Raw genomic sequence first — 53,228 nt, 5'->3', positions numbered from 1 at the left:
CTGCTCATAGGAGAGATAAGAAAAAGCTCCTATGTGCTTAGAAGTCAAAGATCCAAGTATTTGGTCGTCTAGTTTGCAGGACTTGTTGGTGAAAACAGTTATATAATTTCTCTTGTGACTCTGGAGGAAGTCTCCCAAAGTTTGAAAATATAATCCTGATGATGTCATCAAGGTTATCTGAGACTGGACTGGAGGTTTGAGTGGCAGTAATGAAAGATGCTATCCAGCTGCACCATGGAAGCTGTATAATCCAGTGCTTTTGGAGCTCGACTCATATAGACACTAAAAGTTGTCATCATCCTGTTTTATCTGTCTTTTGTGAGTCTTCCAACTTTATGTGAGCAACATTAAAACACTGAGAAAACCTCTAAAACTTGATCATTTACTTTACAACACTATAACCTGCTTTTATTTACAGAATCTCCTCCTGTCTAATCAGTGGTTTTATAAAGTTAATTGATCATCTTTTGTCTGGATTAAACACATTAATACCTTCAGAAGAGTGAGTGAAAAAAATTCTTTATTCTCTAAAGTCTAAAGCATGGGTGTCGAACTCATTTTCATTCAAGGGCCACATACTGCCCAATTTAATCTTATGTGGGCCGGATCATTAAAAAGATGGAAGGAAGGAAGGAAGGAAGGAAGGAAAGAAGGAAGGAAGGAAGGAAGGAAGGAAGGAAGGAAGGAAGGAAGGAAGGAAGGAAGGAAGAAAAAGAAGACAGGAAGGAAGGGAGGAAGGAAGGAAAATAAGACAGGAAGGAAGGAAAGAAGTAAGAGAAGGAAGGAAGGAAGGAAGGAAGGAAGGAAGGAAAAGAAGACAACAAGGAAGGAATGAATGAATGAAGGAAGGAAGGAAGGAAAATAAGACAGGAAGGAAGGAAAGAAGGATGAAAAAGAAGACAGAAAGGAAGGAAGGAAGGAAGGAAGGAAGGAAGGAAGGAAGGAAGGAAGGAAAATAAGACAGGAAGGAAGAAAAAGAAGACAGGAAGGAAGGAAGGAAGGGAGAAAAAAAGACAGGAAGGAAGGAAGGAAGGAAGGGAGGAATAAGGAAAGTGGGCCAGATTAGACACCTCAGTGGGCTGGATCTGGCCCATGGGCCGCATGTTTGACATCCCTGCTCTAAAGCAAGAAGAGTTAAAAACAATTTTTCAAAAAACATGTTTATACTCTACGAGACTGAAAGCTTAATTTTAAGGTGTCAACTTTCAGTGTCCTTACAAAATAATCACAGACAAACAAGGGAAAGTTTTAAAAAGCATTGACATTTAACGAGAGTATGCTTTGTCTACATTTTGTATAATTTAGTTTGACTTTAGATAAATTGAAAATATGTTCCACCTGCTTGCCTCCAGTTAATAATAATTACCTGCAGGCTAACTGAATCATTGATATCCAAGAGAAGATCAAATAAAGAGAGTGAAATGACATTAAGAGACTTATTGCATGAGCTCTTTTTCCATCAATGTAACTGCAGAGTCTCAGATTACCTTTCAAAAACATGCAACCCACAATATGGAGTGCTGGGCTTGTTCCTGCAGTGCCATAATGACAGATATAGGAAATAATGTTTTTCTTTGTGAGTGTGTGTGTGTGTGTGTGTGTGTGTGTGCCAGGCCAGAGGAGCTGCTATATGAAAAATGTGGGCTTTACAGTTTCCATCCCTCTGCTTTCATCTTACTATGACCTCTCCCTTTACCAGTGTCAAAACAAGATGGAAATGCCCTCAGTGATTACTTTTATGTATCCTGTATTTATAACCCATCACACACACTCTCTCTCTCACACACACACACACACACACACACAAACATGCAGTACTCATACCCAACACACACATCTCCTCTCTCCTTACCTCAAATGAACAGAATCATCTTTTCACCTCTTCTCTCTGTCTCCATCCAAGCATCATCGGGGGGAGAGGAGGAGAAGGCGCCGGCTGTTATTACAGGATGAAGTGCTGGCATCTTCCACCCCCCCCCCCCAAAAAAAAATAAAACAAAATAAAAAAAAGACAGCAAGAGAGAAAGAGAGAGAGAGAGAGACACACACACAGAGAGAGAGAGAGAGAGCGAAAGAGGTGTGTTGCTATGGAAACAGTTCGGACAAATGTAATTGTCTCCCTCCATCTTTGCAGGTCAAGGCAGTGGGCATTTCAGCTCCATAATCTCTCCGTCTCTTCTATATCTATCCAGCGGCCTATTGGTTTATAATGGGTTTCCTGGAGCTACGAGTTACAAATATGCTGCATGATATATGGAGTGATTTCATGACCTGTTAGTGTGCAGCGTGTGCTCATATCTTATTTTGCTTTTAAAGTGAGATACTGTATCTGGAGGGAAAATGACAGCCAGAGAGAAACTCGAGAGGAAAAAAAAAAAATTGAAACTTTGAAACCTTTATGTTCTACTTTTATCATCAACCCCAACATATGCACAATCTAAAATACGCAGTGGTTTGCAAAAGTCTTCGGGACCCTCTTCGGACACACAGAAGTGAAACATATTAGTCCAAACACACACATTTTCTTTTAAGGATAACCTCAACTGTCTAAAAATGAAGACATATTTGATGTGAATGATCGACTTCAAGATGTCAAAGCAGCAAATCAGCTTCATACCCCCGAAAAAAAAGTGTAACCATAAACATCTAAAACAACTTTGACTTCACTCAAAACATCTCACTAACCTCCCTGACTTCAAGCCCCAACACTAAGAATGGGAATAGTTACAAAATATACCATATCCAATAAATGTCTGTACAGTGTCTTCTTCCATTAAAGCGATGGTTCGGCGTAATTTCAACCGGGATCATCCCTATGTTCCCCGGGTCCTATGTTCCCCGCTTTGTATGTGACCGGGGAACATAGGGATGATCCTGTCTACAGTTAGCCAGTTAGCTGTGTTAGCCAGTTAGCTGTGTTAGCCGCTGAGTTAGCAGCCGAATTAGCCGCCAAGCTAGCAGCCGAGTTAGCCGCCGAGCTAACAGCGGAGTTAGCCGCCGAGCTAACAGCGGAGTTAGCCGCTGAGCTAGCAACCGAGTTAGCCGCGATCGGGGAACATAGGACCCGGGGAACATAGGTACGCTCCTATTTCAACCTAGCAAAATCAGACGCTAACGGGACCACCAGTGTATCTGGTAAATGACCCCACTAATAATACCTGGATAGTTATCAAACTTCTACAGTAGTACTAACAGGGTCTTTACTCATAAATCGATGCATTGAGAAGTTTATAAGTTCACCAGGAGTTTGCTGCTAATGCTAAAGCTGTAAACATCGTCGCAATCTCACGGTATAACGCGGTATTTCAATGATCGCGAGATTTCGACGATGTTTACAGCTTTAGCATTAGCAGCAGAATAAAAGCCATCAGGTAACTGTTTATTTTAACTCTTGGTGTATTTACAAACTTTCCGATGCATCGATTTATGAGTAAAGACCCTATTTGTACTACTGTAGAAGTTTGATAACTATCCAGGCATTATTAGTGGGGTCATTTACCAGATACACTGGTGGTCCTGTTAGTGCCTGTACTAACGGCTGAGGTGGTGTTTAGATAGACCTCATGGTGCATATGTTGCTAGGTCGAAATTACGCCGAATCATCTCTTTAAGTAGACTGGAACACAACCAAACGTAATGGGTCATCTTACTCAGAAAGATAAGAGCTATTAATATGTTGATTGATAGCGAGATACATCTATTGGTTCATATGGACGCCTCAAGTTACCAGAAGTTAGGGAACATTTAAAATGAGACTGATCACTCATCACGTCAAAATTACTTTTCACTGTATTCATTACAGGACTCTTTGTTTTCTCCGGTGAGTTCATTCATATATTTTTGTCTGAATTATTTCAATTTTGATTCATTATTTGTGTCTGGAGATGATCAAGATTACTCAAAGCATTACACATTAAACACTTTAAAACACAAAGAGCAAAAAACAATGTCCTTTTTTAATTCTTCCTTATTGCTTTTGTCTGATTTTACAGCTTCATTGACTATAATAACTTGTACTTGTGTTTCTAATATTAATCTATCCATTCTCTAACCCTCTTCTTCTCTGCAAGGTCAGTAAATAATATAAATTTCATGAAAACAGTTATGACTAATAATTCATAACAGTGTAAAATCATTATCAAAGAGTTGAAATTTTAACTTTGGAGAAACTGCACAATTTATTATTCCCTCTTCAAATTCCCACATAGATCGTATTTAAGTCTTAATTATATTTGCTTCCTGTTGTCCTCAGGTCAAGGAAGGACAGAAGGAAGGAGTAAAAGAGGAAGGAAGTAAGGAGAGAAGGAAGGAAGGAAGGAAGGAAAGAAGGAAGGAAAGGAGTAAGGACGAAAAGAGGAAGTTATTTAGGAGAGAAGGAAGGGAGGGAGGAAGGAAAGGAGGAAGGAGGGAGGGAGGAAGGAAGGAAAGAAAGGAGGGAGGAAAGGGAGGAAGGAAGGATGGGAGGAGGAGGGAGCAAAGAAAGAAGGGAGGAGGGGAAGAAGGAAGGAAAAATTAAAGAAAGAGGAAGGAGGGAAGGAAGGAAGGAAGGAAAGAAAGGAGTAAGGAGGGAAGGTGGAGGAAGAAAAGAAAGAGGGGAGGAGGGGAAGAAGGAAGGATGGAAGGAGGAGGGAGCAAAGAAGGAAGGAAAAATTAAAGAAAGAGGAAGGAAGGAAGGAAAGGAGTAAGGAGGGAGGGAAGGAAGGAAGGAAGGAAGGAAAGGAGGAAGGAAGGAAGGATGGAAGGTGGAAGGAGCAAAGAAAGAGGGGAGGAGGGGAAGAAGGAAGGAAAAATTAAAGAAAGAGGAAGGAAGGAAGGAAAGAAGGAACAGTCAAAAGAGATGGGGTCAATTTGACCCGGGAGGACGACAGCAGGGTTAAATACGCTCCAACAAGGCCACTAAGTCTTCAGTCACATGTTCATACTTTGATAGATGGATAGATGAATATATTAGACGTGTAATCGACATCATAACTCTGCTCGCTTCTTTTAAACCAACAAACCAGAAACATTGTAAAGCAGCGACTCTGTGAATAAATGTAGTTTCATGCGTGGAGAACCCAGATAAGACAAATCCATTAAGGAGTAAAAGAAGAAGAAAAAAAAAGGGGGGGGGGGGCGAGATAATGGGCTCCAGTTACGAAGATGTTTCTCTTTGCTTGTTGATTCAGACTCGACTATGATCATCTCAAAGAGAAACGACCGGAGGAAAAACAAAATGTAAATTTCTATTATCAATGTTTCATCAATCACATGGACTGGATGCACAAGAATGGATTAACCCTAACCCTAACCCTCGAGTCAAGGAAGGAAGGAAGGGAGAAAGAAGGAAAGGAGGAAGGAAGGACGGACAGAAGGGAGGAAAGAAGGAAGGAGGAAGGAAGGAAGGAAGGAAGGAAGGAGGGAGAGAGGGAAAGGAGGAAGTAACAGAGAAAGACGGAAGGAAAGGAGGGAGGAGGAAGAAGGAACAGAGAAAGAAGGAAGGAAGGGAGGAGGGAGAGAGGAAAGAAGGAAGGAAGGGAGGAAGAAGGAAGGAACGGAGGGAGGAAGGAAGGAAGGAAGGACAGAAGGAAAGAAGGGAGGAACAGAGAAAGAAGGAAGGAAAGGAGGGAGGAAGGAGGAGGGAAAGAAGGGAGGAGGAAGGAACAGAGAAAGAAGGAAGGAAGGGAGGAGGGAGAGAGGAAAGAAGGAAGGAAAGGAGGAAGGAAGGAAGGGAGGGAGGAAGAAGGAAGGAAGGACAGAAGGAAAGAAGGGAGGAAGACGGAAGGAAAGGAGGGAAGGAGGAAAGAAGGAAGGAGGGAGGGAAGGAAAGAAGGAAGGAGGGAGGGGGCAATTTGACCCGGGAGGACGACAGGAAGGTTAAATGTGTTTTAGATCATAAACTCTTTGATATCATCTAAAGAAAAAAGAAAAAAGAAACCACACTGAAGATAAAACAAAGACAACTCACTCCGATAAATCTCTGAATATTCTTTATTTCTTCTTCCCTGATAACTTTGATGCTTGGCGGCATCTCAGAGAAACATGACCAACGGATTCATTCTGTACAAACCTCCGCAAAAAAAAAAAAAAAAAACCCCAACAGAGTCAAACTGTGCTGAGTTTTAAATGTGATGAAGAATTAAAGTGAAGGCAGTGTGAAAGCAGACTGAGTGTCACTGAAGACTTTTATAGCAAACAGTTCATTTTTTTGATTAACTACATCTCCCAAAACCCGTATGTGAGGATATTGTTGCTTTAAAAAAAAAAAAAAAAAAAAAAAAGAGTCCAGAAGTTTTTTAAACACAAGAATTAAAACTCACTATAAGACAGACGAAGCTTCAGTGTGCTGCACATTCATTTCAATACTGAACACGATGAGGCACCACAGCAGTGAAATGACACAAAACACCAGATTTGAAGGAAGGAAGGAAGGAAGGAAAGGAAAGGAGGGATGAAGGAAGGGAGGAGGGAAGAAGGAAGGGAGGAAAGCAAAGGAGAGAGGAAGGAAGGAAAGGAGGAAAGGAAAGGAGGGAGGAGGGAAGGGAGGAAAGGAAAGGAAGGAGGAGGGAAGGGAGGAAAGCAAAGGAGAGAGGAAGGGAGGAAAGGAAAGGAAAGGAGGAGGGAAGGGAGGAAAGGAAAGGAAAGGAAAGGAGGAAGGGAGGTAGGAGAGGAAGGAAGGAGGGAAGGGAGTAAGGAAGGAAAGAAAGGAGGGAGGAAGGAAGGGAAGAAGGAGGGAGGGAAGAAGCAAAGGAGGGAGGAAGGAAGGAAAGGAGGAAAGGAAAGAAAATGAGGAAGGGAGGTAGGAGAGGAAGGAAGGAAGGAATGAAGGAGGGAAGGGAGAAAGGAAGGAAGAAAGGAAAGAAAGGAGGGAGGAAGGAAGGGAGGAAGGAGGGAGGGAAGAAGGAAAGGAGGGAGGGAGGAAGGACACATGGAAGGAAGGAAGGAAGGACGGAGGAAGGAAGGGAGACGATGCTTCAGTGTGCTGCACATTCATTTCCATCCTGAACACGATGAGGCACCACAGCAGTGAAATGACAAAAACACCAGATTTGAGATTTGAAGCCTAGAAGCAGTTTTTTTTAAATTATTATTATTTTTTGATTTTGAGGCAGCGCAGATGGAAACGACGGCTGCTTATCGACATGCAAGACTGATTTATTAAATATTAGAATAGCAGACGACACTTATGTGGTCAGCTGGTGACTTTGATGATGCTTTCTTTCCTTCCTTCCTTCCCTCTCTCCTAAATTCCTTCCTCTTTTCATCTTTACTCCTTTCCTTCCTTCCTTCCCTCCCTCCTTACTCTTTTCCTTCCTTCCTGATTTTTTTTCCTCCCCTGACTTATAAATGCAAGAAGAGCAATTCATAAATATGACAAGTTTGATTTTTGATTTCCATTAAACTTTCATGACGTTGACTGTCGTGTGCCAGTATTCCCGAGCCTTAAAGACAAGACGCTGCTGCTGCTGCTGCCAGGAAGTTAAAATGTTGGAAGCAGATATTCAGATATTGAATTCTTGCAACTTTTTTTTGTTTTTTGAATTTTTTGGATGAAATATCAGCTACTTTGGAAGCGTTGCTGAAACAAAAACATGTGTCAACTAGAGCTGCAGCTAATAATTATCATCATTATTCATTCATGTGTGCTTTATTATTATTATTTTTAGCTTTGATTGACGGGTTATGTCAGAGGATTGGGAGCAGGTTATAATTATAAACTCAAAATGTTCAAAATCGGTTGTTTTGTGCAGAATAAAACTAAAAGATATCAAATTTAACCCTCCTGTTGTCCTCAAGTCAAGGAAGGAAGGGAGGGAGGAGGAAAGGAAAGGAGGGGGGAATGAAGGAAAGGAGGGATGAAGGATGGAAGGAAGGGAGGAAAGAAGGAAGGAGGGAGAAAGGAAGATAGGAAGGGAGCAAGGAAGGAAAGGAGGGATGAAGGAAGGAAGGGAGGAAGAAGGAAGGAAAGGAGGAAGGAGGGAAGGAAAGGAGAGAGGAAGGAAGGAAGGAAGGGAGGAAAGGAGGGGTGAGGAAGGAGAGGAGGAAGGAAGAAAGAGGGAGAAAGGAAAATAGGATGGGAGCAAGGAAGGAAAGGAGGGCTGAAGGAAGGAAAGGAGGAAGAAGGAAGGAAAGGAGGGGGGAATGAAGGAAAGGAGGGATGAAGGAAAGAAGGGAGGAAAGATGGAAGGATGGAGGCAAGAAGGAAGGAGGGAGAAAGGAAAATAGGAAGGGAGCAAGGAAGGAAAGTAGGGATGAAGGAAGGGAGGAAGAAGGAAGGAAAGGAGGGGTGAAGGAAGGAGGAAGGAAAGGAGGGGTGAAGGAAGGAGGGAAGGAAAGGACAGAGGAAAGAAGGAAGGAGGGAGAAAGGAAAATAGGAAGGGAGCAAGGAAGGAAAGGAGGGATGAAGGAAGGAAGGGAGGAAGGAGGAAGGAAAGGAGGAAGGGAGCAAGGAAGGAAAGGAGGGATGAAGGAAGGAAGGGAGGAAGGGAGCAAGGAAGGAAAGGAGGGATGAAGGAAGGAAGGGAGGAAGAAGGAAGGAAAGGAGGATGGGAGCAAGGAAGGAAAGAGGGAAGGAAGGAAGGAAAGGAGGAAGGACAGACAGAAGTAAGGAAGGGAAGGAAAGAAGGAAGTCAAAACAGACGGGGTCAATTTGACCCGGGAGGACGACAGGAAGCTTAAGACATAAATGAGCTGTGACCTATTGATGGATTTTCAAAATAAGATGTCGATTAGTTTCCTGTTTATGACCTAATCAATTAATGAACTGAAGGTTTTATGGATCCATCTGCATCGCCTCGAGCTGTTAACAGAGTTTCAGCTTTAAGGGTAAAAACACAATGAATGAACAGAATCTGACATTTACGATTTTCTCTCCGTTATTTGAACACCACGTATATTTTATATATTTCATACTTTTTATTCTAGCTCGTACAGTTTCTGTCACAAAGCTAATTTTAGCTCCTCGCCAATTAAAAAGTATCTCACTCCTTCAGCTGCTGCATGTTTTCAACACATCTGTAACTGTTGTTTTTTTTTAAACAGGGGAGGGGGGGGGCGGATGGAGGTGGAGGGGGGTTGCTCTTTTTTTTTTTTTTTTTTTTTTTTTAAACAGACCTTTACAACTGTTCAGCTCGCCACATGAAAGAAGAAAAAAAGCAGGTGCACAACAGTATGACACCCTGAACGACAGTGAGTGATGTGGTGGTGGAGGAAGAGGAGGTGGAGGAAGAGGAGGAGGAGGAAGAGATGGCACCTTTTCTTTTTTTTCTCCTCCTTTGAGTAAAAGCTCAGGAAGACACAAACAGCCATTTAAATATCTGTAGAGCTCAGAAATCTAAGAGACCAAAAATATGCACGCTGACATCTTTACTGGAGGATGAAACTGCTGCAACACAAAACCTTTTCTTTTAAAGACATACAAAATCAAACCTGACTTTTATTTTTCTACCTTTTTTTTTCTCCTTTCTTTTTTTTTTTTTTACACTCAACCCGTTTGACTTGAACCAAACGAATCATTAAAAAGATGTGTTATAGTTTTAGGCTATTACAGTTAAACCCTGTTATTACTGATTACTGCTTAGTAAAGGGTGATGTCACTTCATTACATTCAATAATGGAGTTGTCATGGTGATATGTTGTCAAAAAAACTTTGTTAGCTTTTATCAATCAGAAAGAAAAATAAAGTAACTACATGTGTTCACTCCAGCGGACATCATTTAGGAACAGGAAGGAACACTTTTTTTTCTATTTATTTCCTTATATTGTCTTAAAAGCTTCATCCCAAATGATCTAGTTAACCCTCCTGTTGTCCTCAGGTCAAGGAAGGACAGGAGGAAGGGAGGGAGGGAGGAAGGAAGGAAGGAAGGAAGGAAAGGAGGGAGGGAGGAAGGAAGGAAGGAAAGGAGTAAGGAGGGAGGAAGGAAAAGTGTAAGGAGGGAGGAAGGAAAGGAGTAAGGAGGAAAAGAGGAAGGAAGTAAGGAGAGAAGGAAGGAGGGAGGAAGGAAGGAAAGGAGGAAGGAAGTAAGGAGAGAAGGAAGGGAGGAAAGAAGTAACGAGAGAACGAAGGAGGGAGGAAGGAAGGAAAGGAAGGAATGAAAGGAGTATGGAAGGAGGGGGGAGCAAAGAAAGAGGGAAGGAAGGGAAGAATGAAGGAAAAAAATAAAGAAAAAGGAAGGAAGGAAAGAAGGAAGGAAGGAAGGAAGGAAGGAACAATTAAAACAGATGGGTCAATTTGACCCGGGAGGACGACAGGAGGGTTTAACAGTCGACCATGCTGCTTAGAGAAGGCAGTGAAGTGGCGTGGGGGCGGGGGGGTTGGGGGGAGGAGGGGGGGGTCTCTGTGTAATCAGTCTTCAAGCCTCAGTGAAGCCAAAAGATGGAAACACGTCTGATTCAGCTGTGAAGAACGAAATCATTAGGATTCATTCTGCATCGTCGCAATCCTCCATATAAGTCGTTAACAAGTTTATATTTATATATATATACTGAGTTTTTTTATTTTTTCAGATTTTTTTCTTCTTTGAGAATCAACTTATCTACATTTCCTCCCTCTTTCTTCTGCCACAGTCGTATTTACACATTCTTACAAACGGACACACCCCAACAAACCTTTTTTTTTTTTTTTTTTTTTTTAACTCTATCATTATCTGAATAGCTCTCAGGTGAGTTTAGACACACAAATAGCTTCCTTTTTTTTTTTTTTTTTTTAATATACATATATCCTGGTTGAATTTAAACTTAAATAAATGGTTAAAGGTGCTTCAGAGAGGAATTTTTGAGATCTACAGGGTTTGATTTTATTCGACTCTATCAGCACCTGAGAGCTAAGACCGTGTTTACTGTTCGGCTCAGCCACCCAGAGAGAAAAAAAAAAAAAAAAAAAAAAAAGCCTTCACTGTGGTCCAAGAGTTCAGTAGTGTGAAGATATGCTTCAAAAAAGAAGGTGACTGACTGATGTGAAGAGGAGAGATCTGTACTTCAATCTTTTTGACATGAAGGATTTGGATATGTTCTGCCTCTTCATCCTGTCCTGACGTTTCACTGGAGACGAGGCCTCTTGCACCAGCAGCCGCCTGCACTCTACTTCCTGACACACCACACACACCACACACACACACACACACACACACACACACAGAGCATCCAGAATCCTCCGCCTCTGCAGGAGCGCCTTGAAGCATTTGATTATTGTCCCGAGAGCACCTCACTCCAGCAGCCGCAGTGGAAGTCTGCTGACACATTTCCTCGTGTTTAATTGTCTTGAAACATCGCCCGCCCACTCGCAGACAGCTGCTGCCACCTAAGGAAATATTTCATTGAGTTTTTTTATTATCTCTGGAGGTGGAAACATGCCAAAGGAAGGGAAGAGGGCGTTCCAGCTTCTTTTTTTTTTTTTCTTCCTCTTTTTTTGGGGCCTGCCAACAACTCTGATGGCCGAGGTGTTTTTTTTCTTCCTGGAACAATTAACCTGGCTGGTGAAACATTGAGGTGGCTGCACTGAGACTTCTTAACACTGCAGCTTAAACTGAAGCATTTCATTAATCTTCTTGAACGCTGCTCGCTGCTTGCCCCCCCCAGGGTCAGCGACCAGCCAAGGAGGAGGGAGTGTACTCGGAAACACTTCCTGGCGTTATCCAACCTCGATCGCCCCGCTCTAGGTGTAAAAAGCCGTAATGAAATCATTCCGGAGACATTTAATTACCTGCTGAGCCCTGAAACCGTGTAGACAAATGGGTTAGTGAAGCGGCTTAGCGGCGGTTCGGTCGCAATATCCTCAATCAATGGGGAAGAGTCGGATGTGTAAACCAAAAGAGAACTTCTTCTGCTGTCCTCGCCGGTTGCTTTAAAGCTGCTCAGTGCCATCAGCTGACGAAGATGAAGATGTAAGATGAAGATGATGTAGCTTATCTTGCAGGAAGAGTCACACACAGGTGCAGCAGTATGGAAAAATAAACATTTGAAAAAGGGAAAAAAAAAAAATGTGGTAACTTCGAACAGCTTGAAAGTTTAAAACCGGAGCTTTTCATTTTGGTTTCATGGTCCTGAGCTCTCGGCGTTGCCCCCCCGTCAGCGACAGCCGCAGTGGAAGTCGGCGTTGGGGTCCATCAGGAGCTTCTTGCGGTCGACGTGCAGGCAGTCTATGTGGTACCAGGCGTCGCACACGTCGCACTGGATCCACTGCACCGTGTCCTGCTGGGGGAGGCGGCACCGCGGGGCAGCGCACGGCTCCACGGCGCCCACCGCCGTCTCGTCGTCATCTTCGTCGTCCTCGTCGTCAGAGGATGAGGAGGAGGAGGAGCCGGAAGAGGACGAGGCCGAGGAGGTGGAGGAGGAGGATGAGGAGGAAGGGGAGGGAAGGGAAGGCCGGGGAGGGAGAGGGTGTTTCCTGGGGCGGCCTCGTCGTTTACTGCAAGGGGAGAAAGAGAGGAAGAAAGAAAGACGGAAAGGAAGGAAGAAAGAAAGAAGCAAGAAAGAAAAAAGAAAGCAAGAAAAGAAAGAAAGAACGAAGAAAGAAAGAAGAAAGAAAGAGAAAGAAGAAAGAAACAAAGAAAGAAAGAAGAAAGCAAGAAAGAAAGAAAGAAAGAGAAAGAAATAAGAAAGAAGAAAAAAAGAAAAAAAGAAGAAAGAAAGTGTTATTAATGTGATATTGTATAAGGTGTATTTGCATCACTTTAACAAAACGTGTCAAATAAAAATCTGTTTTCTTGGTGAAGATGGAAAATCAGAAAACACAGAGTCAGATAATAATCATCATATCATTTGCATCTCGACTGTATCTGGGAGGAAACTTCTGGCTTTTGAAGAAAAACAAAATAAAACTTTCGAAAAGCTTAAAACCTGCAGTTGGGAAGTTTTTACACATACAGGATTAAAGCAGGAGAAGATTCATCCAGGGGGAAATGTGTGTGCTACGTATTGAATCAGCTATATGTGAATTTTAAAACTGCTCTACACTCCTAAAAAAAAATCAGACCTGGTGGCTGAGAAGTTTAAGTCCTGCGTATAAATGAACATCTGTGACATTCAAGCCTTTGCAGAATGAGTTCACACAATGCTGATTACGCTTCTCTCCACCAGGTAACGACCAGGCGGGGAGTTCCGGTCCTCTGAAATGAAGCCAACGCGGAAGTAACTTAGAGCTGCATTCTATCAAAAGGCCACCAGGGGGCGACCGTCTCTATACAAGTCAATGGAGAATTCACCAACTTCTCACTTGATTTCTAACCTCAGTAAACGTTTTCAAAATGTGTTTATGGTCTCAATCGCTAGTTTAAAGCCTTCTTCAATGCAGTATGATGTTCATTTGGGACATTTTGGCCTCCCTGATTTTATATTTGACGATAAAGCAGGGTATGCATTAGGGCGTGGCTACGTCCTGATTGACAGGTTGATTGACCAATGTCCTTGAGATCCAGCCCTCGCAACCATAGCAACCTCCCCGCTCCGCCCATAGCTCCGCCTCATGCCCATATAAGTAGAATCCGTGTTTTTATTTTTCCCAGCATGCACCTGAAATTTTCAAGATGGCGCTGCCTAGATTCGAAACTAATGGGTGACGTCACGGATGTTACGTCCATTTCTTTTATACAGTCTATGGTAACGACGCTGCACACTGTAGATTTTAATCTGGGGTCGGGTTTGACGTTCCTGTGTTGTCTGCACAGTAGAGACTTCTGCCAGCCTCTCAGGGATTAAATAATATAATTGTGTGTCTGTTCTGGACTTTCCAAATATTATCAAGCTGAATGGATCAAATTCTCTCTCTATTTTTTTTTTTACGTGATGCTAAAAAGAATTTATCCACCGTTTTACAGCCACAACAACAGAGACAGAGCCTGTGATGTAAGCATGTGTCCACAGGGGTTTGTTTGTAATTAATCTCATGGCCAGAAAGCAAAAGACCCAAAATCCAGCTTTAAAAGGCTCTCTGTGGAGTTTCTGGCCTCTTGTTACACTGGATCAGTTTTTCTTTTTAAATGCATAGTTCCCCACGTATGAGGACTCACATGGATGCACTCAATGGTTGGTCAACAGCTATTCCACTGATCTACAGTTGGTGGTCAAACACGCAGAAAAAGTAAGGCTGCTCAATTCATCGAAACACTCAGAAACACTAATTCATCAAAATTTGATCATGATTCCGATTTAGGGGTCAAACGATCTCAAAACTAATAAAATTGAGGGGAAAAATGTTTTAATAATAATGAGACAGCGCTCAATAATAAGGTTTTATTTTGAAAAGCTTAGACAGGAAGCCGCTGCAGCTCCGTTAGCTTGATAGAAGCTGAAACACACAGTGAAATGTTTTAACTGTAAGTAAAAGAGCAGAGTTTCCAGCCTGCGTCAGACAATGCGGAGTTTACTGACTAATTATTAAAAACCAGGAAGTGATGTGTGAAGTATCGTCATGGTAACCTGCTCAGAAATTATTTCAGTTTTGACCCAAATAATCGTGATTATGATTTTTTTGAGCAGCCCTAAGAGTCGCCTCCCTTAAACCTCTTACCTGGCTTGATGGTGAAACCTGTTAAACTGCACCCGGCCCCTCTCTTCAGTGCGGATCCTCACTGAGGGCGAGGCGAGGCTGTAGTTCTCCCCTCCCACCACCAGGGGGGAGAAAACCGGAGAGCTGTGAGCCCTCCGCCTGCCCCTCTGCGCCGACGGAGAACTGTGCGCAGATTTCTGTTGTCGGAAAGCCACGATGTTGCCGTGCACCACCGTCTGAACCCGCCGCATCGTCTCCAGCTCCTGTTTGTGAATGGCGGTGTTGGTGAAAGACGCCTGGAGGACGTGATGGTGGTTAAGTCTGCTGTTCGTCATGGCGCCGTGGAAACTGCCAATGGTCCTGATACCGACGGGGAAGGGTTTGGCTTCCAGCGGCCGCCTCACGTCGTTGTGGCTCTTGGGCTGAAGAGGAAGAGGAGGCGAGCTGAAACTCTCCGATTCGGATTTGTAGAGCCGCCGCCTCTTCTTTGCCCTCGCTCTCTGTCCGTCCTCCACGACTCCCGACACAGCTGGACAACAAGGACACGAGCAGATTATAATAAGACCTTTGATACAGCAAAGACGCTTTTACTCTGAAATTCATTTTGTCAGTACATTTTTAAAAAATGCCTTTTCTGCTCTAAGGCTGCAACTAATAATCATTTTTTATTATCAGTGAATCTGTCAGTTAGTTTCCTTTTTAATTAATCGATTCAGTTTTATTCCAGATTAACGCCGGGATGTAAAATGTCAGAAAATATTGAGTTTCCTTTTGTAATTTCCCCGTAACCCACGGTGACGTCTTTAACCTTCCTGTCGTCCTCCCGGGTCAAATTGATCCCCTCTGTTTCGACTGTTCCCTTCCTTCCTTCCTTTTTTCCTTCCTCCAACCCCCTTTCTTCCTTCCTTCCTCCTTCCCTCCTTCTTTCTTTCTATCCTTCCTTCTTTCCTCCCTCTCTCCTTGTCTCTTTCTTTCCTCTCCATTACCTTCCTTCTTTCCTTCCTTTCTCCCTCCTTTCCTTCCTTCTTCCTCCCTCCCTTCCTCTTTTCCTTTTCTCTCGCCCTCCCTCCTTTCTTCCTTCTTTCCTCCCTCCTCCCTTCCTTCCTCTCCTTCCTTCTTTCTTTCCTCCAACCCCCTTTCTTCCTTCTTTCCTCCAACCCCCTTTCTTCCTTCCTTCCTTCCTTACTCCTTCCCTCCTTCTTTCCTTCCTTCCTCCCTTCCTCTTTTCCTTTCCTCCTTCCTTCCTTTTTTCCTTCCTCCAACCCCCTTTCTTCCTTCCTTCCTCCTTCCCTCCTTCTTTCTTTCTATCCTTCCTTCTTTCCTCCCTCTCTCCTTGTCTCTTTCTTTCCTCTCCATTACCTTCCTTCTTTCCTTCCTTTCTCCCTCCTTTCCTTCCTTCTTCCTCCCTCCCTTCCTCTTTTCCTTTTCTCTCGCCCTCCCTCCTTTCTTCCTTCTTTCCTCCCTCCTCCCTTCCTTCCTTCCTCTCCTTCCGTCTTTCTTTCCTCCAACCCCCTTTCTTCCTTCTTTCCTCCAACCCCCTTTCTTCCTTCCTTCCTTCCTTACTCCTTCCCTCCTTCTTTCCTTCCTTCCTCCCTTCCTCTTTTCCTTTCCTCCTCCCTTCCTCTTTTCCTTTCCTCCTTCCTCTCTTCCTTCCTTTCCTTCCTTCTTCCTCCCTTCCTTCCTTCCTTGACTCAAGGACAACAGGAGGGTTAAATATCTTTTTTCCCTCAGAATTAACCATTCAAGACCAAAATTATGTTCATGTTACTGTTATTTATGGCAGAAAAGCTTCATATCTTTAAATCTGAGAAGCTGGAAACAAGCAAAGGTTTGACTATCGACAGACGGGAGGACGACAGGAAGGTTAAAATCTGGTTTCGTAAGAGTTCTTCCCTCCTCGTGTCCTTCAGGAGAAAACTCCACTCCTCCTCACCTCCTCTACTCCTGGGCTCGTCTGAGCTGTCGTCCTCCAGCAGCACCGTGTGAGCCGACTTCCTCCTGCTCCGAGAGGTCGGGGGGAGGGACTTCGTCGACGGCGCTGAAGGAGTGGAGGAGAACGACGGAGGGGTGGAAGGCGGGAGCAGCGAGGCGTAGCCGGCGCTGAGAGGAGGCGAGGAGGACAAGCCGGGGTCCGAGGTGGTCCCCTCCAGGCTGTGGCTCCTCTGGAAGGTCCAGGCGCTGCCCTTCATCTTGCTCAGGCTGCCGATAGAGCTGAGGATCACCGTGGAGCGGTTGATGGAGAGCTTCGACAGGTCCAGGTTCGGAGCCACTTTGCGGTCCAGATTAGTTCTGATCCGGTTCTGTAAGTCGGAGGAGAACGTTCCCGCCTAGAAGACAAGATATTTATATAGAAACAGGTTATAGAGTCTAAAGGTGTGTTAATATCCATCAGGTGGCAAATTATAAAACTTCAACGAATCAGCAAGTTTTTAAATTGTGTAAAACTAAAAGGGACGAAGACTTTGTTTCTTTCCTTCCTTCCTTCCTTCCTTCCCTCCTTCTTTCTTTCCTTCCTTCTTTCCTCCCTCTCTCCTTGTCTCTTTCCTCCTCCTCATCCCCATTATCTTCCTTCTTTCCTTCCTTCTCCTTTCTCTCGCCCTCCCTCCCTTCCTTTCTTTCCTTCCTTCCTTCCTCCCTCCCTCCTTTCCTTCCTTCTTCCTCCCTCCCTCCTTTCCTTCCTTCCTTCCTCCTTTCCTTCCTTCTTCCTCCCTCCCTCCTTTCCTTCCTTCCTTCCTTCCTCCCTCCTTTCCTTCCTTCTTCCTCCCTTCCTTTCTTGACTCGAGGACAACAGGAGGGTTAAATATCTTTTTTCCCTCAGAATGAACCGTTCGAGACCAAAATCTGCATTAAAATGTTTTTTTTATTGTGTATTTCTTTCTAACCTTACATTATGTGTGTATGCAGGTTGATTTATGTATAAAATATATACATGCATGTTTTTCTGTTTTTCCTTATCTATTATTCCCCTTGCAATATAAATGATAATAATTAAGTATAAAATTAAGGCTGCAACTAACGATTATTTTCATTATTGATTGATCTGCTGATCTCATCATGTTATTTAAATCCCTGGTGGTCTAGTGGTTAGGATTCGGCGCTCTCACCGCAGCGGCCCGGGTTCGATTCCCGGTCAGGGAACACGCGTTTTAGTTATCGGCACTGTGTGTAATGCTGCTGCTGCTGCTGCACTGTAATTTCCCAGCTTGGGATCAATAAAAGTATATCTATCTATCTATCTATCTATCTATCTATCTATCTATCTATCTATCTATCCCCCTTGCACTATAAATAATAATTATATTATAAATTAAGTATAAAATTAAGGCTGCAACTAAAGATTATTTTCATTATTGATTCATCTGCTGATTATTATCTGGAGCATTTGTCTCTAAACTGTCAGTAAATAGTAAAAAATGCCTTTTATAATTTCTCAGTTAAAGATAAAGTAAGTAACTTAAGTCTCTAAAACCTAAAAATAATCAGTTTATGATCATGTATAACAAAGAAAAGCTTCAAATCTTTCATCTTAATCATCTCTGTTAAAACTAAGTATTACCTTTGGGATCGTGATGGCATCGAAGTCCAGCGGGCGAACTTTGACCTTCTGGAACAGGAAGTAGAACTCTGGGCTCCCAGCAACCGACTGGCCGCCAAACGTCAGCGTGTCGCCGTCGGAGAGCTCCCACTGGACGCCTCGCTGCAGCCGAACCTCGTTGACCCAGGTGCCTAGCAACAAGAGAGCGGAGGAGGTGAGGATTTGTTTTTTTCTTTTTTTTTTTTTCAAAGCTACACCAGCTGCTAAATGTTTGACTACAAAGTGCGAGCGCTTGGCACAGCTTGAGTGAGATGACGCTGAAAACTGTTCTGAGGCTCACATGTGAGATTTAAAGAATAACACGAGCAGGAATCCAACTTTTTTTAAATATATACACGACCGTCTGGGGGGAAAAACAAAGAATAAATCAAGCGAGCAGAGCCTCAACAAAAATAAAGTCATTTTTCGACGATCAATGTGTTTACAGCTTTCCGAATTGAAGGGGAAATGTAAAGCAGTCTGTGAAATGGACCCAGAATTGAGGAGCCGGAACGCTACGAGGCAATCAAATGGCCGTGACAGCGCCGCACGAAATGAGAAATGCACGGCGAATACTAAAGCGTAATTATAATAGCAAAAAATGAAAAATGTGTGAAACAGACTGTGAAATTACTTGAAAAATTAGGCATTGAGATTCTGAGCCTGTCAGCCACATCCGAGGCCTTTAAGGGACGACCCAACTTCGGCTCTCAATCTCCTCCTCTCTCTCTCTGTCTCTCTCTCTCTCTCTCTCTGTCTCTCTCTCTCTCTCTCTCTGTCTCTCTCTCTCACGCTCACTTCCTGTGCACTTCAGGTTTCACTCAGCACCGTTTAGTAACTGAGGAGGAGATGTCACACCCCGGACTTCCCTGTGCGGATGACACAATGCTGACGCCCGTTCTGTTTTCACACCCGCAGACTGAAACCAAATCTACAAGTTTCACTTCTCAATCTGGAATTTCTGTTAGGATTTTTGTTCATTTAACTTTTTCTATCAACTCTTTTGTTTGTTTCTTTACTTGTTTTGACCCTCTGAACTTTTTTTTTAATGAATGCCTACTCATTTAAAACATACATACATTGTGTTATAACTAGGGATGCTCCGATCGATCAGCCGATATGGACCCTACACAGGTTGATCGGTGGGCTCTCAAAGTGCAGATCAGAAAAGCCAATGGCATATAAATATATTCCTTATGGCTTTTGCCTCACTTGGGGAGTAAGGCAAGTAAATTAAGTACTTTTTTTATTTCTATTGCTCTTGACAGGGCATGTAATGTTAACACAAATAAAAAGTTGATTGTGGTACATAAAGATCTTGATTGTATTTGGTGCACAAGGCTAGATTGTAAATACAGGACATTGAGGATTATTATTATTATTATTATTATTCTCCCATCCATTCTATGATCGCTGATCGGTATCAGTATCGGCAGATTTATGATTCCTGTGATCGGTGATCGGATCGGCCCCCAAAAAATGGTGATCGGAGCATCCCTAGTTATAACATCCATAGCTAAATGCATCTAGTGGCATGTTTGGAATTTGCTGGAAAATAAACTCTTAAAACTATCTTATAACTCTCACTCAGAGGTGACTTTTACTTACTTTTTATTTCTTATAAGCATCAAGTTTCCTCACTATGTGCTACTGTGAAGTCTAATTAGTTTTATAAAAGCTGCTGTAAATAATAGGTGTGATTTATATATCGCCTTTCACAAACCCAAGGATGCTTTACAATGGACACAATAAAATAAATAAATCAAGACTGAGCATAAAGAAGATAACATAAAGATTTCCTTCTCCACAAGGTTGAGTTTCTCCAGTGATTAAAGCCTCACAATAATAATAAATGTACTTTTGGTCACATATAGACACATACATAAAGTACAACATAAAGGAAAACTCTGAATAAATGAGAATGGAGAAACATATGGCAATGATTCAGATTCTTCCATATAAGTAATAAGGAGTCACTGATCGGTTTGATGAGAATTAAAATAACATGCACAGACTTCACTGGCAGATCTTAACCCAGTTGAACACCTGTACAGGGCTGCTAATAACAATTATTGCTGATTATAGATAAATCTGAACCAACCTGTTTGTCTATAAAATGTCAGAAAATAGTCCCTTTTAGCCCAAGATATCCAGTTTATTATCAACTATGACACAGAAAAGCTTCAAATTCTCACATTTTAAAGAAGCTGCAACCAGCAAATCTCATGACTACAATGATTGACAACTAATTTCCTGTCAATCTATTAATTGGCTAATTATTACAGATCAATACCTAAACGGGAGAATCTGGATCGATGTTTTAGTCGATGCTCTCTCGTGTCATCATCATCAAAACACCAACTGAGGGAATATTCTTTAAGAGTTCAGAGACTTGGAGAATAAAAGGTAAGGAGCAGTGGTGGTGCTGTTCTGGAGACTTAAGGTGGAACATCAGCTTATTAAACAAACTTCATGCTGTGTTTTACTCATCTTCAGGTTTAAATACATTCAAATCTCTACACAATCAATTTGGAGCCTTCTTCATGCTTCGTACTGCCGATAAACGTTAGAAACTCTGGGTCAGAAGACGGGAAAAGTTCAGACTCTGGTTAATGACTTGATGAGTTCTAAATTGTTTTGGATTAAATGAAAATCCGTGGAGGGAGAGAGATAATCGGGACGGCTTTTAAAGTTGAAGTTCAGAGATAAGTGTTGAGAGTGTGTGTGTGTGTGAGAGTGTGTGAGAGAGAGACAGAGAGAGAGAGAGAGAGACAGAGAGAGAGAGAGAGAGAGAGAGAGAGAGAGAGAGAGAGAGAGAGAGAGAGAGAGAGAGAGAGAGACAGAGAGACAGAGAAAGAGACAGACACTCTCTGTCTCTCTCTCACACACACACTATGTGTGTGTGTGTGTGAGAGAGAGAAAGAAAGGAAGAGACAGAGAGACAGAGAGAGAGAGAGAGAGAGACAGAGAGACAGAGAGAGAGAGACAGAGAGAGAGAGAGACAGAGAGAGAGACAGAGAGAGAGAGAGAGAGAGAGAGAGAGAGACAGAGAGAGAGAGAGAGAGAGAGAGAGAGAGACAGAGAAAGAGACAGAGACAGACACTCTCTGTCTCTCTCTCACACACACACACACATAGTGTGTGAGAGAGAGAAAGAAAGGAAGAGACAGAGAGACAGAGAGAGAGAGAGAGAGAGAGAGACAGAGAGACAGAGAGAGAGAGACAGAGAGACAGAGAGAGAGAGAGACAGAGAGAGAGACAGAGAGAGAGAGAGAGAGAGAGAGAGAGAGACAGAGAGAGAGAGAGAGAGAGAGACAGAGACAGAGACAGAGAGAGAGAGTGTGTGTGTGTGTGTGTGAGAGAGTCGGTTTGAAGCTCAGTGCAGGTGTACAGGAGTTTTTTGTATTCCTGTTAAAGTACACTGTGGTCAGTTTAGCTTTAAAACTACATTTTTCTTCCTCTTACACAACTCTAAGTGTGTTTCCATGTGTGTGTATTTATTAAACAAGTCTCTGTACTTCTGCCTGGAGCTGCAACGATTAAAAATAAATCACCAACTGTTTTAATAATCAATGCGTTGCTTTTTGCTTTGAGTCATTTTTTAAGAGGAAAGGTCCAAATTCTCTAATTGGAGCTTTGAGCTTAACCTCCTGTGACTAAATATTTTCAGGTTGTGGACTGTCAGATGGGGCAAAACAAGATATTTGGGGGGAGTCACGTTGTCGTTTGGGAAACTGAGATATTATAGACCAAATAACTGAAAGATTAATAAAGAAATGAATCAATAATAGTTTCAGTTCTGTTTCTCTCTGACTGTGACGGTGTTTCCTCTTTCTTGTAAGTGGAGGTGAAACTTTGCCCCTCTCTTACACAATGACTGTAGAGGGGTGTGTGTGTGTGACCTCGATGTTATCACTCTCATCATGACTGTGATAGAGCAGAGAGGTGTGTGTGTGTGTGTGTGTGTGTGTGTGTGTGTGTGTGTGTGTGTGTGTGTGACTCATCCACTTCCTCACCATGACTGCTCCTGTCCTTGATGTGGACCATCCATCCCTCTTCCTGCGCCACTGCGGCATCGTCCCCGCTCGCCTCCCTCTCGGCGTACAGCTCCGCGTGGATCCTCGACACCGACGTCGACTCCAACGTGACGTCGCACAGCTCGGCCGCGCGGCCCAGACGGAACACTGAGTGGCTCAACGTCGGCCTGAACGTGTACAGGTCCCGCGCTGAGTCTCCCGCCGACGAACCGATCCGAAGCAACTGGAAGCACGGCTGCACCCCGGACAGCATGACTGAAGGGTTTGATTGTCTGAGCCCCCGCCTGCCTGCCCCACCCAGAGGCCACACCTGATCTGTGACGGGCCCCGAGTTACAGCAGCCTATGATCCATTCTGGGATACAACCTTATGCTAGTGGAGTTAAACTGAAGGCATTTGTGTTTAACCAAAGAGTGCTGACGCCTAACATAAAGCTATATTATTAAAAAGATAAAATATTCAAACGCAGGACTTCAAGCGCTGAGTGTGAAGGTTACAGACAGGTGCAGAAGCTTTGAGCAACAGGTGTTAACATTAGCATGGAAAGCTGTTATGTCCTGCTGTGAATACATGAATAAATAATGAGGTTATGGAGTACTGTATAAGTAGGTAAAGTGTGGAAATGAGGTTCAGCACTGTGTTATGAGCCCCAGCTCAAACAGACTAAATCCCCCATGGAGTGGAGGCTAAAAGTTGTTGGATGTGAGAATAAAAGAGCTTCAGTAACGCGCCTGTGACAGCCGGCGTGTTACCGTGGTGCCTAATTCGAAGGCACAGTAAACATTCAAACGGTGAAAAGTAAACCTGCCAAAAAACTTGACAGCCGTGACTTTCAAGCTCCAGTTCTGAGGTTTAATATTTTAAGGTTCGAACAGCTGTCAACCGAGCCTGCGTGTGTGTGTGTGTGTGTGTGTGTGTATGTGAGGGAGATTAAAATCCCAGGCTTCTGACATCAATTGACATCAGCTGTCTCACAGGTGGGACGCCTGACAGGGTGTAACTGCTGAGGACCGTCTGATCTGAAAGGAAACAAAAGAACAATCCATAAATCAAAAGTGGCTTTTGCTTAATTGCTTCTCTTAGTGTGTGAAAATAAAAAGCTCAGACCTTGAATAATATAATTTAATTGACACCTCAAAAGGACATTTAAAAGCAGGGAAAAACACATTTAGTCATTTCATTACATGCTCCACGTTGCGCTGTCTCAGAAGCGTACAGATGCTAAATTACGTCCCATCTGTCGGAACCGCTGCAGCTCATCCCAAAATGAAATGCTGCAACCAGAAGCACCTGAACATATCACTCTTATATTTCAAATCACTTCAGAAGTGACTTTAAAAAACACTGCTCACGCTTTAGAAATCACCTAATGGTCCACAGCTCCTAAATGCATGTCTGACCTCCTCGCTGCTTACAAACCCTCCAGACGACCCTCAGACCGCCAGGCAGATGTCTGCTAATTGTGCTTCTAATGAGAAGTGAATCTGATGGAGGTGAGTTGGGTCATTATGAACCGACTGTGTGGAACAAACCGCCTGATTATATAAGATGTAACACAACTGCATCGCCCTTTAAAAGCAAACTAAAAACCTACCTATTGCTGGGACTAGTGCTTATCTCTCTCTCTCTCTCTCTCTTCCTCTTTGGGTGGATGTGCGTGGGTGTGTTTGCACAGACTCAGTGTCCACTTCAATAATACAATCCAACACAACAGCTCTCGCCATATGAAGCTTGTACATTTTCAGTTTTGTGTGTTAACATTGTCAGAAAGGTGATAATTCTACTTTATGTTTATTATTGAGTGTGGTTATGTACTGGAGTGCATTATATTGAAAAGGTGCTCCTAATATTTCGCCCTCCTCTTCGTCTACGTTAATGGAGTCGACGAAATATGAGGAACACCACTCAATATAATGCACTCCAGTACATCACCACTACCACCTCAATAATAGACATAAAGTAGAATTATCACCTTTCTATGTACAAGCTTTATAACTGTATAACGTACGGCCGAGCTGTATTGTTATATTGCTTTAGTTTGCATATTCAAATACATATACGTAACAAACATACAGCAATGAGTGGTGGTGGTGGTGGTGGTGGAGTATATATTCAATAGTGTTCCTAATATTTTGTCCACCCCACTAAACTACCTCAATAATGGACATAAAGTAGAATTATCACCTTTCTATGTACAAGCTTTATAAATGTATGATGTACGGCCGAGATCTATTGTTATATTGCTTTAGTTTGCATATTTAAATACACATTTAAATACATATATATATGAGCAATGAGTGGTAGTGGTGGTGGTGGTGGAGTGGTGGAGTATATATTAAATATGTTGTCCACCCCACTAAACGACCTCAATAATAACCTTAAAGTAGACAATATCACCAAAAACTAGACATTTAAAGCCTTTATAAATGTATAATTTATAGCAGAGCTGTTATATTGTACTATTACATAAGCTTGCAGAGGTGTACCTAATAAAGTGGGTCAATGAGTCTACATCTATGTATCTGGGCCTAGTTGTGTGGATAGATTATTATTGTATTATATATGTATTTCCTTTTATACATATGTCCTTAAATATGTATAAATGGCTCATTCCTATGTGTTCCTTATGGGCGCATTGAAATAACTGCACTAAATGAGCTAACTACACCAATAAATGTCTTGACTTCACCAGACTAGAAAAACCTGAACATACATTTTGTGAAGTATTGCACCACATGCCGGGTCACACACAGCTGCATGCAGACTCACACACTGACAAATCCTGGGATCATCACCACACACACAAAGCAAGAAACAATAACCAGCACGGATGAGCTGCAGCTTGTCAGGTCAAAAAAAAAAAAAAAAAACTCATTATAAGACACAATAACTACACATAATCATCCATAATGTATATATTCACTAAAGCATCCATTGATTAGCGTTACAATAAGAGCAGTGAGAGTAAGTAGATGTCGCAGTCCTTTGGGTTTTTTGTAGCTTGTCAATCAGAAACAGGATTAAGCTAGCTGACGTGAGTTCCTTGTAGGACAGAATGAAAGTCAAAGCTGCCACTTACAACTTTAACAGGAGCTCCACACCGACTTTAAGTGATTCACTCTCCAAAAAAACACCTCCGAAGTCCTCACAGCAGCTTCAACTCCTCCGCCGCACAGGTTTTCATTGTTATATCTGCTCTTTTCTATCGCCGTTGTGTGCCAGACTTCGGTGCGGCTTTTTTTTTCTCGTCTTCTTTGCTCCCAGGAGGAAGTCCTTTGAAATTTGGCGCGCCAGTCCCGGTGCTTCCTTGCGCTAGAACCTGCGTCACTTCCTGCTCCGCCCTGATTGGCTGACAGCCAGGGCGCCTTCAGCTCGGGACAGGCCCATCTGACGACCCGAGCCAAGTGTCACACAGGCTGCACACTGGGATTAAAGTGTCCTAACTCAGTGGAGGACACAGGTGGAAGAAGAATTCAGATCCTTTACTCAGTGCAAATACTCCATTACAAGTAAAAGTACTGCATGAGAAGTCCTACTTAAGAAAAAATACATAAGTATCACGAGCTTGCAGTAAAAGTACATACTGTACATATCATGAGCTTGATGTAGTTAAAGTATTACAGTAAAAGTACATACGTGAACAGTAGGTACTGCAGTATTGTGATGTAGTTTAAATTTTAAAGTACATTAGTATTATGAGTGATGTAGTATGAAGTATTACAGTAAAAGTACTGCAGTATTATGAGTGATGTAGTATGCAGTATTACAGTAAAAGTACTGCAGTATTATGAGTGATGTAGTATGCAGTATTACAATAAAAGTACTGCAGTACTATGAGTGAAGTAGTATGCAGTATTACAGTAAAAATACTGCAGTATTATAGTGATGTAGTATGCAGTATTACAGTAAAAGTACTGCAGTATTGTGAGTGGTGTAGTATGCAGTAATACAGTAAAAGTACTGCAGTATTATAGTGATGTAGTATGCAGTATTACAGTAAAAGTACTGCAGTATTATAGTGATGTAGTATGCAGTATTACAGTAAAAGTACTGCAGTATTATAGTGATGTAGTATGCAGTATTACAGTAAAGGTACTGCAGTATTATGAGTGATGTAGTATGCAGTATTACAGTAAAAGTACTGCAGTATTATAGTGATGTAGTATGCAGTATTACAGTAAAAGTACTGCAGTATTATAGTGATGTAGTATGCAGTATTACAGTAAAAGTACTGCAGTATTATAGTGATGTAGTATGCAGTATTACAGTAAAGGTACTGCAGTATTATGAGTGATGTAGTATGCAGTATTACAGTAAAAGTACTGCAGTATTATGAGTGATGTAGTATGCAGTATTACAGTAAAAGTACTGCAGTATTATAGTGATGTAGTATGCAGTATTACAGTAAAAGTACTGCAGTATTATAGTGATGTAGTATGCAGTATTACAGTAAAAGTACTGCAGTATTATAGTGATGTAGTATGCAGTATTACAGTAAAGGTACTGCAGTATTATGAGTGATGTAGTATGCAGTATTACAGTAAAAGTAGTGATATATTATTATATATGACATCATTAGATTATTAATAGTGCAGCATCAGTGTTAGAGCAGCATGTTACTGTTGTAGCTGCTGGAGGTGGAGCTAGTTTATACTACTTTATATACAGTTAGCTAGTTTATACTACTTTATATACAGTTAACTAGTTTATACAACTTTATATACAGTTAGCCAGTTTATACTACTTTATATACAGTTAACTAGTTTACACTACTTTATATACAGTTAGCTAGTTTATACTACTTTATATACAGTTAGCTAGTTTATACTACTTTATATACAGTTAGCTAGTTTATACTACTTTATATACAGTTAGCTAGTTTATACTACTTTATATACAGTTAGCTAGTTTATACTACTTTATATACAGTTAGCTAGTTAATACTACTTTATATACAGTTAGCTAGTTTATACTACTTTATATACAGTTAGCTAGTTTATACTACTTTATATACAGTTAGCTAGTTTATACTACTTTATATACAGTTAGCTAGTTTATACTACTTTATATACAGTTAGCTAGTTTACACTACTTTATATACAGTTAGCTAGTTTACACTACTTTATATACAGTTAACTAGTTTATACTACTTTATATACAGTTAGCTAGTTTATACAACTTTATATACAGTTAGCTAGTTTATACTACTTTATAAACAGTTAGCTAGTTTAGTCCAGTGGTTCCCAACCTAGGGGTGGGGCCCCTCCAAAGGGTCAGCAGATAAATGTGAGGGTGGTCGAGATGATTAATGGGAGAGGAAAGAAGAAAAAACAAATCTTTGGTTTTTGTTGAAATATTGGATCACTTGAACATTCACCTTGTGAGAAGTTAAGAGGGAAAAAATCACTATTTGACATGTGATCCTGACCTGTGTTGTATTTTAAAAGCTTGTTATATAATCTATTGTGTTAAACCTTTATCTGAAGAGTAACTAAACCTTAGTAATAGCTACCTAAATGGAGAGGAGTGGAAGTACAGAGTAGCATCAAATGGAAATAACACATAATGTACAAGTCGCTCTAAATTGCACTTAATTACAGTGCTTCATTCTCACCGCTGCTGTAGGAGTTTAACAGCAGGCTGGTTCACTGAGAGCAGCATGGATAACTGTTATCAACGTTTAACATAAGACGCCTATAGAAAACAGTGGAAGTGAAGCTGAAGCAGACCTGTAATTATAATCTGTTTTCACTGTATGTATGTATGTGTGTTTATACAATGTATTTTATTTCTAAATATCTGAATATTATGCACAATTACAATATAGAAAATAATGTCTGGTCCTTTTTTCTGATTTTCGTTGATCTTTAGGGGGAAACCAATGGAAGATCATGTTTCTCTAAACATACACTGGCTTTAAGGTACTTTTTAAAATTCCTTGCATTTGTAATTCTTCTTTAGTTTTACTTATTTTTCCTAATTAGAATAGTTAAATAGTTTTAAGCTTATCTTTCACATTCATGGGACTTAATGTATTCTCAAATAAAATATATATAGTTTTATTAGTAGTATGTTGTGTTGATAGTGTTCATGTCTGTTCAGCTGCTCTATGAAGTGAGACTATTATCATTCTTACTGGTGCCTGTTTTTTGTTTTTTATGATCAGTAACTGGCAAGCATGGCCCTCTCTTCTCTGATTCAGCAACTCCCCCTCGAAAATAAATCCAAACAGTTTGTATACAATAAACAAAAAGCACAAAGAAGCTGTTATGTAAGTGTGGCCTTATAGCTGCAGTAACACCCACTTTACACCTACAGGAAGCCAACTGCAGCTCAGATGTGTGCTTTAACGCTATGTTTCTGTGTTTACTCGGTTAAAATCAAAAGTTTAAGAGTTGAGTTTTAACCCTCCTGTTGTCCTCAGGTCAAGGAAGGACAGAAGGAAGGAAGGAAAGGAGTAAGGAGGAAAAGAGGAAAGGAGGGAAGGAAGGAAGGAAGAAAGGAAGGAACGGAGTAAGGAGGGAGGGAGAAAGGGAGGGAGGAAAGGAGGAAGTAAGGAAAGGAGTAAGGATGAAAAGAGGAAGGAATTTAGGAGAGAAAGGAAGGAAGGAAGGAAGGAAAGAAAGGAGGAAGGACGAAAACAGGAAGGAATTTAGGAGAGAAGGAAGGAAGGAAGGAAGGAAGGAAAGAAGGAAGTAAGGAGGGAGGGAGGAAGAAAGGAAGGAAAGGATGGAAGGAGAGGGGAGCAAAGAAAGAAGGGTGGAGGGCAAGAAGGAAGGAAGGAAGGAAAGAAAGGAGTAAGGACGAAAACAGGAAGGAAATTAGGAGAGAAGGAAGGAAGGAAGGAAGGAAGGAAGGAAGGAAAGAAAGAAAGAAGTAAGGAGGGAGGGAGGGAGGGAGGGAGGAAGGAAGGAAGGAAGGAAAGGAGGAAGGATGGAAGGAGGAGAGAGCAAAGAAAGAAGGGAGGAGGGGAAGAAGGAAGGAAAAATGAAAGAAAGAGGGAAGAAGGAAGGAAAGAAGGAACAGTCAAAAGAGAGATGGGGTCAATTTGACCCGGGAGGACGACAAGAGGGTTAAGAGCAGAATGTGTTTCTGAGCGAGACTATTTATTCAAACAAAGCCTTCCCACAATATTTTTGAAATAGTTGCTAATCCATAAATGAAATTCAAATGAACTTTTTTTTGTATGAATTAAAAACCAGTGACACACACACACACAAAAAATTAAAACCCTCTTATTCACTCTCTGTTGAAAATTCATTTAATTGGAATTATTCATTCACAGAAAAAGAGAAGCTTTACAAAAGTCTGTGCAGGATGCCAAAAGGTCTCGGTATAGTATATAAATAATCACTGATTTCTTCTTCAAGCAAACGAGGAGGGTGTGATCGCTTGTTCATGGCAGTACAGGGAAGCATTGTAAAAGTCAATGTTTACCTAGCTTTGGCAAATTAAATCTGAACTCTCAGATATGAAGCATTCACGTGATTCCATAATGAAAGCAACAACAAGTTACCAACAGAGATTAAACATGCAGTCAAACCAGTGAGCAGACCAGAAGTTTTCCAGTATCAAAAAACATACTGGTGTAACATTATGTGCAGTTTCACTTAATAACAACCTAAACAATCCTGAAGAATACACACTTTTATGGGGAGCGTACCTATGTTCCCCGGGTCCTATGTTCCCCAATCGCGGCTAACTCGGTTGCTAGCTCAGTGGCTAACTCCGCTGTTAGCTCGGCAGCTAACTCGGCTGCTAGCTTAGGACCCGGGGAACATAGGGATGATCCCCTTTTATGTTTCGATGTTTATTGCACGCATTTCGTTTTGATCAATGACAATAAAAAAATGACATAATCTGGATTAAATCAAGATAAAATAACTCAGGGCTTCATACCTGCATGCTTTCAGGATTCACACATTAGTAACAGGATTCATACTCTCTTTATTCTAACATACATTTATTATGCAACGGCCCGGATGTAACTTTAAAAAAAAACAATCATTATAAATAAATTACAGAGTGAGATAAATAATTTGATACAGCACTAGATCAAGTAAACAAAAAGATGATTTTTCTCATTTTAAAGGGTTTACGTTGAATTTTATAATAATAAAATATAGGGCTGTCAAACGATTAATTTTTTTAATCGAGATTAATCGCAGAATTTCCATAGTTAATCGCGATTAATCACGTTTTGAATTGCATGTTTAAAATCCTGTTATTTTACATTTGAAGGAAGTTTTAAGCCCATAATGTAAAGCATTTCTTACTAGAGTGTCTTACCCGGGAATCAATCACAGCTCTGCTGCGACTCCCACACTCCAAAATGGTACTTTGGTGGAGCTGAGGCTGGCTTGGCTGCACCTGGGTGTTTAGCGTGGAGGTGCTAACTCAAACTCCACGTACTCCGGTGGTAGTTAAACTCCGTTTGACACAGGTTGCATTTTACTTTTGACTTGTCAACTGAAGCGTCTGGAAGTGTTTTAAAGTTAAACAAGCCGTTCAAAAGTCCAGTAGCTCTCTTACTTTCCATCAGCGCGGTAGGTTTACTGCAGGAGGCCACTTACAGCATAGCGCTACAGCTAGAGGAGCCGTCTACGGGGGAGTAGAAGGGACAAACAGGCTTGCAACATTAAAATGCGATTAAAAAAAATTAACGCGTTATGGATTGCATTAATGTAATCGCGATTAACGCATTAACGCTGACAGCCCTAATAAAATACTATAGTGTGTAATATCTTTATATATATATATGTATACAGAACCAGTCAAAGGTTTGGACACTCGCTCATTCAAGTGATTAGGAAGGTGTGTCCAAACCTTTGACTGGTTCTGTATAAATAGTAATATTGACAATCACAATACTTCTCCTGACTGAGTCATGGGCTGAAACAACAGACAGGATCTAATTCAGCCTCGAGAGCCATCCTGACCCTGCTGGTTCCCCCAAAATAAAACCATTTTAAAACCAGCAGAGATGAACGTCTACAGAGAGATTTATGATTTAAGACCGGTTGTGATATGTGGTACATCCAGATATCATCGCATTCAACATATTAGCATAATATAAAATAACTGTAATGACATTTTAATGCGTGTATATTCATTTTGAAGCTGAAAGGAAGTTATAAAAAAAAAGGCATTTAAAGGAGAATACTAGTCTTTTTATAAAATATTCATGTAATTTGATTTTGAATTAAAATATAAAAGCTGTGATGTCATATCAAAGACATGCTTTAAGTAAAAATGTGAATGAGTGACCTTCTGTCCTTCCTTCCTCCCTCCCTCCTTCTTTTCTTCCCTCCTTCCTTCCTCCCTTCCTCTTTTCCGTTTTCCCTCCCTCCCTCCTTCCTTCTTTCCTTCCTCCATCCTACCTTTCTTCTTTCTTCCTCCCGTCCTTCCTTTCCTTCCTCCTGTCCCTCCTTCCTTCCTCCCTCCTTTCCTTCCTTCTTCCTCCCTTCCTTCCTTCCTTGGTTCTTCCTCCCTCCTTTCCTTCCTTCTTCCTCCCTTCCTTCCTCCCTCCTTTCCTTCCTCCTTCCTTCCTTCTACCTCCCTTCCTTCCTTGACTCAAGGACAACAGGAGGGTTAAACCCTCAAGTCGGATACAATAACAGTTTTTCTGTGCCAACTCTGACTCCGTGTGGTCGTTTTTCATGTGTCATATTTTACAATAATGAATGGCAGCCAACAGCTTCCTTCTTTCTCCAGCTGGACTGACACCAACCAGGAATAAATACGCTCTGGATGATTGGCAGGCAACCTTTACAAAAAAAACAAACAAACACTGGTATTCTCCTTTAACTGTCACTCTCACATGAATGCCAGCAGTGGAAAGTGATTTTAAGGTGTCAGGAGGATCGTAGCTAGATGTCAGCAAAAGGTGAGAAATCAACAACATCAGGATGGACTCAGGAGGCAAGCTCTACAAGAAAAGTGCAATTTATATTATTACTATCGTTAGTATCTATCAGCATCACAGCTGCTGTCCCACAAGCAATCTACAGGTCGGCATGCTGCAGTTACACAACCTTTTAGGTATACACTTGGACAGCAGTTATAGGCTATAATATCAGAGTAAGGAGAAGCACATTATTAGCGATAGTAGGGTTGTTTTTTTTAGGTTTTTTAGGTTTTTCGGTGCTAAATGTGATGCTACAAAAAGTTCTGATGAAATGTACTCAAGCATGTTCGTTCTTTCAAAAGGAGGTGTGAGGAGGGTTTTTTTTGCAAATGCACTCATCTATTTTAGGATAACATACGTTTGTTTGTCCCAAAGTAAACACACTGGATTATATGAAAATTATACTTTTTTTCTCTATTTTTTTTTTAGGAATACATTTTCTTTTTTTTTTTATTATTGTATTAAAAAACATTCTCAGGTGCTGGGAGTATCACAATGGGGAGAAAGATGTGTTACTATAAAGTAATTTTCGAGCAAATGGGGTGCAATGCATTACTTAATAATTCACAATGGAGCCCAGAGTAGGAGTGCTGCTAAAATAGGATCAGTTCCTCTAAAAAGAGAGCCGCTTCCTTATTCATAAAGTGTTCTTACTATGAAATATTGTGCAAATGGTCGAGCTTACAGTGACAAAGATTGATGGTTTTCAATTATTTCCACCAATTATCTGTCATGAATCAACAGATAAAACTAAATTATATCACAGAATTGCACTTGGAGTGAATTAAAATCAATTGATCTCAGTGTAATAAAATGTGGTTGACAGGTACTCCACTATTTTATGTTAAAGCAGACTTCTATTATGATCAGAGGTATTAGCAACACAGACATCATTTTATGGATTTCTTTTTCATCATATTCTTTGGAATTACTGAGAATAGTAGATTAACAGAGGAGCGAATCCCAAACTGAAAGAACATTTCATCAAATCTCCCTCAACCCGCACGCGGATCAGCACTCCTGCTCCGAGAGGCTTTGTGAATAGCGGCTCAGATGTGTAATGAAACAGAAAAAACATCAGAGCGAAGTTGAATGACAGAAAGTGAAATCCTTTCATAAAGCCTACGTCAGCTGTGATTGCCTGAACTTACAGTATTATTATTCCAACAGACGCAATCTGAAACGAGGCCTGTGCCCTTTTTACCCTGCAAAAAAAACAAAAAAATGCCCTTCAATTTATGAAACACATCATCTACACTTTTAAAAAGTTTTCCAATTTTAAAGTAGCTTTACTAGCATCTAAAATAACTGTGTATTTAATATCTGAAATAGTCGATTCTAAATGTATATTATCTTTATCTATCTCAAGTTCAATTCTACATCAACAAAAACCTGGATTTGTTGAATTTCCCTGACTCTGTAACTCACTTTGGTGCAATCAGGGACTAAATCTGTTTACTTCACACCATTTAACGCATCACATCAGGCATTTTAGGCCAAAAATGTTGATTTGCCCTCTTATGCAACTTCCATGCAATGTTGGCAGATTGGTAGGAACAGGAAAACCCCTTTTATTCCTACTTGGCAGCTTTGTAATCGCCGTGTAATCACACCAGATAAACTGCCTCCATTAGCTGTTTTTTTCTTCTTCATCATGTTGTTTTATTTCTGATGATTTCTTGACAAGTAAAAATAGATAAATGGTGATTAAGTGTTGTTTTTCATCGGCTGAATCAACTGTGTTCGCGTCCCCATGAGAGAGAGCTGTAATTGCCAATAATAATCATTTTGTTGATACTGCTGCAGTTCTTTTCACCAATTGTGATTATAGCTGTTAGAAATACCTCATATCACTGAGACTGGGAAGTACAATGGGTTCTTTTCCTATTCCGCTGCTGATAATTACGGTCTGTACAATATGACATGAACACAGCATTAGTACAGGTTGAAAGAAAAATGTCTATAATCTCACCTCTGTGTCTATTAGCTCTGAGATGTGTAAAGCTTAGCTATGGTAGCCTATTTCCATCAAATGTCACTTATAACAACTCAAAATCTAGCTACCTGCTGTGTCATTTTAACACAGCAGGTAAGTAGAAAATGAGCTAACGTTGCTTAAATAGCAGTTAGCTTAGCATGAGAGCAATTTCCTGACCAACAATAGCTGCTCTATGTTTAGTGACTGCAAGTGCCGCCTTTTGCATGTTTTCCTGAAGTAGAAAATGAGATAACATTGCTTAATGCTCTCGTTGCTTAATGCTCTCATGCTAAGCTAACTGCTTAGCTTAGCATGAGTGCAATTTCCTGACCAATAATAGCTGCTGTACACTATGTTTAGTGACTGTAAGCGCCGTCTTTTGCATGCTTTCCTGATTCAGAGCAAAACCCAGGTGATTTTCTGGTGTGTGGATGGCTGGCTTGTGAGATAAAAAGATAAAAACAATTTAGGCAAAAGCATTTTGGAGGCATTAGAAAACATATTCTTCATTTTAGGAGATTAGCTGTTTGCCCAGGCTTCCAGTGTTTGTGCAAAGCTTAGCTAAACAACTCCTAAAAGTTAAATCCCAGACAAGACAGCAAACAAAGCATATAAATCTTTCTTAAAATTAGGCATTAGCAACTTATTATCATGTATATATCAGTAACTTTTACTTTCATTGTCAATATTTTGAACTGTGTCTGGATTCCTGTATTTTGTCTCCTGCTTTGTCGGGCTTGTTTTTGAAAGACATTTTCTAAGTCTAAATCAGACTACCTGCTGAAATAAATAAATAAGAATAAAAACAAACGCTGTTGCTGTGTCGAACAGCGCACCCCTGATGCTCCAACCCTGCCGAGGCAAACTTTGATGAAAGGATTTCACGCAGCATCGCCGTGATTCAAACATGTAAACAGGAAATGAGACCAGAGAGTCTTCCCAGATGAAGGCATCTCCAGCGCCGTGTGTTAGTTTTCTACCTACTGTGGAAACGTGGTTAAAGGATCGATGCAGCGTTTTGATATAGTATAAAATCTTGCATAAGCCTTGCAGTAAGAAACATATTGGTATTTTCATACTATACACATGCATATCACGTATTTTTATATTTACAACAGTGAGAAAGAGGTTGATTAAGAGTGACTGATTCCAGATATGCTCTAAGTGTTATTCCTATTTCCTGCCCTGTGAGTGTTGGTTGTGACGTCTCAGTGCCATAATCATTAATATTGCTTTAGACTGAATTGAAAACCCATCCAAATTTGACCATCAGCAAAATTGTAAATTCAAAGCAAAGACGAGTCCACCTGATATTTACATGACACTTTTTTGGAGCCTTACTGTTGCCGTTTAGTATTCATACATATGTAATTAAGTCAAGAAGCTCCTACACGAGCAAAAAGCACTGCCCTATAAAAGAGCCATATAAAATCAATAATTAATTCAATGACGTGTAGGTAGGGTTAGTCATTTTACACACTCATAATTATTTTATTCAATACTTTAGCACAGATGTGAATAAATCCAAAAATTCCTGAATAAGAAGGGAACTAGTTATTCTAGTTAGTTTTTTTTGCAGATGAATATATTTACAATAGCTGCTACTTATTTTTTACCCTTTTTAATACCAATGTGAACCTTTTATTCACACAAGTTTTAAATTTTTGTGCTTTTCTTTACCAGACACAAGACATCTGTGTCTGTTCTTACTACTCGGAGGTATAGAATCGATAAATCTTGCAAACTTTTTTCCAGGTTGACATCATGTCAGTTGCAGCATGAGGTAGCTCTACTGCTAATAGCTCTCAATGGCAACAGCAACAGCGGTAAAATCAATAGGATCCTTGAGATGGTAGAGCCTCGTTATGATGGAGATCGTTGTGATTTAGTGTATTTCAGTGGGTGATCGATGCTGCCGTGGTTAGAAATCCGATTCCCTCAAAAATGTGTGAAAGTGTTCTCTATCGTATAAGAGCATCGCAGATTGTGGGATGGGGTGGAGATGAATGGATCGAGTGTCTTCAGCAGCGTGTGATTTTTCACTTTCGTCTTTGGTGTAATTCAGTTGTTTCCGTGACCTGAATTAGCCCACAGAATCTAATTAGTCAAAAGCGGTTGTTGGGACTTTATGAGCTGAATGTAATAAATGCTGTTAAGGCTCCTTTTAAATGTATTTGAAGCTGTATTATGCCACTATTCCCACTTTCTCTTATTATTATATCTTTTTTTTTCTTCTCCTACAAAATGTGTTAATTCTTCTTCAAGGTGTAATTAAATGAAGCGCTGCTAATCTGTTCAAGTCTACTGCTTTCGACCTCTTTGCATTAAAAAAAAAAAGAAAACCACAAGTATGAACTATCACTTATTGGGAGATGAATGCCCTTGAACAGTTGAATATATTTAGACTAAAATATGTGTAAACATTTGACCTTCCTTATACTTCAGCGGCTGAGGAGATATTGAACGACACACAATACGATCACTGACACTGTCAATAGCTGTAAAATGGTGGGATTGGATTCGAAGAGCACCTGCAGCAAATACATATTGATTTCTGTTGAATCATTAATTCAGGATTTTTATACTCTGAGAATATCCTCCTCTTTTTCATTTCCTAGTTTTCATAGGCTGAATGAAATAATAATGTCTCCATGCATTGTGCTGAATGTCTAATATTGTTGGTCGCTTTGTATGAACCCCCTCCCAAACACACACATGCACACACAGAGACACACACACAGACACACACACACACACACACACAGTCACACACATACACACACCCTCATAATCACTATTATTCAGTCTTATTCCGTTGGGGCTGTAGGCAGCGTTGCTATCGCAGATTGATCCCACTGTGTCTTTCCAGTCGCTTCAATTTGGCAAACAACTGTGCTACAATAATCAGAGCTCCGTCAGATGGATGGGGGCTAAGATGAAAATAGGAGGCTTTAAATCATGCAAGTCATTTATCTGTTCCCCAAATGGTACAGTGCTCCATCTCTGTCGTCTCCTACCACTGCTCCTCACTCCTGGTGTCTGTGAATTTGGTCCAGCTACAAAGAGACCAAGAATCCAATTACGTTCTTGGCAAATTGTTCCTGAAGTCCCAGAAGTGTTGCACAGTACTCTCCAAATTTCATTTTTTTTCTCTTTGTGACAGGGTTTGTGACAGCTCCAGCAAAGGGGAAAATAATTTTTTTTAAAAGATCAGGATCGGTTCGACGGTTAGCTTTGTTGTTTCATGTGGGTGTTTTCTCTGGCATTCATCATTAGTGTATAAGCGAAACAAGGTGGACAGTCTCGACAGGTTTCTTTAGATGATGCCGTCAAATGTGGCAGAGATTTGACACCTACGATATGAGAGAAAGGAAAACAACCGCCGGCACTCCCGTCGGACTTGGGCTATTCAATCTACCGAGCTTGTTTCAGTCTGCGGGGGGGATTTTCTTTTTCAGAGAGAAGACATCGAGGAGGGTTTTTCTCATGGATAAAGGTGAACGAGTGCTGAGACAAGCACTTCTGTCTGAGAGGCGGAGACGCTTTCTGACATGCTTGTACTGTTAATAATAGAGTCTGTGTGTGGGTGGAATGAAATGCAATCATTGCAGTGTTTGTCTGATGCCGTGAGAGCAGACAAAAAGTGCTGTCAGAGGCAACGCATTGAGATTTGCCTCAATATGGGAGAAACGCTTTACTTTTGTTGTTGGTAGCCTTGGTCTTAGAAAATAATGTCTTATTCCTTGGAGCGTACTGACTCTGACTGTCAAACTGTCAAACTCCTGTAATTTTTTTTCTTTTTTTTTCTTTTGACAACCTTTCGGCAGTAGCTAAAAATCATTTAATCCCATTTAGGTGTTTTCTTAAAAGTGCTGAGAGTGTTTTTACCCTTTTCACATCATCGTAACTTCTTTTTGAGCCTGTGCTTGGTGGCCCGGTGAAGCTTGCATGCAGTCGGTCTACTCTACTCAGCATTTTCCCATAGATCTGAGCTGTTATCTACTGTAATGTTTAATTTAAATGCATGCATTTTCCATGTGTGGAGGATTGCTTTGTTCTTCTTTTGATGGAGCGTGGGGTTACTTCTTTTGCATCTTGTATTTCAATGCATAGTGAAGAGAACTTTTGTATTGTGCCCATATAATATATTCTTCTAGGCTACACTGACATACGGATCCAAGCGTGAATTATTTTTTCTGTGATCTTTCAAATGCGGTGATCAAGGACTAGGTGATAGTTGCATGTGATAAGGTTCCTGATTGCTGCCAGATTGTTGTGGATGTAACTATTTCATAAGGAGACGAGCTTTAAAAAAAAAAAAAAAAAAAACCCTTCTGTGGATCCTCTCAGGTGCTCTGAGCTGATTCCTCTTTCTGCTCGGCTTCTCCGCTGTCAGCCCCTCCCTCTGTCTTGGCTGAATCTGATCCAGCGGTGCCCCTGGAGGCCGCTCCCGGCGATGCAGCTTCATGCAGGCTTCCGTCTGGGGTGGCAGCAGCTAATGAGCGAGGATTGGAGGCGGGGCTGGCACTCATGGCGGAGTCAGGGGTCCGGCTGGCGCTGAGGTTGCCGTCGGGGACCATAGTGGCTTCCAGGCTGTCGGAGTGAACTTCTTCGGTCACAGCTGTCGGGGATACTGCGTTCAGGAGGGGCTTGTGGGAGGCGTAGGTCATCGCGGCGTCGGTGTCGCTGTCCAGAGGGAGGCCGGAGCTGGTAAACTCCACCCCAGAGTCACTCATCTCCAGGAAGTTGGTGTCTGAGTTGAGAGCCTGGTAGCGGCCCGGTTTTGACACCTCGAGGCCCTAAGTGGACGGAGGGAGGAGGGGACAGGAGATGAAAGGTAAAGGGAGGGGAAAGCAGATAAGGCGGGGAGTGATGACAAGTAATAAAATGACAGAGAAGGAGCAGGGCAGGGAGGATAAAGGATGTAAGAGGGAGATGATAGTAGAATGAAACAGGATAAGAAATTAATTGAAACCAGGGATAGCAAAGGAAGGGGAGTGGTAAGAAAGTTGAGGGAGGGGTAGAATAAGGAGGAGGAGGGGAAGGGGGAAGGGGAAGGGAATGGCAGACAGCGGTGGAAGGGTAAGGGAAAAGAAGTGGTAAAAATTCAGGTCAGTGAAAAAGCAACTTGAATAATTAACGAACATGTTGCTAGGACCGTATTTATAGATTTACCTTCCACTCCCTGCTAGGCACCACTACTTATTTTCCTTGTTACACGCACAGACAACACGACTGAACATTGTGGGAATGGAAGTGCAAATAAGCCACAGGAATGAATTGAAGTGCGTTAAAAGACACAATACATCACATTTGGATGCAAGTTAAATAGTAAAATGTAGGTTATGGATGAGAGGCTATACACCTGCTTTCTTCCATTAAATATAGAGACTGGATTTCATTATTTAGACACAATGGGTAAAATAATAAAGTCATATATTCACTGTATGAAACAGGAAGTTGTTGTAACTGTTGTTCCTGAGATTGATATCATGTCATTTGCAGGTCAAGTGTTAAATAAGGCTCATTTTTTTGAAAAGTAAATATTTCAATCACTATATTTATTAACATATTAAAAAGTGATGTAATGCTGCTGGAATAACAGTTAAATGTAACTTAGATAAAACTAACCCTAACCCTTTTAGCCCAAATCTTGCCCAGTTTAGCCTTTATTTGACCTACAAACACAACACACCCACGCTCGAAGTGAAAGCTACTCTACTCCCACTCGTACGCTGCTCTTCTGTGTCGGAGTGCATGTGACGTCTGCAGAAGCCACAATAAAAGTAATTCGAAGGGACTCTCTGAACTCTCTGAACCTTGAACGCTTCACTTTCTTTACTCGTCTTTATTTTCAGTTTCACAAAAGATCCCTCCTGTAAACTTGAATCTAATCTGTTCCACTTGTCTGTGCAGTGTGTAAGGTTGATTGCCTTTTAATTACACTTGGCACTGACCTGACATTTTATAGGAGGTTGGTTTCTGCCAAGCAATCTCAGACACAAGGACAGTTAATGATTTTTTTTTTTTTGCCCTCAGTTTTTTTTTATGGATATATTACTTTGGATAATAACCTTCCCGACAGTACACAAGTGTTTTATAATCATGTCTTTTGATATTACTTGCTTGCTACAGCTTTTACTCTAACTCAGGATCAAGAGGTGTCAAATTTATTGTATTAAAAGGAAACCATGGCATTATAATAACATGTTTTATTCTTTTATTCTCTGTTGAGGTTACGCCCTCTGTTGTGGAAAACAGCTTCTCGATTGTACCACTGACCTTAATGGTGACTTCCGTGCTCTCCGTAGGCTGCTCACACACAGACTGCATAAGAGATTCCTCAGTGAACCTGGTGTAGGCCTCATGGACCACCTACAGACCCATACACACACACACACACACACAAACACACACACACATACATACACACAGGAGATGCATCAGAACATGACCGCAAAAATTTCACTTCTGCTTAATTAGTCTCCAAAATAAGTTGAAAGGATATAAATACACACTATAGACACATGTAACTGCACAGGAAGCTCTCAAATAAATGTGTAAGATACTGAAGAGGACACTGACATGAATGAGAGACATGAAGGGGTTATTTGTGTCATGGTGATGTCGGAGGTTGAGAGGAAACAGAGCCGAAAGGGCTGTAAAAATAAATAATGTTGGTCCCTTTGAGGTGCAGGAAAGACAACATGATAGACTGAAGCACGAAGTAAAAATGTGTGTGGGGTAAAGATAAGTTTGGTGAGGTATCTGGGAGAGAAATGAGAAAAAGAAACAGAAACATTTTTGGTTAAACTGTCATATTTGTCATTAAACCAAGTAATGAGAGCATCAATCCTCCTGTGTGCTCAGCAGATCACTCATACTGCTGCTCCAATATTTAAGCATATCATGTTTAGTACCTACAAAAGTGAGAAAATGCCCCAAAATTACCAGCTCTACAGTAGATAACTTGATTTACAAGCCATTTTAGTAAAGCTATGCAGCTAAATATCACCTTTTTTTCGGGGGGTAAACTTCACAAAATGTAATACAAACATAGCCTAATGTACTGTTGTGAACTAAAGGAATCTGGGGTAATTACATCAGGTATATTGCACCAAAAAAACTAAGGCTTTCTCTGTCTATATACTGATAACATACACTAAAATAGGAAGTTAAAGAACAAAAAACAAATAATGTGTATGCATGAGGAGCTGCAGAGGATCATCTGTTGGTCAGGAAGAGAGGTGAGGAAGAGGAGCCAGATATGTGAAATATTAAAAAAAGAATTAAAGTGGGAGGAAGAGAAGGTGGCAGAGGGTGTAAGGTAAATGTCAAAAAAGTGAGATGCAAGAGGTTTAACCCTCCTGTTGTCCTCAGGTCAAGGAAGGAAGGAAAGACAGGAGGAAAGAAGGAAAGGAGTAAGGAGGAAAAGAGGAAGGAAGGAAGGAAGGAAAGAAAGGAGTAAGGACGAAAAGGAGTAAGGACGAAAACAGGAAGGAATTTAGGAGAGAAGGAAGGAAGGAAGGAAGGAAAGGAGTAAGGAGGGAGGCAGGAAGGAAAGGAGGAAGGATGGAAGGAGGAGGGAGCAAAGAAAGAAGGGGAAGAAGGAAGGAAACATTAAAGAAAGAGGGAAGAAGGAAGGAAAGAAGGAACAGTCAAAAGAGAGATGGGGTCATTTTGACCCGGTAGGACGACAGGAGGGTTAAAAGAGGGAGACAGAAGTAGGAAAAGAGGAAGCGAGACAGACGATAAAGATATAAAGAGGAAAGAAGCACAGAGAGGAATGGAGGGAGAGTAAAGTAAATGGAAGTAAATGAGTAAGATGAGATGAACAGTGAGGCAGCAGACGGAGGGAATCGGGAGACAGGCGGAAGGGTGGAGGGGGGGCGGGGGGGTATGATTGACTTGAGCTTCATGTCGGTCTTTCGGGTTAAGCCCCGAGAGGTCGCCGACATCCTCTGGCTCCTGTTGTCTGTGTTTCTCAGACCTACGAGGAAATCCATAAACACATCAGAGAGACCCACATCGAGGGCAACTGCTGTCATCTCAACCTCCGCTGGTCAATACGACAAACACACGTCAAGCTCCCATATACGCACATCATGACACACACACACATATTACACACATCATGACACACACACATATATATTACACACATCATGACACACACACACATATTACACACATCATGACACACACACATATATATTACACACATCATGACACACACACATATCACACATACACACATAAAACATTAACAATAATCCACAAACTGGAACAATACTTACAAACAGTGAGATACATGAGGGTTGTTGGTGGGGGGGGGGGGGGGGGGCTTGCAGTTTAAACATTTACTCATTATGGCTCTATAGTGATTAAAATGTGATAATTATTTATAATGATTATTCTTCTGGTACTTTTTCTACTGTTTAAAAAGGAGAATATTGCTTATTATAAGAAGCAGTGTGTACGGTTTATTGGCATCTAGCGGTAAAGTAGCAGACTGCAACAAACTGATAACTATAGGTTTAGTCTGCCAGAGGATTTCCAATGATGCAATGATCTTCTCTCCTCCTCCTCCTCCTCTTCCTCCTCCTCCTCCTCTCTCCCTATCCATTTACATTTATGTAGTATTAATGCATTCACTAACTTCTCCGGAGTTATCTGTGCTCTCTTGTTTCAAAGGTAGCCTAGGTGCGTCAACATCCATCTATCTATCTCCATCTCTCTCACTCTATCTATCTATCTCTCTATCTATCTGTCTATCTATCTATCTATCCATCCATCTACATTACTGTACTATTAATACATTCACCTACTTCGACTTCTTCCCCGGAGTTATCTGTGCTCTCTCGTCTCATGAAGCCTAGGTGCATCGACATCTGGGACCTTTTGGATGTCCGCTTGCTGTCATCACTCCTATTATTTTTAATGTTGATTGATTATTTATCCCTGTACCCATCTCTCCTCTTTCTCTTTCCCTTTCCCTTTCCCTCTCCCTCTCCTTCTCTCTCTCTCTCTCTAGTCCTTGCCGCTGTCACCAAGTGTGTGCTCATGTGGGACTGTTATGTCTCTTTAAATTACAGTAAATAAAGAGTACAGTCTAGACCTGCTCTGTGTGTAAAGTCCCTTGAGATGACCTTTGTTGTGATTTAGTGCTATATAAATAAAGATTGAACCCCTCCCCTGCTTTAAAAATGTATGCAGAAGAATCGACGATGGCCACGAAACTCACAAAAGTCTCTAGAGCCAGTGTTTGGTTGGGCCGTTCTGGGTTACCGTAGAAACATAACAGTGCAAAGTGAATGGCTCCATGAAAGAGGAACTGCTCCCTATGTAGATATAAAAAGACTCATTATAAAGTAAATGCAGCAATTCTTATTTTCATGTGATTAAAACATACTTATGAATATTATATTGAATTTCTGCAAAGTCCATCCTGCTAGATGCCACTAAATCTCACACACTGGTACTATTACTGGTCATATGTTGTTTTTAACAGTAACTATTAAAAAGGGGAAAGGTCATTATTTACATTCTGGGGCTCTACTGGTGTAATTTACAGTAGAGCCTAAATCAAGGAGGCCACAATAACAAATATTAGCAGCAGGATTTCACTTCTTGTGACCTGTAGCAATATGGCATACTCACCAAATGTATGACTACTACTTATTAAAGAAAAAACTCACTATGTATGTATAAAATTAGCATCTACTAACTGGAAAAATGATGATTAATCACTAAAAATGAGTCATTTTTGGGGACATTTGGACATAAATATAAAAACTGCATGCCATAGTGGGAGTGTATCTACATCATATCACATATTAATTTATTGCTTTGCTTATTTGAAAAACTACACTTAACATCTAACAGCAGACAAACACAGTATACAAACAGTAAAAACACTGACACAGCACACACACAGACTGTCAGGACAAGTAGTTGAATGTGCAGTGATGAGTCTCTTAAAAAAAATAAAAAAAAGAAGAAGAAGAAGAAGAGTTCAAATAAATCGAGATCATGAGAGATTTACTCATGAAGGATAATCACTGCTGCCCTTATCACATACATCACACACAAAGTCAAATACACACACACACACACAAAACCAGCACTAATATCTACACCAGAGGTGTCAAACTCATTTTCATTCAAGGGCCACATACAGACCAATTTGATCTCATGTGGGCCGGACCATTAAAAAGATGGAGGGAAGGAAGGAAGAAAGGAAGGAAATAAGAAGGGAAGGAAGGAAAGACAGGCAAAAGGAAGGAGGGAAGAAGGAAAGACAGATGGAAGGAAAGAAAGAAGGAAGGACAGAAGGAAGAAAGGTAGGAAGGAAGAAAGGTAGGAAGGACAGAAGGAAGAAAGGAAGGAAGGACAGAAGGAAGAAAGGGAGGAAGGAAGGAAGGAAGGAAGGACAGATGGAAGAAAGGTAGGAAAGACAGAAGGAAGAAAGGGAGGAAGTAAGGACAGAAGGAAGAAAGGAAAAGAACACAGGAAGGAAAGTTGGACAGGATGGCACCCCTCGGCAGGCCGGTTCGGGCCCACGGGCCGCATGTTTGACACCCCTGATCTACACATACACATAGGATATTTACTTCAGAGACCAAGTTAATGAAACACAGAAGTAAAGAACAATATGTGCATGTGTGTGTGTGCTTAGCTCGCTGATCCACTAAAATACTGGATGTAAATTACAGCAGTGAAGTTATTATGTCTGCAGTTATCAGCTAAATTGTTTATGAGTAACTGCAGTGCTGGTCTGTTCTGGGTTGTTTATCAGCAAGAGAAGAAAAAAAAAGAAAGAAAGAAAGAAAGTGGAGAGCGGAGAGCAGAGGAAAAGGGTGGCATAAATATCTCACATAGTCGCACATGACATTAGCGTCACTTTCTCTCTAATAGCGTTGCTCAGCTGCAGTTACGCACACCAATAAAGAAGATATATAAACCATTGCAACAGGTCATTTAGTCTCTGTATGCTGAACGTCACAAAAATTAAATCATCTTAAATCAAGTGAAAAGAAGAAGTAGCCTCGTTTCTCCGCCGTGGGGAAAGGAGCCAAGAAACTTTTTTTTTTTTTTTTAATCCACTTCAGCTGAAAATTTCCACTTGTTTTAAGAAATGTAAGACTTTAGTGGTAACTGTAAGGATTAAATGACTTGTTAGAATGGATGCTCCTGCAGCGTGCACCTTGACCTGGGTCAAAACTGAACCTAAAATCCTATAAGACAGATCTGACTGACATACAACTGGGCCTCCTATGCCCTTTCATTGAGCTTTAACAAATATATTGATCATTATTTCTAGTAATATGGCTTTTTTTTTGCATATTTCAGCCCCTAAATTGCATAAGAAACACACTACTCCCAATCATTTATTTATGTTTTTAAAGCATATTTTTTGTGGCTTTTTGCCTTTAATGTACAGGTTAGTAGAGAGAGACAGGAAACTGGAGGCAGAGAGGGGGCAATGACATGCAGAATAGGACCGCTCGGTGCAGGATTTGAACCGGGGTCGCCTGCAGTGAGGACTGTAGCCTCAACACAAGATATTGATCATTATTTATGGTAATATTGGCTTTTTTTTGCATAATTCATACCCTAAACAGCATAACAAACACACTACTGCCAATCATTTAGTTATATTTCTTTATGTGGCATGTATAAAAACTTTAAGAATTTGGAGCTATTTGATCCTACACCACATAATGCAAAACTTAACTAATATATATTCTTTGATTTTATATTAAAAAGAGAGAAAAAGCATTAAAGCTAAGCCCTGTCAGCTCAGTCTGTCAGGATCTCTGAGGCAGTTTGTCCCAAGTTGTTGTGCAAAATCCACTTAAGGTCATTTAATTGACTTTTTGATCAAATTAGGCCTTTAATCAACTTCTGCTTGTTCATTCAGATTGATAACAGTTTCTCCTTATTTAGTGTGTCGGTGCTCAATTTTATCAAAACTGCTTTCATTTCAAAATACTGAACACACACATTTCTGAAACTGTCACCAATGAGCTTGTCACATAATAGCAAGTTGATCAAAAGGACTTATTTGCGATAAAAGCAGCACATTTCTTCAAACACCGATATATATATATATATAAAAAGAGAGAGCCGAAAAACAAAAAGGCCAGAACACATTTCTCTCACCAAGAAGAGGCTCCGTTTGAGGATCCTTAAAGTAAGAGGGAGAAACAGCTCTGAGCACACATGTAGGCCTCAGATCCACAGTGGGCATTTTAATTTCACTCAGTAGTACTTCATACTCGACCAAAATGCACATCATTAAAACATGATTACAACATACTTTCATATAAAAACACACCACGCATCACTGAACAGGACGGGTACAATAGGAATAAAAGATGAATGGAATATTTAAATTAATGATAGCTTAAAAATATCACATTGTAGTAAAGTATCTACATTTATATTAGAAAAGCCAGCTGTCTTCACTTTCTTTTTTTCCCTTCCTTTCCTCCCTTCCTTTCTTCCTCCTTTCCTTCCTCCCTTCCTTCCTCCCTTCCTCCCTTCTTTCCTTCCTCCCTTCCTTCTTTCCTTTCCTCCCTTCCTTCCTTCCTCCTTCCTTCCTTATTTCCTCCGTCGTTCCTTTCTTCCTTTCCTTCCTCCCTTCCTTCTTTCCTTTCCTCCCTACCTTCCTTCCTCCCTTCTTCCTCCCTTCCTTCCTTCCTTCTTCCTCCCATCCTTCCTTGACTCAAGGACAACCGGAAGGTTAATTTTATTATTTACACATGTGCTTTTACAGGATGTTGAAATATTTCCTTTCAAAATAAAATGATCTATTACATGTAGCAGCATCTCTGGATGAGGTAATGTAAAGTCAACTCTGAATCTTGGGTTGCATTGTAAATATAGACAATAAACACACACATACATATATACACAGTAATGGAGAAAAAGAGAGAACAGAGACAAACATAAGTCATATTGATTTGACGTCACAGACAAATACAAAAAAATTGATCAGTATCAGTCAATAGCGAGTGTAGAGTAAGAAAGAGTCTATTTGGCAAATTGTTGCAAAATTAGTTATTGATATGCGGAGCAGCGTCTTAGTAGACAAATACAGCTGGATTTTATTTGGGTAAAAATACCGCTAGACACCAGATCTGATCTAAAATCTAGTATATTTATAATTCTCTATTTATTAAAACAACTGTGAAGTCAATTAAAACATTAATATTCTGAGTGAGTAACATGACATATTGACTAAACGCTTGGTATGATCTAATGATCTCTCTAAAAATGATCGGTCTCTCTGCTGCTTTTGCTGAGTTGTTTACAGTGAGTGAGTCATTTGTTTGCAGTCGATGTTTAATTGGTCCATAAATTAACTCTGGAGGACGGGTTGTGCTGTCAGTTATTTCTAATGATTGAATGATTCAGTCAATCTGCGCCATCGTTGAGTCAAGGACTGAAATGTCATGTAGTTTAAATTTAAAACATTTCCAACCGACGTTAAATAAAGATGTTTGATGAGCAGAATTAAAACATCTTGAATTTGGATTATCTTTGGTAATAAGTCAGACTTGTTATATTACTGTTATATTTATATTTTCATTTAATCAGCATGTTTTATTAGGCACTCATACAATTGATCTTGATATTTCCTCTACCTTTTAGTCCTCACATTAGACTATTATCCCTCTGTACTGAAATCAATTCCTGAGCCTGGTGTTTCTATGTATTTAGTGGGTAAGTCATCTGTTTGTAATGGGCTTTTAATTGGTTCATAAATTCAGTGTCCTACTGGGAGAGGTGGGGAGAGGACGGGTTAACTGTCAGCTCTTCTAAATCATCCAATCAGTCAGTTAACCAGCCCAGTATCCAATAAGTGAATATAAGGAGAGCAAAGGCCAATGTGCACCAAGCCAATTGGGAAACAATCAAAATATTTTAATATTGTTCCAACAGGCTCATCACAAGCTTCGAAAGCCCCGTAGGATTCATTTATCATTGAAGGGTTTTAATTCAAATTGACACTTGGACGTCATGGAGTGACAATGACGGCACCTTTAATGACTTTTTCCAAATTAATTTCATAAACACTGGATCTGAAATTGGCTAAAAGTACAATATTACAATAAATCATACAATTATGGAAACTAACAAAAACAGCTGTGTGTTTGTAATTATTATATTTTATTTAACAGAATGGATAAAAATAATTTTCATTTATAAACTAATCATCAGTTTCCTGTGTAAACATGCTGCAGTTTTAGCGTCTGGTACTAATATAATATAATATAGCGACATCGGAGAGGTCAAAGACTCTGACCGTCTAATGCTCGGCTCATGTCTGGCTGTGGATTTCTGATGCACGTCATCCGCCTCCCTCCCTTCTCATTTCCACTCAGCTCTCCACTGTGCACTGATAAAGGTTTGAGAATAGCACCTCTTGCTGCCCGGCTGGAGGTTGCATCTTCTGTTTATAATTTTTTAATCATAATTTGTAACATTTTATAATGAAAAGTCGCAGATCCAGTGTAAAAAAAAAGAAAAAAAAGAAGCTGGACCAAATAACAAAACCTGTAACAGCAGGAAAATGTCAGCACACTGCAGGGTTTTTTTTTTGTCCTTATTATTTTGACAGTAGATGACACGGAGGCCGACAGGAAACAGGGAAAGAGGGAAAGAGAGAGAGAGAGAGAGGGAAAGAGAGAGAGAGAAACATCCTTTGCCAGAATCGAACCAGGGACGCTGCCTTTATGTGTCATGCATCCTTAACTACTGGACTACCAAGGCGCTCCCCAATGCAGGTAAATATCATAATTTTGAGTTTACGCTCTTGACAAACTGTATAGTCGCCATCTTAGATCCACAAAGGCCCAGGTCACCTGACAGTCACATGACCCACTCAATATCTCCAAGTCTTTAGTCTGGAGAGCAGTAAGCTTGAAACACCACTTGTGATGTGATATCCTATTAAATCTACCTACATTGGGAGCTGCAGTGTGCTGACTCTTTCCTGCTGTAACTTATTATAATAAGAAAACGTTAGAAAATGGCTTTGTGTGCATAGATCTATCAATTTATAACAAATATAAACTCATATTTAAACACGTGTAGGTGCCAAAGTAACTAATCAGAATCTTTTGAATGTGTAGTGGTTACTATGGTGGAAAATATATACTTTTTAACATATTATATTTCAGACAGTCAGAGCATACAGCTGTGTATTGGACAGAGCTTTGTAATTCTACAATAGGCCTGACTGAGAAATCACGTACTTGGTTAACAACACAACCATTTCTTGGCAGTCAAGAAATGCCTCAACTTCTGCCTCCAATTATTCCTCTTAAAAAAGAATAACAGCATGACTTTATTTATTTCTTAGGAAAGTATTTCTGAAGAAAAAAAAAGGTCTTGACCGAAACTTCTTTATGGCAGCTATACCATGACTCCCACTTCTGTTATTTGAAAGGCTCTGATTGAGTCAGAAGTGGAGGAGAAACACTTACTGGTGCAGGAGGGAAGTGTGGCAGACAAGGAGTTTATAAAAGTTTTGTTCAGTTCTTTCTGCAGAAATAACTCAAGTGTTTTTTATATAAGGATCTTTAACTTGGACTTCTCCTGGACTCTGACACAAATTAAATCTATTTCCTCTTTCGTTCGACATTTACACCACTTCTTTGGCCTTTGGTGATCTACACTGACAGCAGCTATAATAATGACTAGTTACCAAACAGCATATCTGACAGATAACCTTGCATCTCTAAAGGTTTCATGTACGAAAGACATTTAAAAAAAAGGGACCCAGAGAGCAGCAATAGAAATTTACTTTCAGCAGCCAAGTTTTTTTTTTGTTAAAGTTGGCTGTGACACTGTTTGCCAAATCCAGAACTGCAGGGGAGGAAGTTGACCAGCTGACCATCCTGACTCCCACAGCAGGAACAGAACTGTCCTCCACCTTTTCATCCACACACACACACACACACACACACACACACACACACACACACACACAAACTCAAACACACACACACCTCAGTCTAAATCTGCCTCATGCACACTGCTCCATAAGGACGTTCCCACCATAGGAGCCCTGCTATATGCCTCAATGTGACAGTGATAGGGAGTAATGCGGGTGGGTGGGTGTGCGTTACCTGTCTGAAAGCTTCGCCTTCTGACTTGCCGGCCTGCTGAGCGATGATCGTGAGTTTCTTGTTCTTCTCGTTTCTCTTGTGAACTTTATACAGACAGGACAGCAGGCACACCAACAGCATGAAGGCGATCAGGCCCAGCATGGCGAGGACGGCTACAGTCAGCGGTGGCAGCTTATAGGCTGAGAGCAGGATGTGGAAAAGAGAGCAAAAAAAAAAAGAACCAGAAAGATCACAAAAAAATAAGACTTTTGAGACGACAGCATGTCTAGAGAAGGCCTTGATGATGCATATGCCACCTTGGCTGCCTGGCTGCTCATTTTCCATCCCTGCCTTTTAGATTGAAAAGTGAATCATGTTTTAATTAGAAACTTGTAAAAAAAAAAAAACCATTGTTAATTATCTCGGTAAAGATTATAATCTCATAACTGACAGTTTCCAGTCTTGAGATGAGTCTTTAAATACATTTTTAATTATAGTTTTCTGTCTGAATGCATTATTTCAATTCCTGTATATGTCTGCTGCTGAGGTACAAATAAAAAAAGATCTATGACACACTGTTAGCATATCAGTTTCTTTATTGATATTTATGATCATCTTTCATACCAGTTATGTGAGTAAGGTCAAGTCGCTCCATAAAAATGGTAAATCATAAAAGCAATTTTGCTCCATCTCTTCCTGCGGGTAAAATGGCCAGTAACTCATGTTTCTAACCTTTGAACACTGACACTCATGATCTTACTTGCTTGAGAAAAGCTCTCAGTATATACTATATTTACTGTACACAGAGCATGTTTCATTATGACTTTGAATTGCTTGACTCTGACTGGTGTGATGTTATATCAATGATGTTATATCAATGATGTTAACGCTTTCAATAAACATGATCTACAGCTGTTTGGAGGCTTTTTCCGATAGTCAAAGATAATATACATGACGGGGTTGAGCATAGCTCAGCGGGTAGAGTGCCCGCCCCATGTGTTGAGGCTATAGTCCTCGTTGCAGGTGATCCCGGTTCGAATCCCGAGCCGAGCGGTCTTATCCTGTGTGTCATTCCCCCTCTCTCTGCCTCCTGTTTCCTGTCTATCTCCACTGTCCTGTACATTAAAGGCAAAAAAGCCCGAAAAAATATACTTAAAAAGATAATATACATGACAAAAAAAATCATCACAATTTATGTTTGTGCAGTTGAACAAGTGATAGATTGTGTAGCATGCAGACGTTAAAGATAATGGCAAATATCAGGTGGTAGCGGCAGTCATGAGTGTTTTTTCACTTACATTCCACCTCTATGTAGACATGGGCCACAGGAAACCCAGCCAGGTCTGATATTTTGAAGACGCCCGTGTCGGCCATGTGGACCTTCTTAATGACGATCTCGGACCCCTCCACTGTGAGCCTGCCCTCCAGCATAGGGTCTAGTGGCGTCTCCACAACCCCCTGATCGATGATGACTCGGTCCTGACTGTCTGATTTGGGCCTGTAGATGGCATTGACGTTGGAATAGTGCGTGTAGAGTTTAATCTTCACGTTTCCTCCGTGGGAGAAGTGCATGAAGATCTGGTGTTCTGTGGAGAACCAAATGGAGAAATAAGTATGTGAATAGGTAGTAATGTATCTTTCCTTCTCTGCAGATGTTGCTATGATTTCCTTTGATTGAAGCCATTTTGAAACCCTGATTTTTTCTCAGCACAGCAAACATTCCTTCTGAAAGTTGAAACGCTAATAGCTTATGATGCTAGCTGGTCACTATTAGCCCTAAATCAGTGATATCCAACCTTGCTCCTGGAGAACTACTGCCTTGCATGTTTTAGGTATCACCACCACTGTAACTCATTATCGAGCCCTTTGGCATGATTTAGCTGCTTGATAATGAGTTCATTATTAGAATCAGGTGTGATAGAGTGAGAAGATAGTTAAAACATGCAGGGCAGTAGCTTTCCAGCAGCAGGGTAGGAGATCGCATTCAGTCTTTTTTTGAAGCCAAGTGTTTTTTTTCTCCAGTCCTCAGTTACAAATATTCATGATCTTTCTGGAGATAAAGGCATGAAGATTATTTGAAAGGTATTTCCTCTACACTCAAGGCAATGATACATGAGAGAAGAATAGATACAGCACAAAAGCTCCAACTGTAGTTTATCATAAAGGCAAAGTCTGACAAATATTGGGCCGATTTCCTGGACAGGGATTAACTCTAGTCCAAGACTGGAGTTGTTTCTCAATGGATATTTCCACAGAATCTTATCTTTGGTCTGGGACTAGTCTTAATCTCTGTCTGAGAAACTGGGCCATAGGGTTATATCTAAATCTTGTCTCATAGCAATGTTATGCAAGACAAATTTAGTTATTTATTATCTTTTATGCAAGACAATTTAAGTACCATAATGCACATCTGCACTACACTTAAAATCAGATACACTCACATATGAAACCAACGTTCAGTCTGTCGGATGGATCAGTAAAACACAAATCTCTCCTCACCTCTGATATTCAGACAGTTCCTCATCCTGACTTTGCCCTCACGGTCACGCACAGTGAAGCTCCCTTCGTCTGCCATCCTGACTGCGTGCAGCGTCACCCGTTTCTCTGAGACACTGAGACGTCCCTCATATTCCCCTGCGAACAACCGCTTGGTGTATAACACCATGGCTGGAGGCTCTGTAGCATGCTGTAACTGGGTCTGATTGGTGTGCTGGATGAGACTGGGCCTTAACAGAGTAAAGAAGAGGACAGAAAAGACAGTACCCATATTAAAATGGACACAGTTAATACCAAATTAACAACTCAATCAGTGATGTTGCTGTAGTTGTTTTTGCCTTTAACTGCTGATTGAAAACACCTGTTGTGACATCACTGATTGAGATGTGGTTAATTACATATAACTGGATCTTTTTTTTGTTTCTGTACTTTCCTGTCGACCTTTTGCTGACTGTACCTGAACTCCAGGGTGATCGGGCCTTCAACTTGGTTGAGATGCATGTTGAAGTTTTCTCCATACTTCACAACCTGCTCCACAGAACAGTCTGATCATAGAAGGAGAGGAAATAAAGGTAAAAGCAGGATCTTTGTGTAGCATTGTCTTGGTGTTTTGAAAATCATTGTGTACAAAACAGCTCTGAAGAAAAAGGAA

General features: G+C 40.8%; 1 protein-coding gene and 1 non-coding gene across 2 annotated transcripts; one reads left to right on the top strand and one right to left on the bottom strand.

Annotated features, from left to right (window-relative positions):
• Window positions 1-12,045: 12,045 nt before the first annotated feature.
• Window positions 12,046-22,327, bottom strand: tcf19l (transcription factor 19 (SC1), like). The gene is made up of 5 exons (XM_053334320.1): window positions 22,054-22,327; window positions 18,021-18,190; window positions 16,398-16,791; window positions 14,486-14,993; window positions 12,046-12,385 (listed from the first exon to the last, which is right to left on the bottom strand). Exons 1-5 carry the CDS (start codon window positions 22,325-22,327, stop codon window positions 12,046-12,048), a joined length of 1,686 nt encoding a protein of 561 aa, XP_053190295.1.
• On the top strand, window positions 17,531-17,602 carry trnae-cuc (transfer RNA glutamic acid (anticodon CUC)). Its single transcript has one exon. It is a non-coding gene; the product is annotated as a tRNA-Glu (tRNA).
• Window positions 22,328-53,228: the final 30,901 nt, after the last annotated feature.

The sequence above is a fragment of the Scomber japonicus genome, chromosome 15, assembly GCF_027409825.1.
Source record: "Scomber japonicus isolate fScoJap1 chromosome 15, fScoJap1.pri, whole genome shotgun sequence".
Taxonomy (NCBI): domain Eukaryota; kingdom Metazoa; phylum Chordata; class Actinopteri; order Scombriformes; family Scombridae; genus Scomber; species Scomber japonicus.
The sequence above is the reverse complement of the archived record's forward strand: the minus strand, read 5'-3'. Positions and strand labels throughout refer to the sequence as shown.

Coding starts and splice junctions, on each gene's coding strand:
- tcf19l (XM_053334320.1), bottom strand. CDS start 22,327: ATGCTGTCCGGGGTGCAGCCGTGCTTCCAGTTGCTTCGGATCGGTTCG. Junction 16,792..18,020: donor ATGCCATCACGATCCCAAAG/GTAATACTTAGT, acceptor CTTGTCTTCTAG/GCGGGAACGTTCTCCTCCGA. Junction 14,994..16,397: donor CGAGCCCAGGAGTAGAGGAG/GTGAGGAGGAGT, acceptor CTTGTTGTCCAG/CTGTGTCGGGAGTCGTGGAG.